The following is a 72,089-nucleotide window of genomic DNA, read 5'->3' on the forward strand; positions in this document are numbered from 1 at the left end:
GGCACAGACAGACGGGGTACGGGTGGGGGTGAGCTGTGTGCATGTCCCGGGGCACAGACAGATGGGCTGCGGGTGGGGGTGGGCTGTGTGCATGGCCCGGGGGACAGACAGACGGGGTGCGGGTGGGGGTGGGCTGTGTGCATGGCCCAGGGCACAGACAGATGGGGTGCAGGTGGGGGTGAGCTGTGTGCATGGCCCGGGGCACAGACAGACGGGTTGCAGGTAGGGGTGAGCAGTGTGCATGTCCCGGGGCACAGACAGACGGGGTGCAGGTGGGGTGGGCTGTGTGCATGTCCCCGGGGCACAGACAGACGGGGTGCAGGTGGGGTGGGCTGTGTGCATGTCCCGGGGCACAGACAGACGGGGTGCAGGTGGGGTGGGCTGTGTGCATGTCCCCGGGGCACAGACAGACGGGGTGCAGGTGGGGGTGAGCTGTGTGCATGGCCCAGGGCACAGACAGACGGGGTGCGGGTGGGGTGAGCTGTGTGCATGGCCCGGGGCACAGACAGATGGGGTACGGGTGGGGGTGGGCTGTGTGCATGGCCCGGGGCACAGACAGACGGGGTACGGGTGGGGTGAGCTGTGTGCATGGTCCTAGGGCACAGACAGACGGGGTGCTGGTGGGGTGAGCTGTGTGCATGGCCCGGGGCACAGACAGACGGGGGTGCTGGTGGGGTGAGCTGTGTGCATGGTCCTAGGGCACAGACAGAGGGGGTACGGGTGGGGTGAGCTGTGTGCATGGTCCTAGGGCACAGACAGAGGGGGTACGGGTGGGGTGGGCTGTGTGCATGGTCCTAGGGCACAGACAGAGGGGGTGCGGGTGGGGTGAGCTGTGTGCATGTCCCGGGGCACAGACAGACGGGGTGCAGGTGGGGTGGGCTGTGTGCATGTCCCCGGGGCACAGACAGAGGGGGTGCAGGTGGGGTGAGCTGTGTGCATGTCCCGGGGCACAGACAGACGGGGTGCGGGTGGGGTGAGCTGTGTGCATGGCCCGGGGCACAGACAGACGGGGTACGGGTGGGGGTGGGCTGTGTGCATGGCCCGGGGCACAGACAGACGGGGTACGGGTGGGGTGAGCTGTGTGCATGGTCCTAGGGCACAGACAGACGGGGTGCTGGTGGGGTGAGCTGTGTGCATGGCCCGGGGCACAGACAGACGGGGTGCTGGTGGGGTGAGCTGTGTGCATGGTCCTAGGGCACAGACAGAGGGGGTACGGGTGGGGTGAGCTGTGTGCATGGTCCTAGGGCACAGACAGAGGGGGTACGGGTGGGGGTGGGCTGTGTGCATGGCCCAGGGCACAGACAGACGGGGTGCAGGTGGGGGTGAGCTGTGTGCATGGCCCGGGGCACAGACAGACGGGGTGCAGGTAGGGGTGAGCAGTGTGCATGTCCCGGGGCACAGACAGACGGGGTGCAGGTGGGGTGGGCTGTGTGCATGTCCCCGGGGCACAGACAGACGGGGTGCAGGTGGGGTGGGCTGTGTGCATGTCCCGGGGCACAGACAGACAGGGTGCAGGTGGGGTGGGCTGTGTGCATGTCCCCGGGGCACAGACAGACGGGGTGCAGGTGGGGGTGAGCTGTGTGCATGGCCCAGGGCACAGACAGACGGGGTGCGGGTGGGGTGAGCTGTGTGCATGGCCCGGGGCACAGACAGACGGGATACGGGTGGGGGTGGGCTGTGTGCATGGCCCGGGGCACAGACAGACGGGGTACGGGTGGGGTGAGCTGTGTGCATGGCCCGGGGCACAGACAGACGGGGTACGGGTGGGGGTGGGCTGTGTGCATGGTCCGGGGCACAGACAGACGGGGTACGGGTGGGGTGAGCTGTGTGCATGGTCCTAGGGCACAGACAGACGGGGTGCTGGTGGGGTGAGCTGTGTGCATGGCCCGGGGCACAGACAGACGGGGTGCTGGTGGGGTGAGCTGTGTGCATGGTCCTAGGGCACAGACAGAGGGGGTACGGGTGGGGTGAGCTGTGTGCATGGTCCTAGGGCACAGACAGAGGGGGTACGGGTGGGGTGGGCTGTGTGCATGGTCCTAGGGCACAGACAGAGGGGGTGCGGGTGGGGTTAGCTGTGTGCATGTCCCGGGGCACAGACAGACGGGGTGCAGGTGGGGTGGGCTGTGTGCATGTCCCCGGGGCACAGACAGAGGGGGTGCAGGTGGGGTGAGCTGTGTGCATGTCCCGGGGCACAGAGAGACGGGGTGCGGGTGGGGTGAGCTGTGTGCATGGCCCGGGGCACAGACAGACGGGGTACGGGTGGGGGTGAGCTGTGTGCATGTCCCGGGGCACAGACAGACGGGCTGCGGGTGGGGGTGGGCTGTGTGCATGGCCCGGGGCACAGACAGACGGGGTGCGGGTGGGGGTGGGCTGTGTGCATGGCCCAGGGCACAGACAGATGGGGTGCAGGTGGGGGTGAGCTGTGTGCATGGCCCGGGGCACAGACAGACGGGGTGCAGGTAGGGGTGAGCAGTGTGCATGTCCCGGGGCACAGACAGACGGGGTGCAGGTCGGGTGGGCTGTGTGCATGTCCCCGGGGCACAGACAGACGGGGTGCAGGTGGGGTGGGCTGTGTGCATGTCCCCGGGGCACAGACAGACGGGGTGCAGGTGGGGGTGAGCTGTGTGCATGTCCCCGGGGCACAGACAGACGGGGTGCAGGTGGGGGTGAGCTGTGTGCATGTCCCGGGGCACAGACAGACGGGGTACGGGTGGGGGTGAGCTGTGTGCATGGCCCGGGGCACAGACAGACGGGGTACGGGTGGGGTGAGCTGTGTGCATGGCCCAGGGCGCAGACAGACGGGGTACGGGTGGGGTGAGCTGTGTGCATGGCCCAGGGCGCAGACAGACGCGGTGCGGGTGGGGTGAGCTGTGTGCATGTCCCCGGCGCACAGACAGACGGGGTGCGGGTGGGGGTGGGCTGTGTGCATGGTCCTAGGGCACAGACAGACGGGGTGCGGGTGAGGGTGGGCTGTGTGCATGTTCCTAGGGCACAGACAGACAGGGTACGGGTGGGGTGAGCTGTGTGCATGGTCCTAGGGCACAGACAGAGGGGGTACGGGTGGGGTGAGCTGTGTGCATGGTCCTAGGGCACAGACAGACGGGGTATGGGTGGGGTGGGCTGTGTGCATGGTCCTAGGGCACAGACAGAGGGGGTGCGGGTGGGGTGAGCTGTGTGCATGTCCCGGGGCACAGACTGACGGGGTGCAGGTAGGGTGGGCTGTGTGCATGTCCCCGGGGCACAGACAGAGGGGGTGCAAGTGGGGTGGGCTGTGTGCATGTCCCCGGGGCACAGACAGACGGGGTGCAGGTGGGGTGAGCTGTGTGCATGTCCCGGGGCACAGACAGACAGGGTGCGGGTGGGGTGAGCTGTGTGCATGTCCCGGGGCACAGACAGACGTGGTGCGGGTGGGGGTGGGCTGTGTGCATGGCCCGGGGCACAGACAGAGGGGGTACGGGTGGGGTGAGCTGTGTGCATGGTCCTAGGGCACAGACAGAGGGGGTACGGGTGGGGTGAGCTGTGTGCATGGTCCTAGGGCACAGACAGACGGGGTGCGGGTGGGGTGAGCTGTGTGCATGGTCCTAGGGCACAGACAGACGGGGTGCGGGTGGGGGTGGGCTGTGTGCATGGCCCGGGGCACAGACAGAGGGGTTACGGGTGAGGTGAGCTGTGTGCATGGTCCTAGGGCACAGACAGAGGGGGTACGGGTGGGGTGAGCTGTGTGCATGGTCCTAGGGCACAGACAGACGGGGTACGGGTGGGCTGAGCTGTGTGCATGGTCCTAGGGCACAGACAGACGGGGTACGGGTGGGGTGGGCTGTGTGCATGGTCCTAGGGCACAGACAGACGGGGTGCGGGTGGGGTGAGCTGTGTGCATGGTCCTAGGGCACAGACAGACAGGGTATGGGTGGGGTGAGCTGTGTGCATGGCCCAGGGCGCAGACAGACGGGGTGCGGGTGGGGGGCGGGCAGCAAGGGGACACGTGTGGCCCTTCCAACAATAAAGACTAAAAACAAAATGGGCGCGAGGCCAGCGCGGGCGGGAGGCCGGAGGCGGTCGTTTGGGTGTCGGGGCTGCGGGTCAGCTCCCGGCGGTGACGACGAGCAGGAGCCCCGCTCCAGGTCCCCCCGGACCGTCCAGACCGGACACGTCAGAGCGGCCGCTGTCCTGCGAGGGCGGTGCTCCGGGGCCAGGGCTGGGTCCGGGCGGAAGGGCACGGGGTGCACCGAGGCCTCGCTGTTTTGCAGTTTTGACAAAACAGTTTATTTTAGATGTAAACATCCCCCGCTGCGCCTGAAAGAGAAACGGACCAGAAACCACGGCGTAAACAGGCCGCTTAGGAGAGGCGGGTTTTCCAGCAAAACAGCCGCCGGGGGGGTGACGGCAGGAAGGCAGCCCGGGGGTCGGCGGTGCGGCAGGGCCAGTGTCAGTGTCGGCGGGACGGGCACGAGGGGCCAGACCTGCCACCCGCCCGCGGCACCCAGCGCCCGGCCGGCCTCCAGCACAGAGCAGAGGGTCAGGGGACGTGGCCCAGCACCCACCGGAGGGGCAGCAGCCACCCCCCCACTTGAGGGGTCTGTGCACCAACCGGTCACCTCCTGGCCCCGCCCGGGGGTGGTCAGTGCTGTCCGTACCTGTCCCGCCTGCAGGGGACGCCACCGAGGCTCAGCTCACATCCCTGCAGTCCCTGGGCCCCTCGGTCCTTCCAGCCGGGAGCTGCTGTTAGGAGCTGGTTCAGGTAGCGATTGAAGCAGGTTCCCGGGTTTTATAGGAAGCTGACAGGGCCCTAGTCGGTGTGGCTCAGTGGATAGAGCACCGGCCTGCGGCCTGAAGGGACCTGGGTTCGATTCCTGGCCAAGGGCACATGCCCAGGTTTCGGGCTCGATCCCCAGTAGGGGGCGTGCAGGAGGCAGCTGATCAATGATTCTCTCATCATTGATATTTCTCTCTCCCTCTTCCTTCTGCTCTGAAATCAATAAAAATATATTTTTAAAAAAGAAAAAGTTGACGGAGTCCTCAGACACCTGCTAAAACGAATCCGGGCTGACATGGCTTGTGCTGGACGTCTGTGATGTCACTTTTCACAAAGATAAACATTCCTTCCTCCCATGTCAGTCTGTGACGGACGGGAAGTCTACTGAGCTGGCCCTGCCCGCCCCCAGCTCAGGGGGTGAGGGGCCGACCCCCCGGCTCAGGGTGTGAGGGGCCGACCCCCCGGCTCAGGGGGTGAGGGGCCGACCCCCCGGCTCAGGGGGTGAGGGGCCGACCCCCCCGCCAGCTCAGAGACCACCAGGCTCACGCTGGGAGGAGCCCCTGCCCTCTGTCCTCAGCAGAGCTCGTGGCCTGAGAAACCGCCTGCCCCTGACCAGAGACTGTCCAGAAAAGACAGGACCAGGGGGGCAAGGGTGTGGGGGCACAGGGCCGCCCCTCCTCAGTGCTCTGGTGGTTCCAGAACCTTCCCCTTGGGTGGGTCTCTAAGATTAGGAAGAAACTCCCCCTGGGACGTCCGCAGACAGTGACCGGGATGAGGTCAGCAACGCCCCCTTCTGGGGGGGACTGTGAGGGGCGGGCACCTGGGCCTGGCCCCCCCCGCCGCCCGAACCCCCCGACCCCACCCCACCCCGTCCACCTGACCCCCATCCTCTCGCAGTGAGTACAGCTGTGCCCGCCTGGACCGCAGGACATGGCACCCAGGAAAGCAGGGCGGGTCTCTGAGGCCGGGAGGCGCCCAGGGGCCCCGTGGGGACTGGGGGTGCCCTGTCCAGAGGGCGAGGGGGGATGCAGGACACGCTGAAGCCAGCTCCTCCCGGACTCCGCCGATTCCTAGGAAAGCTCAGGCCACACGTGCCAGAGCCCAGCTCACAGCCCAGCAGCTGCAGGGACGGGACAGCAGCCCAGGAGGTCCTGGCACCTGGGCCTCGGGTCTGTGGGGGTTGATCCCATGAACTCGGGGTGACACGGGGTGACTGGAGCGCTGGCTGATGCCCCATCGCTGTGGTTCCTGGAAAGTGAAAGCGAGACCAGGCCACTGAGCAGGTGCAGGGAAACTGCCAGGCACCCAGCCACCCCACCCGGGGGACAGCCACCCCCTCCCTACACCAGGTTACCCCAACCTCGGGGTCATGCTTAGGGCTGATGGCTTTTATAACTTAGAGTCCTCACCCTCAACCCTGGGGGAGCACCAGCGCACCCCACCCCCCACATACACACGCCAGGGGCCCGGCCCAGGACGGGCCTGGGGACCTAGGGTCAGAGTCAGGGGTGCACTTCCAGGGAACTCCCCTACTTTACAAAGGAGGAAGTGGAGGTCAGGTGACCTGCCCGAGGTCACACAGGTCACAGGAGAGCAACCCTGGCACCTCCTCCTCCCAGCATGTCAGCGCACCAGGCCCCGGAGGCGCCCCCCCCCGCCGCCTCCCCCCCCCCCCCCGCCACCCCCGGAAGCACCACCCCCACGTGGACAGACGCAGCCCGCTGGCAGCGTGGTGGCCTCAGGCGGTTCTAGCTGAGGCGTGTTCCTGGGTCGCAGGGGACAGGGGCCCGGGATTTGGGGTGAAATCTCCAGCCCAGCACAGCTTTCCCGCAGCCTCACACTGTCCCTCAGGGCCGGGGCCTCGGGCGTCTGTGGACACACCTGGCTCCGGCTCTGGGCCCTTCCCCTGTGGGGGCCTCAGCTGACCCTGTGAACCGAGGGACCTGGGAGGGGGGGCCTCAGTCCCTCGGCCTGAGGCCCCCCGGCCTCAGGATGCAGGCATCTGCCCTGGCCCGTGTGGCTCAGGGGATAGAGCGCCGGCCCTCGGACTGAAGGGTCCCGGGTTCGATTCCAGTCAAAGGCGTGTACCTTGGTTGCAGGTGCCCCGGCCCTGGTTGGGGCGTGTGCAGGAGGCAACCAATCGACGTGTCTCGCTCACATCGACTTTCTCTCTGTGGCCCTCCCTTCCACTCTCTCTAGACATCAATGGGTGAGGGTGAGCAAAAAACAAAGTAAATAAAAGTCAGATCTCTCAAAAGATGCAGGAGTCCTACTCCTCAGTTACCTGTCTCGGGAGGAAGACCGGGAGGCTGGGTGGGGCCTGGGGTGTGGACGCCCACTCTTTCCCGGGAGGCCCAGGCCCAGCGACACGACACGTGGGAGACGCTGGGAGACGCTACCCGTCCCAGAAGGAGCCTCCCAGAACTGCTGAGCAACGCCCTGTGCCTACAGGTGTCTGCAGGCCCTTGGACGGTGACTTGCTGCCCCCTAGTGTTCCTTTTCTTTCATTAAAATAGTTGAACAAACCCCTTACGGGAGGGCCATAGGGGCCTGGCTATGGCTGCGGCAGGGGAGGGGCGGCACCCTGAGCTCAGGGACAGGACCAGTGCCTGGGGCAGAGCTCGCTCTGTGTCAGGAGGCGGGAGGAGGACCCAGACCAGAGCCCAGGCACCGCCACGCTGCTCCCCGCCTCCCTGCCCAGGACCAGGTGATCCTCCACCTGTCCTGGGCCCCCACTGCACTGTCAGGCGTGAGAGCCGCTGAGCACGGGCAACGGGTCCAGAATCGGCCGGGAGACAGGGTTCAAGAAGTCAGGTCTCCTGGCACAGACGGCGAGGCGGCCTCTTGGGGGGGGGGGGGGGGGGGGCGCCCACCCTCCCTGCCAGCCCGGGCACTCTGGGGTCCGTTTCTCCCTTGGGTCAGGCAGCCACCAAGTCCCGTCAGACCCCCTTGTCTCTCTAGAACGTGAGCCTCGGCATCTGCAGCTCCCACTTGAAGTCTGGAATCGAGGCAGGAGTGAGGTCACAACGGGCACCTGGAGACGCCTGCTGGGGATCTGCACAGTGACCCTCCTGACAGTGACGGGGGGGGGGGGGGGGGGGCGGCGACCCCTTTCGGTGGCCACCGAACCAGGAGTGACCGGGGTCTGTGGACAGCAGCTGGGACAGGACATGGAGCCGTTGCTGGGCCCAGCCCCGGAGGCTGCCTGTGGCCGGGCGTCCTCAGCGTTTGCTTTCCTAAGCTCGAGGCAGGTACAGGCCGAGCTGGGTTTGCTTCCGTGGCCACAGGCATCAGAGCCAGGCACTCCGAGGCCTCCCCGTCAACTAGCACCGGGCCCAGGCAGGAGGCCACAGGCACAGGGAGAGGCAGGTGGGAGGGGAGAGCGCGGGCGGCCTCCTGCACACCCTCTACTGGGGATCGAGCCAGCAACAAGGGCCTGTGCCCTGGCCGGGAATCAAACCCGGGAGCCCACGCTCTAGCCACTGAGCCCACCAGCGGGCACACGTGTGCCTCTTCTAGGCCAGGTGTCTAAACTCTGCCGCGAGTGCATTCTGATCAAGGCCTTTCTGAAGCCTGTGAGCAGGTCAAAGCAAGTGGTTCCGGACACGCCCTCAGCCCTTCACTGTCCAGACGGGCACGGGTCCCAAGACCAACAACACACACCGTCACAGGTGCTCCCCGAACTCGTTAGGGTCCAGGCCCGTCAACACCCTGAATTCTAACTGTTCTAGAAGTCTGACGCCATCCAACCTGACTACTGGTAACACTTCGTTTGTTTCAACGTTAACAAATATTTTTGAAAATAAAAATTATCCTATTAATAAACACAAAATACAATTTTTGAAATGCTACTTCAAACCCATTCCTGTGAGTTTTGCTCACACATTCCATGCTCCCAAACAACACTGGGGGGAGGGGAGGTATTGTAAGAGGGAAGGATGGGGGGCCACACCAGACGCTTTTGGGGTGAGACACGTTCACTACCTGGCGGCCGTGTTTCACAGGCCAACGCTTGCCAAGCTACATGCCTTCAATGTGTATTTATGTTCATTTGTACCTTGATAAAGTGGTATTTTAAAAAAACTTGCCGCAAAAAGCTGAATTTAAAGTAAATGGCCCCTCAGGCCTCCGTGGCCGGAGGTCAGCGTTTCCACACGAGGTCCCCGTGCTTGTGGCCATCCTCCTCTCGAACCCGGTCCAGACCCTGCCGCCCACTCCTGAGACGGCCTTAGACTCGTGGCTCTGCCACCCTGCCCCTCCGCCCGCGGGAACGGGACCTCGAGTGGGCCTTTAAGGCGGACACGGCCGGGCCCCGTGCTGACCCGCACCTGTGAGCGCCTGGCCACAGCCCGGCACCACGCTCAGCATCTGCGAACTGCTGAGAGGGGATTAGGGCAAAAAGCCCTGAATTTAAGGCAGCGTGCCAGAAACGAAAAGTGACAAAATCTCCTCTGAAAGCCATTTAGAAAACACAATAGGTACATGTTAAATGGAAGCCGTGTTCTCGGGTCCCTTTTGTGTCAGCAAATACCGTCTGCGTCTGGGAGGTTTCATTAACCCACTAACCCAAAAGTGCGAGCCGAGCGCAGACACTCGGTGCCGCCTGAGGCTGACGGAGCCGCAGCAGCCACAGCCCCGCGCGGCCAGCACTGCGAGGGGATGGGCTGGCGGTGGCATGTGTGACACACGGGCCTATTCCGAAAAGAGAACTGCAATGACTTTAATACTTTGTGACTCATCCTCCCACGTTCTGTGGGATGAAACCGTGTTGTTTGAACACCCTCATCACCACCACTCAGCGTGACAAATAATCTGGCTTCTGGTAAAAACTGAGGAGTCTAGCAGGAGATATATGTATTCGAGCGAGTGGAAAGGGAGAGAGACAGAGAAAACATCGATGTCGGAGAGACACGGACTGGTTATCGAGGCAGGATACTGAGGTGGAAACAGCAGAAACACAGAAGTCTTCTGAAAACGCAATTTCAAAAAAGGAAGACCCTGAGGATGAGCTCAATCTGACATGAAACCTGGAACGTTTTTGCTGTGAGGCGGCGGTCCTACGATGAGGATATACTTACGCATGAGCGAGGGGAGGGACGCGAACACAGAAATGTGAGCAAACAAGAGAGAAAACATCAAAACACAAACATCCTCTCCCAGCCAGCAGGGGAACAGAAATGACTCTGAAATCGATGTGCCGATGAAAACACAGTGGTTCACAGGCATTAGACGCGTGAAGCCGCTGGTAAGAAAGGCTGTTTCCCAACCTCTTGCCCTAAACTCGGAAAACGGCCGCCGCCTCGAACGAAGCAGCTGCCAGGACGAGCAGGGCGCTGTGTGCAGACCAACCCGGGACACCACAGAGCACGACAAGGTTCTGAAAATCCAGTTTATTTCCACGTTGGGGACAGATCCAGTCAGCGATCAGTTTTTCTGCTCATGTAATAATTTATCAAAATAAGTTTTCCCACAACAACTCTTTCCATCAACTCTGAAAAGCCTGGTCTGACAACATCCCCAAATAAAGCTCTTGAAAACCACGTCTTAAAATTTGGAAGAAAGTGTGGCGAGTCTTTCCTGTAAGGTACGGAACTACACATGGCTACAGAGCAGCGTATGCTTTAGGTGATAGGACGACAGCGGAGCCCGGGAGTGGATGTCGAGTGCGCTTTGCTCCAGTTTAGCCGACATGCTATTGTCTTTGGGGCGGGGCGCACACAGTGGGTTGAGGATTTCCATTGTACGAAGAGAGGCTCTGCAAGCAAACAGTGTAAGCTGCCTTTTTTCTTAAGACCCGGACATTTTAAGACAGAAGCTTTGCAAAACATTACACAATTTTTATTATTAAATGAGAACATCTCATCTGTTACATCGTCACATTGCTAGTCAGAGAGAGAAATGCTGTGGTGATGCAGAGTCCACGCTGGTCCACCACAGGCCTCATTTCTACAACATCCATGTACAAAGAAAGAATGTTCAACACAGCCCAACACAACATTCTTGGTTTTCTTCATACCGAAGTCCCCCAAAAACTCCTCTAACGGGCGTTCACTACAGAAGTTATGGTTCTTCACCGACACTCCACCCGCCGCACGGGGACGGCCCACGCAGCCGCGAGGTGCTGGGCCTCACACGTCGTCGTCGTCGGACGTGTCGCTGCTGCTCGTCTCCGTGTCGTCGTTCTCAATCGTGGGGTGGAAAGTGCTGCTTTTCCAGGGTCCAAACTTGAAGTCACAGATCAGGCCATTTTTCAAAATACCATTTTTCCTCAGACCATTCTTCTGCAACTAAAATGCCAAAAATAACAAATTAAATAAACTGTGCTCCCGGAGTTACTATCAAGTTAAGAACTGTGTGAAAGCCCTGGCTGGTGTGGCTCAGTGGATAGAGCACTGGCCTGCGGACTGAAAGGTCCCGGGTTCGATTTCGGTCAAGGCACCTACCCGTGTTGCAGGCTCAATCCCCAGTAGGGGGTGTGCAGGGAGCAGCCGATCCATGATTCTCTCTCATCACTGATGTTTCTCTCTCTCTCTCTCTGCCTCTCCCTTCCTCTCTGAAATCAATAAAAATGTATTTTTTTTAAAAAAGAAGAGAGTAATAATTAAATGTAACCATGAATACAATAAAGTTAAAACTGAAGTCCACAGAGGACGACATTGTTTCTGGAAAACTAGTTTAATACAGCAAAGTGACTGATCCAACTGGTCTAACAAAAGATCTCCTAGGAATGAGCCCCTGCTTTGGGAGCACGGCGCTCACTGTCGACCACACCACCGAGGAGGGGACTAACCCGTGTGGAGCCAGCAGCCCCTCGGCTCCAGAGGCGGCTGTACTGCCCTGACCACCTGGCTGCGCGCACGCCCCCGTCTGCCTCGCTCACACTTTGTGGAACAAAAAGAGTACGAACAATTCGGGTGTGCGGTGTTCAATAGGAGGCACACAAAAAGGAAGGCACACAAGAACAAGGAATAAAATAGAGCCCGCCCCTTGCTTAACCACAGAGATTAAGAAACTCGAAAAACTTAGTTTCTATTTCTGAAAATAAGAAATTAGAGCTAATTAGGTCACCTATGGGGCTTGGGAAGGGGTTGTCCCAGATTAGAAACTTTTTAAAGATACAAAGTTAAATTAATAACAAAAACAGTAATAACGAACAACAATAATAATGTACATTCTATTAACTTCAGTCTTTTCCCTTTCTTTCATAAAAACGTTTGACACTGGTAATTTTCATCAGAATCTCTAAGCACACCTTTTATAGACCACGTCAGCTATGTAGTAAGTCACTCGGGAATGTTTGCAGTACCACCTTCCAGAGGGAGAACTGAAGACAGGGGGACGGTGAGACCGGGGGGGTAGCTATACAGCTATACCCAGTCACGCACCCACGGCAGGATGCTCTCCAAAAGGCCCCATGAGGTGATGTCAGTGTTGTGTAAACATCAGCGTGTACCGCACACACCTGAATGGTGCAGCCTTCTACACACCGAGGCCTATTGCTGCTTGGTGAGCAGTAGCCCACTGGCTGCATTTACCACTCGGTGCATCTGCTGGAAGGCTTTGCTTTGAATTTGAAGAAAGGCATGATGAGAATTGCACCAGGCACCAATAGCATAAGGCAGTAGTTTCAAGGATTGTATAATATTGCCTGACCAAGATAATTGGTTGTGAAATCTTGTGATGACCAGGATGGGCAGACACAACCCTACTGATAACAAAATAATTAACTGATAAAAACGTTGTGCCCACTGGGTTGGAGAGCAATGGAATGTCACATCTCTGTTCTGATCTGATGACAAAGACATGGCTCTGCGAGTATTTATACTGATGGCCCATAATGTGACACCCAATAAACTCCTGAAGAAACCTGTGCGACACCCCCCCATCCTCCAAACATATTTTTAAACCCATTGTTTTGACTAAGAAAAGGCCATCGGAAGTGAACGTGGCTGACTCAGGCCTCCTACCTGCTCACTGATGGCCTGGAACTCCCTCATCTCATCCTCAGTCAGGGGAGCGCACGCCTCGTCGTTCTCACCGTCTTCTTGCCAGCCCATCTCCTTCAGCAGTCTGGGGAGGCAGGAAGGCAGTGAACTTAGGCCGCACCCAAGTAGGGTAGTTCCATTTATGTCACGTGACAGAAACGTTCGCCATTATACAGAGTCCTCAAAATGCTAGTGCACTAAAAGAGGGCCTGAGTTTATGCTTCGGACGTCTTCCTGAACGTGAACAGACAGACGCGATGAAGCCCAATAAAACACCTTGGACAATGAGACCAGAATGAACTGCTTGATTTCTGGGTCAGAGGCTGGAAATCTGCAAAAGGCGCTCCAGTCTAGAAACTTCCAATCTGCTACATTCGTGCACCAAAAGTAAAAGCATTTCGTACCCGTCTGCTCTACCACCGCCACAATCATTCTATTCTAGCTCATCGCTAGGTTTGCTGCTTCAAAAAGAAAAGACTGGGCTACCTCGCCCTGATTTGCACTTTATAGTTAATTTGCCCACTGATACCCCCCCTTGTGCGTGCCAGTCCTCCTCCCTCCTCGGCACCTAACCACCGTGAAACGGCATGAGGCTCTGTAACAACAGAAACAGGGCTGTCTGTCCTAGAAGCTCCCCTCCAGGATCTGAGCACAATGACTAAGGCGGTTCTTCTCTTTTCCTTCCAGTTTTTAAAGAGAAGGCCTTCATCTGAGGCGCGTCGAGCGAGAAAAGACCAGCGTGACCCCACCCCCCCCTCTAGCTGGCAAACACAGACACGCCGCCAGAGCCGTGCACCTGGCTCGGGGACTTCAATGTTTCTTTTCCCAGATGGACATGTTTTACACGGACCTGACTGTACTTTGTAAGAAATTCATCCTATGTCTTAAGTATCTGTTACTCCTAATTACACCTGTCATCTCTCAACTGGAGCCTGCAACAAATTAGCTAAGCTGTAGACTTGTATGCCTTTTTAAACAACCTCAGAGAATATCGGTGTCAGATTCTAAATAAAATTGAACACGAGACCTGTGTTTTACAGATAAAGAATTAAGATTACATAAGTCAAACATCTTGCCTACTTGATAGCAGAGAAGGAAACAGAGATCTGGTGTTTTGCCTCCTCAGCTACTACATATGGCCTCTGGACCAAAAGGTCACAGTCATAACTAACTATTTCTCTGTTCCTTTTCACCACTAACATCTCCTTCCAATGCACTGTCTTCACCTCTAACCTCTCCTCCATCCCGATGCCACCCAGTCCAGAGTCTGTAGATCAGACACTCTCACTGCTTTTCCTAGATCTCCACGTTCCCTGTTTCCCTGTGAGAACCTGAACAATGCAGATGGAACAAATTATTTCCATGTCACAAAAGTCCAGATTCCTAACTGCCCATTTTCTCCTCTGTGCCCTTATTCCCAGACTGTAATTGATAACTATTTCTGGAATAGCTTTCAAAACAAATGATTTTGAAAGAACGAACAAACAAAAAATAGTAATAACCTTGTGTCCGCCCACAATTAGAAATCTATGTTAAAAGTCATCTCTAATCCCATGAAGGACTCCATCCTCTTGTCAAGCTATTCCACCCACAGCCCTGAAACAAGCGAGGTCCGCACTCACCCACACACCCTTCTCCCATGAGAACCGCACCCTTGCCGTGCCCACGTCTCACCCTTCAGCACAGTGCACAGCGCAGACAGAAACCCTGGCCCTGCTGTGCGCTCATTCGTGTAGCGAAGCTACGCACACAGTGAGCCAGGTGCCAGACACAGTACTGAGCAAAATGGACAAAGTTTCTATGCTCATGGAGCTTAGGTTTCGTTGAAATTAAAAAATAAATTTTTAAAAGTTATCCTACAGTAGGTATAGCCCAGTTCCCTACTGCCCTGGAATTCAATCAAGGCGAACTGGCATTAAACCAAAAAAAGTCAAGTCAATTGGGCTTTAACGAGTATCACCTTACACTGAGCCTGGTCCCAGAGGATGTAAGAATTTTCACTGGAAAAACAATTCAGTTTATACAAAGCAATTATAGTTACATAAATAGAAAATGTAAGTGCATAAATTATCTTTTCATTGCCAGTGATTCCCAAAGTGGGCGCTACCGCCCCCCCGGTGGGCGCTGCAGTGATCCAGGGGGGGCGGTGATGGCCACAGGTGCATTTGGGGGCGATGAGTAACTGCTATTAACATTAAAAAAAAATTAATTTCCAGGGGCTGAGTAATATTTTTTCTGGAAAGGGGGCGGTAGGCCAAATAAGTTTGGGAACCACTGCTTTAGCCGTTATAATGCTTCAGTTATTAAAAAGGAATTGAGGCCAAAATACTTAAGAATTCTATCTAGTGTTGAAAAAGTGCACACATATGTCTGGAACAAAGCCTTTAAAAATGAAAACTGTAGAATGAATAGGAATCTGATCAATCCTAAGTACAACAGAGGCGGAGAGTTTGGTGCCATAATATCTCCCTTCATGGTGGTGTGTATTTCTGTACCGATCTAATAAAATCTAAGCTTCAATGAAAGTTTGCTTCATTCATAACAAATGCACAAGCAAAGCCAAGAGCCTCAACTCCTTCCTGCAGTGATGCCGAGTCGCTGGCTTATTCCCAGACCATAGGAAGGGTGAGCCACTTCTGCCAATACCTGCTCTTACTTATAAGCCACAGGGGAAACCACCACAGTCTACTCTAGACTGAACACACCTCAATTCTGAGACTCATCACTGACGAGGTCACTGTTTAGAAGATGCTTAAGACGATAATGATAAAAGCAGAGAGTGCTCTTGGACGTTTACAATAAAAAATAAATCAGATCTTAGGACAATGAATGAATATCCACATGGGAAAGGATGAATCGAGAACCCCACTTCACAACACACACAAGACATGCAGAAGCAATAAAAAAAAAAGAATTAGAAAGTGACTTCATGAAAATTATGTTTTTTTATTTAAAAATGCACCATTTAGAAACTGAAAAGACAAATCAGAGTAGAAAAAAATCTGTAAATCTATAATTATAAAAGCGTAACATGCTACCGTAATAAGACCTGACGTCCTTCCAGATGAAGCGGGGGCTGCAGCCGGGGGAAGGAAGGCCCACTCTTGCACGAATTTCATGCATCTGGACTCTAGTTATACTAGTATATATAAGAAACTTATATCCAAAATATATAAATAACTCTTACACCCATAAGACAAATAATGCAATTTAACAATGGATAAAGAATTTCAACAAATATTTCTCCCATGAAGGTATACAAATGGCTAATAAGTACACATAAAAAAAAAAAACGCTCAACGCTGTTAGTCATTATGCAATGCACATTAAAAAACACAAAAGAGCCCTAGCCAATGTGGCTCAGTGGACAGAGCACTGGCCTGAGAACTGAATGATTCTCTCTCATCAGTGATGTTTCTCTCTCCCCCCCCCTTCCTCTCTGAAATATGTGTACACACACACACACACACACACACACACACACACAAGATGATCACTTCATATCCATTAGAATGGCTATGATCAAAAAGACAGACGGTCTCAAGTGTCCCTGAGATCCTGGAGAAACTGGCATCTTCCCACGATGCTGATGAGAATGTCAAGTGTGCATTCGAACGCGTGGAAAGAGTTTGGCAGTTTCTCAAAATGTAAGCACGGTCCCAGCAATTCCACTCCTAGGCGTCTACCCAAAAGAAATAAACACAAGCTCATACAGAACTGTGCACAGGGATGCTCACAGCAGCATGATTCACAAAACGCGCAAGTACCAACAGCCCAATCCCATCAGCCCATGAACAGTAGAGCCGCACAGGGTAGTGGAGGCAACAAGAGGGGCAAAGAAGTGACAGGTGCTGTCGTGTCTGTGGGCCTAGAAACATGCTGAGAGAAAGAAGCCAGACATAAAGGACAAGGTTTTAGGACCCCACTTATATGAAATACGCTGCAAAGGCAGGTCTACAGATACAGGAAGTGGACTGGGCTGCCTACGACAGAGAAAAGGAGGAGCAACTACTGCAGATGAGCTCGGGGTTCCTTTGGGTGCAATGGAAATTGTCTGAAACTAGATTCTGACAACAACTGCACAACTTCAAATAGACTAAAAAAATCAGTGAACTGTACTTTTAAAACGTGTGAAATGTATGGCATATAAACTATATCTCAATAAGACTGTTAAAAAATGAATCACAGCATTTCTATAATATCAAAATCCTGAATATAAAAAATACAGAGAAGTAAAAATAAATACTAACCTGTGTTCTGCCTCAAGGGAACTTGAAAGAACATCCGTCTGTGGGAAGGTTGAGGACCGGATGATCTGTGGGGAAATGACCGAGGCATTGCCATTCTCCTGTGGAATTTCGTTTTCATCAAAGTTCCGGTTTATATCTCTGTCTTGGTGAGTACTATTGCTGTTATGCAAATTAAATGAGTCTTCATCCTGAATTTTAGGGAGTTAAAAAAGAATGGGTTAGAGAATACTGTTGTTAAAAACTTTAATAGGTCCCAGTTCTCTTACATTGATAATATATAAATGTAATACTTATAATCATTAAATTTAGAAGACATTCTCATTAAGATAAAATCTGATGGCCTGGCCAGTAAGGCTCAGTGGTTGAGCATCGACCCAGAAACCAAGAGGTTGCTGGTTCAATTCCTGGCCAGGGCACATGCCCTGGTTGCAGCTCAATCCCCAGTAAGGGGTAGGCCAGAGGCAGCGATGACCATTCTCTTATCACTGATTTTTCTCTCTCTCCCTCCCTCTCCCTTATATCAATTAAAATATGTAAATATTTAAAACACACACACACACACACACACACACACACACACACACACAAACTAAGCTATGATGGATACACACAGCTTATTAACTAATATTTACATTTTTCAACAAAGGCAAAAGCCCAAAGGATGAAAGTAGGCAACATGGGGAAAACAAAAAGACATATTTGAACAGGAATTTTTCAATTTTATTTTTGCACAGGAACTTCGGATGAGAGAAATGTACTTTAGAAAAAAAAGTCGTTGAAGTCGATGCAAGGGTCCTCACTGGCATTTGCCCAGATATTTCAACAACCCATTATTCAAACCAAGAGTCACCTTCTCGGAGCCAGCATGGCTTCCATCCTCATGCTCCTCCTCCACTCTGTCCCGTTTCAGCGCTTTCAGAAACTCGCTCTTCTTATCAGTGCGCATTCGTGTCAGCTTGGTCAGACGAGGCTGCTGATTAAGTTTGTCAACAGGTGAAGAGGAATTGGAGCGATTACACTAAGAAAAAAATTCAGAAATATTGATAAATATGTAGACAGAGAACTAATGTCAATGTCAAGTTCAAAACACCCACAACTTCCTCTTTCACCTTCATCCACAATACAAAACTGATGCTAAGGTCTATGTCAAAGACTTTCCTCTAGCCCCATGTTTTAGCTACCCCATTAGATGAGTAAACAAAAGAATTTTCTCAAAAAAAAAAAAAAAAGGAAAAATTTTCTTATTCCAGAAACAATTAAGGTCTGATAACACAAAGAACTATGACTCGAAGTTAGGAGTTTAAATACTATTTTATAAAACTTTAAAAAACCCTGAAATTGTTTAGGCCTGACCGGTTTGGCTCAGTGGATAGAGTGTCAGCCTGTGGACTGAAGGGTCCCGGGTTCGATTCCGGTCAAGGGCATGTACCTTGGTTGCGGGCACATCCCGAGTAGGGGCTGTGCAGGAGGCAGCTGATCAGTGTTTCTCTCTCATCGATGTTTCTAACTCTCTGTCCCCCTCCCTTCCTCTCTGTAAAAAAAAAAAATCAATAAAATATTTTTTTTAATTAAAATTAAAATTAAAGCCGAAACCGGTTTGGCTCAGTGGATGGAGCGTCGGCCTGTGGACTGAAGGGTCCCGGGTTCGATTCCGGTCGGGGGCGTGTACCTGGGTTGCGGGCACATCCCCAGTTGGGAGGTGTACAGGAGGCAGCTGATCGATGTTTCTCTCTCATCGATGTTTCTGACTCTCTATCTCTCTCCCTTCCTCTCTGTAAAAAAATCAATAAAATATATTAAAAAAAAAAAAAAAATTAAAAAACCCTGAAATTGTTTAAAGCGTTTCTACAATACATAGAAAAGCAGGGTTTTATGCTATCTCCCACAGTGCTAAGCTTCAAGGTCTAGTAACAGCTCCAATAAGATCTATTTGCATGTATTTACATGCAGGCACACACAGGGTTTTATCGGGTAGGATTTCACCAGGGGAAATTTGGATGAGCAGGGGGGAAGAGGAGAAGAATCATGTACTGACATCCTTTTTCCTTCAGTGTTTTGTTTTGACAGTGGGTTACAGTAGAAAACAGAACGTTAGAACTCTGTATCAGATTCTTCACCACAGAAATAAACCGTAACGCTTAACTGTTGGCAAAAGGTCTGTAAGACTGTAATGAATCTCAGCCACAACCAACCAGCTGACACGCTGGTCCTTCCACCGACACTCTGAAGGTCTACGATGGAGAACCAGTGCACGAGGAGTGCTCCCACCCAGCGCCATTTCAAGTCTAAGGACAGAGTCACAAGTGTCTTCTGACCCTAAACTGGTCAGAAAACTCCCTGGTATTGAAGTTTCAGAACCTGGTCAAATGACACAGAAATACTTAGCTTAGCAGGCATCTCACGCCAGTGCAATAATGTGCATTTTCCCCTCACCCTCCCTCGGTCCCCTAAGTGTTAGCACTAATAAAGCTTCCATCAGCCCCTAAAGATGTTATCATACAAATCCTCGATTTCCGTGAAGGTTCAGATATCATATGCATAGCATAACTTTATCAAAAATGTCTAAACTGTCATTTTCCTAATTCTTAATTAGTCTTTCTGGTTGCTGGGTATATGGGTATTATTTTGTCTACATTTTGGGTTTTTGAAAATTTTCATTAAAACTCATTCCTACTTAATGTTCAAAAAGTGTCAGCAAGTAGAGGAGAAATCTCTCAATAAAGTTTTGTAAAAGAACTTGTGGGTATTTCTGTTAATGAAACTCGTGATTACAACGTTACATCCCTCAGAAATAATTGCAAATGTCATACCTCTTTCACTGTCGTTGTTGATGGACTAAAATTCTTGGCTGTTGATTTAAAAGCATTGAAGTTGCCAACACCGTATGTAGACTCATGAGAGAAAGAAGTCCCAGCTTTATTTTCCTTAGTTTGGCTTTTCCATTGTGTAGGCTAAAGAAACACACACAAACATTAATATATATAAAAATAAAGATTACACAGAAGAGAGGAAAAGTGAACAATATAAAATAAAGGTGACTACATGAGGCTCACAAAGCAAATATTTTTGTATTAGTCTAATCATTACCACATGATCCTCTTGCATCTTTTTCTATAAATAAAATCAAAGTGTGGTATTCAAATAAAAACATCTAATGACATTGCAATTTTTTTCAGTTTTATAAACCTAAAATGAGATTTCTTTTACCTATTGTCAAGAAACCACTAGTGGGAGTTTCAAAAACCTAAGACAGTACACCAAGAAAACAGCATTATATATTATTAAGCAAATATATCATAGGTCAGTGATGGCGAACCTATGACACGCGTGTCAGAGGTGACACACGAACTCATTTTTTTGGTTGATTTTTCTTTGTTAAATGGCATTTAAATATCCTATCTAATAATAGACAAACAGGGTAACTGACCGTACCTTCACTACGCCTCCCACTGGCTAATCAGCGAGATATGCAAATTAACCGCCAACAAAGATGGCGGTTAATTTGCATATGTAGGCTCCAAGCAGCGGAGCAAAGACTGAAGGCGCAAAGACTGAAGGCGAGCCAGAGCCGCAAAGATGGAAGGCGGAAGGCGGCTCCGGCCGGAGCGAAGGCCTGGGTCCCGGGTGCCAGAGGAAAACCGGTGCCGGCAGCCAGGAGAAGGGAAGGCCTATTGCACGAATCTCTTCGTTCAACAGGCCTCTAGTATAAAATAAATATCAAAAATATAAGTCTCTGCACTGGGGGGTAAGGGAGGGCAGGGGATTGTCAAGGGCGGGGGGGGGGGGGGACGCATATGTAATACCCTTTGTAATACTTTTAGCAAAAAATAAATAAAAATTAAAAAAAATAAATAAATATATATATATATATATATATATATATATATATATATATGTCTCTGTCTTACTATGGTTGCAAAGATCAAAAAATTTCTCTATGTGACACGGCACCAGAGTTAAGTTAGGGTTTTTCAAAATGCTGACACGCTGAGCTCAAAAGGTTCGCCATCACTGTCATAGATGCATCTAGCAAAACAAGTTTTACAGATTTCATTTACTACTAAAACCAGAAAACACACACGACAAACACACGCCATTTAAAGAATTAAAATTAGTGACACACAAGTCAGTTCCCAACAAAACAATCCAATAATTCAGTGTAGATTTTCTAACACTATTTTCCCAAAATAATTCCACTGATATCAACTGAAACTTGTCGTGGTTACCCTGTGGAGCTTACTTTTGTGGGCGGAGCAGCAGGCTTAGGGACCAGGCCTTTATAAACACTGGGGCCAGTCCCATTCTTCACTGGCTGCGACGGGGGAGCCCCTCCGGCGGGGAACCCGGACAGCTGCAAGTCCTTGGCAGTGCCTTTCTTAATGACCAGCATCCTGGGAGCTCTAGGTGTAGGGTTCGGAGGGTATTCTGCATAGACAAAGCATGAGCAGGAATTACAGTTTAAATTTAACATAAAATTAAACCACCAAAAGAATAGCATACTCTAAGCTTGGATTGTATTTTAAAAATAACAGCTGCTTCCTGGGTGAAGTAAGCTAAATAAGTATAAGCTATCCTCCTGCATAAGAAATATAGCTAAACATAACTGAACAAATCATGGAAGAACTGAGCAACGTCAAGTAATACAGACAATGAATTCAGCTAGACAGTGGCCTGGAGATGTTAGCTATCACCAAACCAAGATTAGCTCCCAATATATTTTTATTTTCATCCTAATGGCCCTTAAGACTTGAAATATAAAGTATATTTTCTGCTATTCCATTTTGAAAAGAGAATTTTCCTAATCCTTTTCATTCTCACTCATTGCCTCTATTTCTACTTGAGTTATGACTGATGAAAGAGTTCTGTTTTGACACACCAACCAATTCAAATATTTATTGACCACTACACTGAAGGCATTTATGAGGTGCAGGGTAACTGACTCAATCCTACTTCTGAGGCAGTACTAGGAATAACACCTGCTAACTAAAAGCTTTCTCAAGACCACAGCAGTCACTAAAACATGAAAAACTACTCTTAGAGTTTGATGGATGTATAATCACACAGGTGTTACCTGTGAGCGTGTTCCCAATTATTGCAATGAGTATTTCTGAAGACATCAGTTTCAGAGTTAAAGAGTTCAGAATAAAAGAGTTAACTCAAAGAAAGAAATCCAAGGAATTCTAAATTAAGGGTAGCTAGTGTTGCGTATGAAGAGAGACAGGATCCTGTGGTGCAGTGCGTGGCAGAGATGTTTTATGCTGATGCTCCACCTCAAACAACCAAACCCAACTTCCTCCGGGGCCATCTCAGAAACTGAGCTAAACAAGGCCCCTGGGGACATGGGGAGACTCTCCAATCACCTGAGGCTTCAAATTCTCCTTCCAGGTGAAGTGCTGAAGCTGCTGGATTCAGACCATATCCACTGACACCTGCGCCTTTTCCATTTCCTTTGTCAATTGGTAAACTGTATGAAAACTACCCAAATTATGTATTCTTTCACTTTTCATTAACTTATTGGGGGACACTGGTTAATAGGATCACATACGCTTCAGGGGTACTTTCTTATGATACATGGTCTGTATATTGCCTGTGTGCCCACCACCCAAAATCAAACCATCGCCAGTCACCATGGACTTGGCCCCTTTTACCCCCAGGACCCTCCCACCCCCTCCCTGTGGTGATGGCCCTGATGCTGTCTGTGCCTGAGTCTCAGCTTCATACCCCACATGAGTGCAATGGCATGGTTCTTACTCTTGATTATTCTTTTAAAGAGAGTGTCTGTGTTGATGACAGGCTCTAACACTGACCTAAGAGTTAGAAAGTGAGTGACCTTAGAGAATGACTCGTTAATCACATGGCTCATTGCATCAAGCTCATTAGCAGGTGCTCTCATTCAAATTTAAGTTCAAGGCATCTGAAGGCAAACATGACTGAATTTTCATATGTTAGCTCCCTGTCATCCTCAGAAACAACTGTAATCTATCAATAACTAATTTTCAATATCCTTTTATTATCCTGTTATTCATGCACCCAATATCTGTGAATATAATAATTACTTTTATTCCTTCCATACAAAGTCAATGGTGGGAGAAGTAACTCAGTTCTTTGGAAGAAAGATGAAAAATAAAATACTGCTGCATCGCCCTAGCTGGTTTGGCTTGGTGGTTAGGGCTTTCGGACTGAAGGGTCAAGGGCATGTACCTCAGTTGCAGGCGCCAAGCTCGGCCCCAGTAGAGGAGTGTGTGGGGGAAGCGACCAATCGGTGTTCCTTTCTCTCCTCTACCCCTGCTCTCTCTCTCCCCGTCCCTTCCACTCCCTAAAAGACTAAATGAGAAAATTTGGGTGAGGAAGATAAAGTCACATGTAATACAAAGCAAATTGGCCATATGCTTAATTTCTCATCCTTTCTTTCACTATACTCTCTACATAGCTGCCATATAAAATTACCGGTTAGCTAAAATTTTTGTTTCAATCACTTATTACTTTATTCTTTGATGTATCTCTTAAATTTTTTTTCTTTTTGGTCTCTTATTAATCTTCTAGAATCTCCCTGGTTTATTAGATTTGGACAGCATAACTAGCTAACTTTTATTAAACACCTATTACATGACCAAGGATTTTACATAGTAGACGGACATTAATGCTTTTCTCATGAGGATGATTGTGATCATCCTCATCTAACACATGACAAAATTCACTCCGAGAGATTAAGTACAATCTTCCAAAGTCTAAACAACCAATACGTACAAGACCTAATGTTAGGGCCCAGGTCCATCTCATCCCAAAGCCAATGGACTTTCCACGGCACTGCACTACTGGAGAGCATGGCACTGCTGGCCAGATGCTTCAAAATGTTTACCTCTCCCAACGAAAAACACCAGGACCGAGTCTACACCGAGTTGCCAGAATAAGAGGCTTGGAAGTGGGCACTGCCCCAGTGACATGAGGGCCCACCCCTGCCTTCACCATCACACTGATGCCACTTTTAACTGAGTTCCTCATTACCTTGACTCAAGAAAAGAAACAACTTTATTCTTTTTTTTTCTGTTAATCCTCACCCTGAGGACATCTTTCCATTGATTTTCAGGGAGAGTGGAAGGGAGCGGGAGAGACAGAGAAAACCATGATGTGAAAGAGATACATCGATTGGTTGCCTCCTGCACGTGGGGCCAGGGATGAAGCCTGCAACCGAGGTATGTATCCTTGACCGGAATCAAACCCAGGACCCTCCAGTCCACAGGCCAATACTCTATCCACTGAGCCAAACCGGCTAGGGTGAAAAGAAACAACTTTATGTGTGAACAAAAGCATACAGCCAAGTGAAAGGTAAAACAATAACTGAATTAAGGCTTCACACTAACTTGGGGAAGAACTGAGTCACATAAGACATGATATACAAATATTAAGCTCAAAGAATCTGTACCACAGCAATGAAAAGAAATTACTATTGTGAACACGTTTTTTTAAATCCTCACCCGAGGATATGTTTTTATTTTTTAGAGAGAGGGGAAGGGAGAAAGAAACATTGATGTGAGAGAGAAACACTGAAATTGGTTGCGACCCTTATGAGCCCCAGCAGGGCATGGAACCTGTAACCTAGATATCTGCTCTGACCAGGAATTGAACCCACAACCACATGGTGTACGGGACGACGCTCCAACCAAGGGAGCCAGGCAGGGTATTGTGAACACCATTTTACTAAATAACCTGTTAAGATTATTTTTATAGAGACTGATGCTGTTTGAATTTTTTAATTTAATGAACAAATCTGTCTTGTTTTGCAACAGTGTGAGAGTGTTAATCAAATGAGTTTAACTCACTTATAATTTATGTCAATAGCGGGGCATGGCCCTTTTCCTTTAACAAAGTCCCCTGTTACTCATATGAAGGACAGGCTTAAAGAAATACACTTCTAAAATAAAAACAATTTCCACGTTGAATTAAGTGATACTTCTCTGACCAAATAAAATTTACTGTGGCACGTTGTCCAATCAAACCCCCTTACTTTTCTTTTCTCAACCTTGAACCTTGGAATAATGTTAACTGTTTCCATAGAAGGAGGACATCGGGGAAAGTGAAGTCATTTCAATACATAATTTACCCATAGAATGCTTTTACAAAGACATTTGATACAGATTATTCCCTTCTCTTAACCCTGCTTACAAAGTTCCTTAAAAAAAAAAAACCAACAGAGCTTTTCAACATGATCTAACTTATTTGATGGAATCATGTCTGTATGCTTGTGGTTACTATCATTGGAATTCTCTAGAAAACGTCCCATCTTTAAAAACTAGTCACCAATTTGCTTTGATTTTAAAAGCTAAACAAAATTCTTAAAAATGAACCTTGATGCTCTCCAGCAGTATATCAAGTATGAGCAAAAATCAGGTAAGTTCATCATCAAGTTATAAAGGAATAGACACAAATACGAATGCTGAGTTGAAACAAGTCTAAGTTTTAAGTTGATTACTAATGACACGCTTTCATGATTCAGTTTCTTAAGCACTGCATGTTTGTTAGGCTCTGCCAATAATATATTGCTGACATGTTGTGTGGTCACAAAAATAGCCAGTAGGAGTCCTGAAAACACAAAAACCAGTTTCTAATTATGTCTCAAATTGCATACAAACCATAATAAACCTATCATTTTATCTCTTCTCACCCCCCAAACAAAATCACACACCTAAATTATTTTAAAATTCCCACAGGCACACTAAAACACCCTGAATCTTCGGTTTAGTTTCCCAGTATTAAGGAATGGAAATAAGACTGGTCTAGGGAGCATTAACCCTGTGCACCAGCAACAGCGGCCCTGGCTAAGGTCAAGGGTACGAGCTGCATGGTGTTCCCAGTAAATCCAATTAACTTCTAAGTAGAACCAAGCTTATGTAACTACATTTTAAATGGCTTAATTACTTTCCCAAAAGGTCTTTTTAAAATTGAGATATATGTTTAGACTCTTGCAATATTTGATCTATAAAAAAATAATTTCAGGGACAAAATGATTTATTTTTAATAGGCATTTCATTTCCATTATTAAATTTTTACTTACCTGGAAGGAAGCACTAGAAAAGGTTCAACTGAAGTCTTTCCTAAATTCTCATGTCTTCCTCAGGAACATAATCGCTATTTTAAATGTTGCAATGGGTCAAACAGTATTTGGGAACCCGGGGGAAGTGAGAAAGGAATGATAAAGTGCCATACAATGAAAGTTTCATTGTATTCCTATGGGAAGTACTGGGAATTTACCAATTAGCCAAGCCACAATTAACCATTGTTTTCTAATGCAGACACACTTCTCAGTTTACCTAAGACACAGTAAAGAGTACATCTTCCTTTTAAACATCTTTCAACTAGTGCTCAAAATGCTTATTACACCAACCCTGAAATAGTAGACCCAAAATCCTTATATTAACACACTGTATTCTCAATATTTTCAAAGATGTATTTGCCTTTAAATCATTTCTTCTAAACTTATTAAATTAACAAAGGATCAATACCAATAGTATCTATAGGTAATTTTATATGACAAATGCTCGCTGACATTCTTGACTTTTTATGTACTTTCATTCTAATCAAATCCAAATCATTCCTAATTCCTTAGAGAATCTATTTAACACCTTCCAGGTGATTCTATATTCTTATGCAATCAGCTGTTCCCAGAAAAACTGAATAATAAGGAAACATACCTAAGAGAGGAGCTTGGGAGATTGTTTTGGTTGGGTATGTGTGTGTCTGGGCGTGTAGGCCTGGGGAGAGTGGTAGAAATACTAATTTGCAATACAGAAAAAACAATGCCATTCACATGGTTCTCACAAAAGTGTCCGACCACCCCCACCCCCACCCTCAAAAACCCTTAAATCAATCTGGAGATCAAAAGAAACAAAATAATTCCCCAGAGTATCACCCCATAAATACAATAAAGAACAGCACAGGAAGTGGCAAAGTTTAAAATAATGCCTTTATTGTTAGGACTAGTATGCTGCCATAGCCACAATCCTTGTTTTGATAAGTTGTTGATTTTCAGTAGAAACATACAAATGAACGTGTACAAGTTCCAAAGTGAATACACCACCTTTGAATTTGGTATCAAATAATAATTTATTTTTCAGATATCAAATCTTTATATTATAAATTTTTCCATTATTTTAAACTTCACTTGAATCTTTAAAATGCTGTCTAATTTATACTAAGTGCAGTTTAAATCTTTTGTAAGATGCTATCAAATTAAACTCTAAGCAGTTTTAAAGAAAACGGAATTACCAGAAAAACTGTCATTAAGCTTTGACAATCAAAAAGCAAATAATTTCAAACACAGACTAGTTCCATAGGCAAATTTATACATATTTAATACTCTATGTGTAACCATTTTCATAGGTATGATTAGAAGTATGTATCTTCCCAGTTAAATAAGTTTTCAACTTTAAAAAACTAAAAATTAATTTAAAACTAAATCTTTTCTTTAGATGATGATTGGGGTACTCTCAAAATGACATCCATTCATTACATTAACTTATGACCATTTTTTAAAAATTCATGTGAGTATACTTAATGGTACAAACATGGGCAAATCAATCACTTCGACTCAAAACCTTCTTTTATCTCCAATATCTTGTTTTTAAAAGCTAAGTGCCACCCTTTCGTAGCTAAGCACATCAAAACATATTTAAAAGAAAAGGTTTAATTCTGACCTATTTATTTTTAAAAACACAGAAAAGTAAAACCTACAAATAACAGTTTATACCCCTCAAAGATAAATAAAAAATTACTTACCCCATACACCTGCAGCTAAAGACTTATTTTGATTTGGTTCTCTCTCATATTCAGGATTTAAAGACGGCTGAAAGAAAGTTGGAATGAAAACAACACAAAAAATGTTTAACCTCTCACATTTAAAAAAAATAAATCCTTTTAAAAGTAACCTCAAAATCATACTGAAAAACGTGACATAATTATCTCAACGATTACAGAGTAATTATAATCATAGCCCTAACTTTCAACTTAGTCTGCTCATTATTAAAATGGTTACTATCTATCCTCCCTCCTAGCACTAGAAAACAAGGAAAATGTCTTTAAATATTTCCCTCATGCCCAAATGCATCAGAGCAAAGTGTCAAAACAACCACCACCAACACAAGAGAATTAGTCTCTGCATCAATCTGAGAGAGACCCTTTCTCAGCATAAGGTCAAGAGCAGGGAAGAGGAAATCAAGCTGTCCCCAATTCTTGTTTTCATTACTGGGTGCTTTAGTGAGAAACTCGTTCTCAAAGCAAAGTGTAAATTCTTTTTTTTTTTTTAAATATATTTTATTGATTTTTTACAGAGAAGAAGGGAGAGGGATAGAGAGTTAGAAACATCGATGAGAGAGATCGATTAGCTGCCTCCTGCACGCCCCCCAGTGGGGATGTGCCCGAAACCCAGGTACATGCCCTTGACCGGAATCGAACCTGGGACCCCTCAGTCCGCAGGCCGACGCTCCATCCACTGAGCCAAACCGGTTCGGCCAAAGTGCAAATTATTATTTTAACAAGTGATGCTCATAATATTAAAAAGAAATGGAGCCCGAGCTGGTGTGGCTCAGTGGACAGAGCATCACCCTGCGGACTGAAGGGTCCCAGGTTCGATTCCAGTCAAGGGCACATGACCTGCTTGCAGGCTCGATCCCCAGTAGGGGGCGTGCAAAAGGCAGCCAATCAATGATTCTCATCATTGATGTTTCTATCTCTCTCCCTCTCCCTTCCTCTCTAAAATCATTAAAAATATATTTTAGCCCTAACCGGTTTGGCTCAGTGGATAGAGCATCGGCCTGCAGACTCAAGGGTCCCGGGTTCGATTCCAGTCAAGGGCATGTACCTTGGTTGCGGGCACATACCCAGTGGGGAGTGTGCAGGAGGCAGCTGATCGATGTTTCTTTCTCATCGATGTTTCTGACTCTCTATCCTTATCCCTTCTTCTATGTAGAAAACCAATAAACTATATTTAAAAAAATAAAATAAACATATTTTTAAAAAAGAAATGGAGTTGAGCACTGAATGTGTGCTCTAAAGCTAATCTTAGTAGATATGTTTACCAACTAAAGTCCTAAATTTCCATTAGTTATATCAGATATGGTCCAAATTATCCAGCAACACAGCCTGCCATGCCATAAAGGTGCTTAACAGGTGTCGGGAAAAAAATGAATCCTCTACTGACATTACCAAAAGCTCCAAAGGGCACGCACGCAAACCAGTGCATTCCCTGATACAAACTCAAGGACTGGTGGCAGCTACAGGCGCTTTTCCAGGACTGCTCTAGTATGAGAGAGAGCAGATTACGGTCTGTATGCCAGGCCTGGGGTTGTAAGGCTGGTGCCGGCCGTCTTGGAGGTGGGGGTGGGGTATAATAGTAACGAGTGCCTGCTGTGTGTCAGGCTCTGTTTATGAAGTGACTGACTTACACCACTCATTAACCCTCACAACACTACGAGAGCACACGATGATCATTTCTGGTTTGTTTAGATGATAAAAATTCCATTTCATAGTGACTATCGAGTGGATAAAATGGGCCACAGAAACGGGAAGGCACAGTGATTCCAAGGTTACCAGATCACAGGACCTACGCCTAATTCTTGTCCTTCTCTTGCCCTCACCACTTCCTTGACCTCAATCCAATCTGTCATATTCTTTCACTTCCACCCTCCCCCAAACCATCATCAAACTACATCTCAAACCATGTATCTTCGCCTGTCACAGCTCCCACCCAGTCAAGCTGTTTCCTCCTGATCAACTCCCGCCGGCCACTTCCTAACTGGTCTCTGCTCTCACCGTAACCCATTCAAGGTCTAACTACTGGAACTGTCTTCAAATCAACTAAAACCAACTCACAGGACTTCTCCAAAGAGGCTGCCTGGTGCATTTGTAATTAAACTAAAATGTTCTATGTTACAGGCAAGAGTCCTACTCAATTAAAACCCCTTCCTCTCTCTTTACTGGGACCTAACACTACTCTTTACCAGCTCTTCCCCATCCTACCAGTCGTAACAAAGCTCACTCCTCCAAGTCCCAGCTTAAGACACTTCCCTGCAGAAACCTCTTCTGATCTGCTAAAGCAGAGTAGCCAATCACTTCCTGTCTAAATTCTCTGCAAAATACTAATTATTTTTTCTTTTTATGGTCCTAAAATCCCAAAAAGAATATAAACTCACTAACAGTAAAGGACCTTGCCTATCTTATTCACCTATGTATTCTGAAGACCAAGAACAGTTAGGACTCAGAACCACTCGAATGCTGAATGAAGAATGAACATATACACAAAAAAAAATTACCGGAATGAATCACAAGAACTAGATAAGAGTGTACACTAGGTCAATTTTTATGTAACTTGAAACATAGTGTTTAGATAAGCCAGCCACATGGTGAGATTTACCAATAGGAAAAATTAAGAAAATTCTGTTTTTAATTAGTTCATACTTATTTTTAGTAGTAACCGACCTAGGCTAACAATTAGTTTTCCTTTCCTGACCACAAAGAAACTTCTGAGTAGAGAACGTAGCTGAAAGAAAGGAGAGCTATCCTGGGATTCATAGAGTCATACATAAGTAATCAAGTGTAAGAGAGGCAATCTAAGGAAAACGTACTGGTAAAATAGTCTTTTCCAAAAATGTAACAGCTTTCTAAAAATAGTATTATGATGCACTTGCAAACAGGCCACTAGAACTCAGCATTATTTCTGAGGGAAATTGTTTAAATTTCTATAGGGAACCTGACTGGCATGGCTCAGTGGTTGAGCGTCGACCTATGAACAAGGAGGTCACGGTTCATCCCTAGTCAGGGCACATGCCCGGGATGCAGGCTCGATCCCCAGCAGGGAGCGTGCAGGAGGAAGCCAATCCATGATTCTCTCTCATCATTGATGTTTCTCTCTCTCCCTCTCCTTTCTTGTCTGAAATGAATAAAAATATATTTTTTAATATATTTTATTGACTTTTTACAGAGAGGAAGGGAGAGGGATAGAGAGTCAGAAACATCGGTCAGCTGCCTCCTGCACACACCCCACTGGGGATGTGCCCGCAACCAAGGCACATGCCCACTACCAGAATTGAACCTGGGACCCTTCAGTCCGCAGGCTGACGCTAATAAAAATATATTTAAAGTAAACAGGTTTCTATAAGGAATAAAATGACAAATTTATCAAAAGTTTTTAAAGACCACATGGTGAGTAGGACACAGAAGGAGGGCGGGAAGGAAAGCTGTGAACTGGACCTGTGTTCTCAGTAGAAAATGGGCGTGTGCTACAACAGCACTTGCAAAAACCACATATGCACTAAAATGACAAGATACTTACAAAATCCTCAGCCTCAAACTGTTTGCGCTCTCTCCTGTCTTCCTTCCTCCCTGGCTCACTGTCAGGGGTGTTGTCGTGCAGTCCTTGGCCTTTTCCAGAATGGAAAATGCTGCTCCGAGAACGGGCATTCCCGCCATGGTATCCCCCGCGATGATTTATGTTTTCAGTGCCATTTCTCCCATGCGTACGCCATCCATTTTTTTCTTTCCTTCCAAAGTTACCTTTTTAGATAATGGTAAAGTATTACAAATTCAAAGATGGTTATACTTAAAGTCTGAATGACAATCAAAACGTTCCTAAAATAATATGAAAAAAAGTTTTCTTAAATTCTATCATTCCTTAGCAAATTTTACCTCCACTGGGACGTCCAATACCAGAATCAAAGCCGTCTGAAGAGTTGTGTCGCCGACGACTCACATCATAACGATTTTCTGTCCATGAAAAGTGTTCAGAATGCTTCTCAAAATTCAATGAGGACTGAAACAAATTATAAGCATATAGGTAAACATATATATAAAACCTAAATACAACTTTAAAAACTAATACTCTCTGGCTTTATTTCCAAGAATTTTAAACAGTTAGAAAATGTTGTAGTTATTTCAATGTTTGGTAACTTGTAAGATGGACCCATTGTGGGTCTCCTTTCTTCTACCTCGTGAAAACAGGAACCCACTCCGAACGAGTTTGGCCACTACCTCTACTCACCCCAACATTTGAAAGGTAAAATGGTATAAAGAGAACGAGGCAAAATATGGGTTTTATAACAAAATGTAATACTCTGTATCATATAGTACTTGATTCAAATAGTTCAAGGTTTTCTTCAATATTGACAATTATGGCAATTAAAGCTACAGTTCTATTTTAAGTGCTGTCCTCTTTCCCCAAAACAAATGTTCAAAAAAATTATCAAAAGAATATATAAAAATGATTTTAAAAAATTAGAAGTGTATAAAACAACTATTTACAAAAGCTGCTGGTTTTTCCCACTACCAACTGATTAATCTCCATTAAAACTTGGAACTGTTTTGAATGCTCTGACCACTTCTCTGGGTTGTTTTAGGTGACGATTTCCTCCAGGACAGGGAGGGGAGCTCCTCGGTTGCAATGGTAATCCCCTACCTATCCCCAACGTGGTCCCCCTCTCTCACATGGCCCCATGGGACTTCCTGGTGCCAGCTGCCCTGTACCTCAGGCCTCGTGCTGTCTGCTATGCCCTGAAAGACAAAGTCCTTGACTATCTCCTGTCTTCTGCGGGCATCCTGGGTGCGGGTTCAGTCTTGTGGGAGGCAACCGATCAACGTTTCTCTCTCTCTCTCTCTCTCTCTCTCTCTCTCTCCCCCCTCCCTTCCTCTCTCTAAAATCAATAAAAACCTATTTGAAAAATAAATAAAATAGCAACAAGTACTATAATGCACTTGCATACATCTAGCCAAATACATGTAAGACTAAAAAAAAAACTATGTAAAACTATAAGACATTTAAAATGACATATATATACACGCATACAAATATATATGTGTATATTTCTTAAACCAATATGAAAACAAAGCAACCCAAAAGAAATAATAAAGAATGTGAACAGCCCTAGTGAGTTTGGCTCAGTGGATAGTGTGGGCCCACAGACTAAAGAGTCCCAGTTCTATTCCAATCAAGAACACATACCTGGGTTGTAGGCTCAATCCCTGGCCCTGCTCAGGGTGTGTGCGGGAGGCAACCAATGGATGTGTCTCTCACAACCAACATTTCTCTCTCCGTCTCTCCCTCTCCCTTCCACTCTATCTAAAAATCAATGGAAAGGTATCCTCGAATGAAGATTAAAAAAAAAAAAAAAAAAGGACTGTGAATAAGCAATTCACAGAAATGTAATCTAATGTCAAAGAACAATGAAAATGCATTTTATAGCCAAGACTGGCAAAAATGTTCACTCTGATACTGTGACAAAATTTTGGCAGGAAGCCCTAACCGGTTTGGCTCAGTGGATAGAGCGTCGGCCTACAGACTGAAAGGTCCCAGGATGGCAATATCTAATCAAGTCTCAGCAATTTTTCTTTTAACTACAGGTTAGAGCCTTGTTACTAGAAGTTTGGTCCACGGACAAGCAAAATCAACATCACTCTAAAGAGTTTAGAACTAGGGTCCTACCCTGAAACCTACTCTAATCAGAACCTGCATTTAAGAAAACCCCAGGGCCATCTTATCGCACATGATTAGAGCTTAAGGAGCTCTGGCCTAGGCCATTCTTACCCACGCACAAGGAAACATTACAAGAACACTCAGTGCAGGGCTCTGAGCCACAAGGTAGAGACCACCTGAACTGAATGGACAGATGGAAGGTGGCAGAGGCACAAGGCAGAGCACTAGACAGTTTTCTATGATTACCCTAAATCTGCAGGTATCAACGTGGGAAAAACCTCAAAGGCAGGATTAATGCAAAAGCAAGATGCAGACATGTAAATGAATCATTTATATAAAAACATGAAACATGCAAAACAATACTATTTATTAACATTCACATAGCGAATAGTGATTAAAGAACATGCATTGGGACTACCTGTGGGGGAGAAAATGAAGACTTTTAAAACAAGTGTTATAGAGAAGTAAGCTGGACTTCAACTATACACAATGTTTTATTTCCCAAAGATCAAGCTAATATGGCAAAATATTAAGATATGAGTATTGTCGGTGCTTAAGTGTTCACTCAATTCTCTCTACACTTCTCCGTACATTTAAATATTTCACTAAAAACCTTCTACATTTTTAAAGAATTACCAAGACAAATTGTAGAAAAATATGTGCCATATTAATGGCAAGCAAATCCCACAATATGAAAAGCTATTACAAATCATTAAGAAATGGACTGCATTAACAAAGTTCTTAGAAATTTTTCCTAGCCCTAACCGGTTTGGCTCAGTGGATAGAGCGTCAGCCTGCGGACTGAAAGGTCCCAGGTTCGATTCCAGCCAAGGGCATGTACCTTGGTTGCGGGCACATCCCCAGTAGGAGGTTTGCAGGAGGCAGCTGATCAATGTTTCTCTCTCATCGATGTTTCTGACTCTCTGTCCCTCTCCTTTCCTCTCTGTGAAAAATCAGTAAAATATATTTTAAAAAAAAAAAGAAATTTTTCCTAACACAAAAATATGCTCAATAAAGTACCATTTTTCACCCAATTTCACAAAGACTTAAAAATGTGAAAACATCCAGCATCACCAAAATTAAAAAAAAGAAACCAGCCCCCTTGTAATATTTTGATGGGATTATAAATTGGTGCAATTTTCCCAGAGTAGTTAGGCACTATCTACCAAATATAAAAACATTCTGATTCAGTGACTCTACTGCTAGGAATTTACTCTACAAATATATTCCTGCAATTTAGTCCATTAATAAGTACTCATTAAATAATCCATGCAGATCCACTCAATACAAGATTATATCCACTGAAGAGTTAGGTCCCCGTGTACTGACTATAGAAAGATATTGGAGATGCCATCCTTGAGGGGGAAGAAAAAAAGCAATCTTATTTGTTTACTAAAACCAGGATAAAAATATATTCTAGTGCGTGAATAAAAGCATCCTGGGCCCTAACTGGTTTGGCTCAGTGGATAGAGCGTCGGCCTGCGGACTGAAAGGTCCCAGGTTCGATTCCAGTCAAGGGCATGTACCTTGGTTGCGAGCACATCCCCAGTGGGGAGTGTGCAGGAGGCAGCTGGTCGATGTTTCTCTCTCATCAATGTTTCTAACTCTCTATCCCTCTCCCTTCCTCTCTGTAAAAAATCAATAAAATATTTTTTTTTTTTAAATAAAAGCATCCTGGTATTTCATTTCTAAAAATTAGTCTACTACCTAATAATCAAGAAAAGAAAGTTATTAAACTGATAACATTTAAAGTCAGATACACATGGATTCCTGTCCTAGCTCAAGAACTTTGGAACAGGTTACTCATCTCTCTCAACCTGTGCTCTCATCTGTAAATGAGGAGAAAACCGGAGTATCTACCGCTTACGATTTTTGTCATAGAAAGTATTTTACACAGTGATTGGTATGTAGTAATGCCTCAAGAAACATTAGATGATACAATGAACAAGGGAGAGACCGTCTCTCTCTCTCTTGCACATTTTCATTCTTTTTCTGGATTCCTTAGAATATCTGAGTCAGTTACAAAAAACTGTACATAGTAAACAGGAAGTTTGAATACTATACAAACTCTGATACTTTGAATAAACTCAGCTACCAGTCTGACTGGATTTTCTGATCCTCTGTTGGCCTAAAGTTTAAATAGCACATATTTTTCATGCAGGCTCACATTGCTAACACCACTGACAAGTACAGAATTAATCACTGTTTTTTAAATGTTACCATGACAGAATCAATAAAGCACTATTGCTATGCTCTAGCCATATAAATAACTACAGAATATTGAATACGAATATGAAAATGTATTGACTATAGCAGAATCTCATAACATGTTATTTTGTTTAAAAAGAAAAAAAATTCCCTATTCACTTTCCTACCACCCATCTACTCTTAATACCGCACCCCTGGCATTTTCTTTTTTCAAACAATTACTGCACTGAATCATTTATACGCCATAAGCATCTATAGACACAAGCGGCAGACCTTTTAAAATTAAATTCAAAATATTGTGGCGGTTAACTGGTAAAAGGATGCTTCAGCCTAAGGACCAATCACTTCATTGTATTTCCTAAGGTAAGATGAAGGGAAAGAAGTATCAATAACAAGGCTTATCTAAAAAGGAACCTAAATTTTTAGTTACCTACAACCATTTCAGTTTGGCATTCCTCTAATAATAAAAATGTTACTTTTCCCAAATTGCAGGTCAGAACCTATTAAAAGGTGATGAAATCTGTGCCAGTTTGCATTTTTTAATGGAAAAAGAACAAAAGACCCTAATAGCCCAGCCAGTGTGGCTCAGTGATTGAGCCTTGACCTATGAACCAAGAGGTCACCGGTTTGATTCCCAGTTGGGGAACATGCCTGGGTTGTGGGTTCTATCCCTAGTGGAGGAGGGCATGCTGGAGGCAATCCAATCAATGATGTTTCTCTCATCTGTTTCTTTCTCTCTTAAAAAATAAAAATAAAAACATGTATTTTTTAAAAAGACAACAGGAAATATTAGTGCAGCACAGGTGTATGCTTTTTAGTAATACCTACATGTATACAAAAACATTCTGTGAAATTTACTTCTGACTGGGTTCCAATAAACACTTCAAAAAGCAATGCCTATGCCAGATATTATCAATGCAGTTTAAAACCTCACCACATGATGGCGCTAAAATTCTACAAACCTCAGAAAACTACTGAAGTTCTGAAAATATTTTTACCCTTAAGTCCTTGTATCATTCCTTCAAACAAATATATGAAAGAATTCCATTAAGTTGAAACAGAGAACCCAGCAGTAATTATTATTTATTCCACTTATACAGCATAAGATTTAAAAGGGCTCTGTAGAAAACAGGTTAATTATAAATGTGAGTCCATAAATAGAGATTTTGAGATGAAAGTAAAAGACAGAAAGTAATAAGAATTCATATAAAAAGTTATTACTGGAAGGTGTGTGTTTGTGTTTATCAAAACTGCTTTGGGTAAAGTATAAGGAGATAGTTTCAAATACTGCTGGTTAAGAGTTCTAATTGATACCATTTTCTGGAGGCAATTTAGAATAAGTGAGTGAAAATTCAGAATAGGCGATCCCAATTCTCAAAGTCATCATCACTGTTTATGAGGGCCTACATCCAGATCAAGAGTCAGGTTCCAGAATGCAGGGTTTCACCAGACATAAAAGTCAGTCTCTGTCAACCACACATTAACATTTGAATGAAGAATTATTCTCAAACGTTTTCATGTTTTGCAACTAACTTTTCAGGTGCTGGTAATTTTCTTGATCTGCTTACAAATAAAAACAAGTCTTTACTCATTTCAGAGAACATGCACAACAGAGAAGAGGGAAGCAGAAAATTCCCATGTATCCCAGCTCTGACGTGAGCCTGGAAGGAAATGAGCCCACTAACGGGACAGATGAGAGCAGCTGAGGGGGAAATTAAGCAGCAATTCCAGAAACCGACACATCAGAGAGAAAGGAGTAAACAGAGTCTGAACTAAGAGGTGATCCCAGTGGCTTAATCAGTAGAAGTCTCCATTCCCAGCCAAGTTCAAATCCCACTTTACAGGACAGGAAATGGAACGTCTCATCAATTTACGGAATGCCAAAGATGAGTCCTATGGAAAGAGAACAGGAAAAGCATCCTGGCTCACACTCACTCATGACAAAAGGCAAGTCAATGAGCCTTCCAGTGAATCAAGCTGCATAAAAAAGGTATGATTACTAAGATCCAACTTCAAACATTAAAATTCTATTGCCTAGGAATTCTGTCACTCCAGTGCAGCTTTTTCAACATATCATAGCCAAATTTATTATGCTCTAACAAGTCCTCATAAGGGAACAACTTTCCAAATTATAAAATTGTTCCCATAAGAGCTGTTTTAAATACTGTTCATAAAACCTGGTAGAGCTTTATTAATAGGCAGCAGATGATCAAGACCCTCTCTTGATTTCTTCAAATTAAGGAAAGAAGTGGACGACAGCTATTAAGCCAAGTAGATTGCCTCTAACAATTCCAAAGTCCCTCGTACAAACTATGCTGTTTTGGTATTTTAGTAAAATGAACAATTCTTAGATTAGTGAGTCCTGATATTGTAACAATATTGCAAACTCCTCAACACTCCTGAAATTTTAGTAATGTGCCATTCAAAGTCTCACTGATTATATAAAAAAGAAGTCTTCCAGTTATATGGAAAGACTTCAAAAACCTTCACTTAAAAGGAAAACAACGAACATTATCTATCTCAAAGTAAATAAGGCAATTTATCAGAAAAATAATATAGAAAAAGGTAGGATGCAAAAGTAATATTCAATATACTAACAGATTTGAAATAGTGTATGAAACTTTTATTAGTACAAAAGACAACTTTGAAGTAAATGGTTTCATATGATGATGGTATACTGAAAACTGACTTTTTAAATAATAAAAACCAATAGATGAAATAAAAACTAACTTAAATGTTAATACAAAAAGTATTTCTCTGCAAAAATATTAGGCCTTCACGTTTTAACTACACTTGTGTAGAATGTGACCAGAGAGACAGACAGAAAGACAAAAAGAAGAGAGAAAGATGCAAGAAAGAGTACCTTTGTTGATGATGGTGGAGTGGGAAAATTAAGCCAGGCTGGAGCAAAGTCATGCTGCGCCATTTAGGTCCAGTCTCTCCGGCTCAATGAAACAAGGCTTCAACACCTCATGGCAAGTCCCTGTCACACAAAAATGGAAGGCATTAGACCTACAGCTCCTGGCCAAAATGACCTTCTTATTCTGTGTTCCTTTAAGTTACAATGATCTTATGCTTCAAGGTTCCACTTATTATGAGATTCCAGAAAAGGCAAGTGATAGAAGCTACACCAACAGGGTGGGTGGAGGGCCTTGGGGAGGGGAATGAGTGCATAGGGAAGGAGGGAATTTCTGAGGTAACAGGGTATTATCTAGGATTGTGGCGATGGTTATATAAATGTACATTTGTCAGAACTCATCAAATTGTACACTTAAACCTAGCTAATTTTATTGTAAAAAGTACATCTCAATAAAGCTTATTTTTTAAAAATAAAAATGGCCTTATCACAGACTAGACATTCAGTGTCTCCTGATATCACACAATAGGACGCACATAACACCATCTATGATTACTCTTGCCCCACCCCAGCAGGGAATAAGAAATCTAACCTAACTACCAATCTGCAGGAAATTCAACCAAGTTAATCTTCCGACATCTGACGGAAGTAATCCAACAAATCCAGATCACAGGATATTCTACAGGTCAAATGATCTTCAACAGATAAATGGTTTTGAATAGGCAGATCAATTAAATACAATGTGTGGACCTTATACATAGATCCTTACTCAAACCAACCAACCCTTAAAAAAAATAAAAATTATGAAATAAAACACTTGAACATGAACTGAATATTAAATAACATTTTAAAAATTATCACTCACGCCCTAACTGGTTTGGCTCAGTGGATAGAGCGTTGGCCTGCAGACTAGAAGGTCCCAGGTTCGATTCCGGTCAAGGGCATGTACCTTGGTTGCGGGCACATCCCCAATAGGAGGTGTGCAGGAGGCAGCTGATCGATGTTTCTTTCCCATCAATGTTTCTAACTCTCTATCCCTCTCTGTAAAAAATCAGTAAAATATATTTTAAAAAATAAAAATTACCACTCATTTTAGATGTCATAATGGTTAGTGGAATGATGGTATAAAAAAAGATATGTATAGATGTCTTTACAATTAAAAATTGATATAACTGGGATTGCTTTAAAATAAGCCAAGAATTAATGAATAGGTTTGTAGCTGAAATAAGGTTGTCCATGTTTATAAATGTTGGTACTAAGGAGTGGTATAAATCCTCTTCTCTACTTACATGCATAGTTGAAATTTTTCATAACTAAAAGGTTATTTTTATTATAATCATCACAGTAAATATCTTAAACATTTTAGCAACTTCTCCTCTGAATTCTAAATTAAAGTTTTTGGGAGCCTCTCTCAATTGCATCAATAAAACTTTCAAGTTGCCAGTACAATCTAAACACAGTAAATTCAGTTTTCTTAAATAAGGCAGAAGCCAAGTAGACAACTAGACTCTTTTCAATAAAGAAATCAGATTTTCTGAACATCAAGATGCCAAAGTTTAATAACAACAAATGTTTTATATTCACAAATAATCTCAACAATGAAAAATTTTAAAAATGAAATGATCAATACTACTGTTAATCTTCCTTTTTCAAGTCACCCGGCCAGTGTGGCTCAGTGGTTGAGCCTCGATCCATGAACCCCAAGAGGTCACAGGTTCGATTCCCAGTCAGGGCAAATGCCCAGGTTTCAGGCTTAATCGCCAGTGGGGGGTGTACAGGAGGCAGCCAATTGCTGTTTCTATCTCTCTATCCATCTGTCTCTAAAATCTGTCAAACTACAGTGGGAAGGCCGGGGAGGGTTGGGGGGCAGGAGGGGAGGGTAAGAGATCAACCGAAGGACTTGTATGCATGCATATAAGCATAACCAATGGACATAAGACACTGGGGGGTAGGGGAGGCCAGGGGATTGTCAAGGGCGGGGAAAAAAAGGAGACATATGTAATACTCTTTGTAATACTTTAAGCAATAAAACAATTTAAAAAAATAAAATAAAATCAATAAAAACATAGGAAAAAACAAGTCTTCTGTCAAATATTAAGTGCTATGCCCATCATTTTTTAAAGTTATATCAATTTCCTATCCTACTTCTTAAAAAATTCTCAGAGTATTACAGAAATATTCTACATCTACTATCCCAAACTGTGCTGGTCTATTAAAAGATAGGTTAAGCCCTAACCAGTTTGGCTCAGTGGATAGAGCATCAGCCTGCAGACTGAAGGGTCCCAGGTTTGATTCTGGTCAAGGACATGTACCTTGGTTGCAGGCACATCCCCAGTAGGGGGTATGCAGGAGGCAGCTGATGGATGTCTCTTTCTCATCCATGTTTCTAACTCTATCCCTCTCCCTCCCTCTCTGTAAAAAAAATCAATAAAATATATTTAGAAAAAAAAAAAAGATAGGTTAAAGAGTAGCCAAATACAAAAAAACAGACATAACTAGTTAACTCACTATAGTAATAAAAATGTTTAAATGCTAAATGCTCATGAGAGCCAGGGATAGGAAAACATTGATAAAATTAGAAAAACCTGACATAATTCCAAGAAAACACTTATGAAACAAATGTGAGATTTTTTTAAGAGCATACCTAGTCAAAATCTATATACAGAAAAGCCTAATATGCAAATTGTCCCCTCAGGAGTTCGATCACTTGCTATGACGTGCACTGACCACCAGGGGGCAGCGCGGAACGAAGGAAGGCCCCAGCCACCAGCCACCAGCCGATTGGCCCTGATCACCGGCCAGGCCTAGGTACCCTACCCGGGCCAGAACTTCGTGCACCGGGCTTCTAGTGAACTATATAAAAATTCAGACATTCTAATTCTACTACATCTTGTTACTTTTTAAAGTCTTCTGAAATAAAAATGAAATCTAAAGTGTTTTAGACTGCATGAAGGATTTTTATTATCTATTAGGGGCCCAGTGCATGAATTCATGCACCTTGAAAGGAACTGTGGACTGAGAGGCTGCAGTAGGCACAGGGGAGGGTCTCGGCCCACCCTCCATGCCCCTGCCTGGCCCCTCCCGCCGCAACCCCCGATCCCATCTGCTGATGGCGCAGAGCAATTGGGGCTGGCACCAGCAGCGGGTGCAAACAGGACTGGTGCCATCAGCGGGTGCGAGCGGCGGCTGCTGCCCTGATCGCCCCTCAGGAGCGGGGGTGGGGGTGGTGGATAAGCCGTCAGGGGCGATCAGGGCCACCACCAGCAGCAAGTGTGAGCACTGGGCGGGACTATAGTGCATGAGTACAAAGAATTTTCAGTAACCACCAGAGGCTCGCCCCAATGACAGCAACCAGCAACCAGTGCCCCGCCTTGGTCTGGCGCCCCCACTCACCTGCTCCACCATCCCACCATGGCCAACACCCGCCATGTTCCATACACGCCCCCGGCGGTCAGCGCACGTCATAGCGACCGGTTGCTAGGTTGTTCCACCATTTGGTCTATTTGCATATTAACCTTTTATTATATAGGATTTTGACATGAAGCTAAATACTAAACTGCTTTGTGATGGAATGTTACTTTTCCAACAACTTTTTGTTGTTGAAACTAATTTACTTTTATAACTTGTACCAAATGACAATTCACATGAAACTCCAGAGAACTTAAATTAACCAATAATTTAAAGCTTATCATTTTAAATAGGGTCTCATCCAAAATGATGGTTAAGCGAGAAACTGTGTACTGAACACTATCCCTGAGACATCAACATTACCTACACATTTCTGCAATGTCTTCAATGAACTGTAATTTAAATCTAGTTCTTAAAGAATAAAGTATGACTAGCTAATGGCAGAAGTTTATTCGTTCTCTGAAAAAAGCAAAGAGCAAATACTAGTTCATATGATAGATTTACAAAACCGTTGTTGAGATCAAGATGTACCATCCCAAAATATACCACTTTGACAAAAGAATAGTTTTGAGCTGAAGGCATCTGAGTTCCCAAAATCCCCTATCTAACTAAAGCAGAGCCTCCCAAAACAATTTATCAATCCCCTACACTGGAGCAACTCCAACCTTCTCTCTGGGAGACAAAAACAATCCGAAATCACCCAAACATTGCCACAAACTATCATTTCTCTAGTCAGGTTCTCCAGCCAGGTTCTGTCTTTATTCTCCTGTTACATCTGTATTTATACCAGATTATGTAGCTTAAGCATGACTGTTGGTAGTTAAAGTGATTAACTACCCACCTGGCACTTAGTTAAGGGGTTTTACTGATTTATTCCCTTCCTTAATCCTGTTAATCCCCAACTCCAGGGAAAAATCCCCACCTGGGGAAACAACCTTTCTCGGGGAGGTGGTCCTGTTTAAAATACATAGCGCTAAGAAGGGGAGCAAGCATATGCCATATACGCCGGGTCCCTTGAAACATAAGCTGTGCAGATGTTTCTTCCCTGCAGCAACTGTGTCAAGCAGCAAGGGTGGACTGGCTCCCGGCAGAGAGCATTATGCTAAGTGAAATAAGCCAGTCAATGAAAGAAAAATACCACATGATCCTACTCATTTATGGATAATAAAGACCATTATAAACTGATGAACAGAAATAGATACAGAGGCAAAGCAGCATTGAACAGACTGTCAAACTACAGCGGGAAGGCTGGGGAGTGTTGGGGGACCGGGGAGGGGGGGTAAGAGATCAACCCAAGGACTTGTATGCATACATATAAGCATAACCAATGGACACAAGACACTGGGGGGTAGGGGAGGCCTGGGAAATGTCAAGGGGGAAAAAAAAAAGGAGACCTTTGTAATACTTTAAGCAATAAAAAAAAAAGAAAAAGCTGCTGGGTGGGGGCAGCAGAGGAGCCCATGGTCTCTCCCATGGGACAGGCTCCACGTCTCTCCCTCCTTCTCCCCAGCTCTCCTCAGAGGCTCTGCTTGGCCGGCACAGCCCCTCCCACACAGCCTTTGGGGTGCCCCTACCCCAGAGGAGAAAGGGGGGAGGCTGCAGACAAGAAGTCGCAGGAGGAGGGGGCAGAGCAGGGCCACCAAGCTAGATGGAGGAGAGGGAGGGAGAGAGAGACCCCACAGGACTGGGGACAGAGATGGGCAGGAAAGGAGGGCCGGGGAAGCATCGCCCTTGGTTGAAGTAGAAATCCTGACCCCATTTTACAGACCCCAGTGGAGTGAGTACGTGGGGCAGAGTAGGGGGGGGGGGGGGCGAAAAGACAAAAGAGGGTGTGACGGGGGATTGGATGGATGGAGAGCTGCGACGTTTCATTCATAGCCTATTTATTTTTATTGATTTTAGAGAGGAAGGCAGGAGAGAGAGATAGAAACATCAACGATGAGAGAGACTCGATCTGCTCCCTTCTGCAAGCTCCCTATTGGGATCGAGCCTGCAACCCAGGAATGTGCCCTTGACCGGAATCGAACCCAGGACCCTTGAGTCCGTGGCTCTATCGACTGAGCCAAACCATCTAGGGCAGTGGTTCCCAACCTTCCTAATGCTGCAACCCTTTAATACAGTTCCTCATGTTGTGGTGACCCCCAACCATAAAATTATTTTCGTTGCTACTTCATAACTGTAATTTTGCTACTGTTGTGAATCATAAATATCTGATATGCAGGATGTATTTTCATTGTTACAAATTGAACATAATTAAAGCATAGTGATTAATCACAAAAACAATATGTAATTATATATGTTTTCTGATGGTCTTAGGCGACCCCTGTGAAAGGGTCACGACCCACAGGTTGAGAACCGCTGATCTAGGGCAACCCATGGCCTATTTAAAACCGCTGCAGTAGGCTGAGCAGGGGTCTTACCATGATGGTGTTACCTGATAATGAGGGTGTCTCCTTATGTTGGGGTAACAGGAACTGCAGTGAAGTAAAGACACATGGAGCCTGCAAAGGGTTACACACACACACACACACACACACACACACACACACACACACGCGATGCAATTTACTTCGTGTGGCAGCTGCAGAGGGCGAGCAGAGCCTTGGAAGGACATGAGGTCTCCAAGACCAGGGACTGGAGGGTAAGTGCGTGCCGAGCATTCCGCACTCGACCAACCGGTCGCTATAATGTGCACTGACCACCGGGGGGCAGATGCTCCGAACGGTAAGTTAGCTTGCTGCTGGGGTCCAGCCAATCGGGACTGGTGAGACGGGGCTGGACATGCCCTGGAGCCCTCCAGCAGTCTCTCCCCGGCCACCAGCCAGATCAGGCCTGGGCGAGATGGTCCTGATCAGCCCTGATCGCAGGCCAGGCAGAGGGACCCCACCTGTGCATGATTTCATGCACTGGGCCTCTAGTATAATTATATTAACCAATGTCACCCCAATAAATTCAATAAAAAGGTTAAAAAAAAAAAGACTGCAACCTGTCTCAGCTGTGAGGATTTGCATACTTTACACAAGATAATATGCTAATCCTGGTGTATTTAAACTTTTATTCTTTGCACTAATTTCTTTAAATTTTTTCATTAAAACATTATCCTTGCTAACAAAACAAAACAGCCCTGGCTGGTGTGGCTCTGAGCATTGTTCCATGCACCAAGAGCTCAACAGTTCAATTCCCAGGCAGAGTACATGCCAGGGTTGTGGGCTCAGTACCCAGTAGGGAACATGCAGGAGGCAAAAATCTGTTTCTCTCCCTCTCCCTTCCTCTCTCTAAAAATCAATAGAAATTTATTTTTTAAAAACAGCAACAACAACAAAAAAACACCACTAGGTGACCACAAGCTAAGAGTCAGAGGCTACCCAAGCCAAAGAATACAGACTCTGCCCTGGCCAGTTGGCTCAGTTTGTTGTAATGTTGTCCTGCGCACCAAAAGATAGCAGGTTTGATTCCTGGTCAGGGCACCCAAGAAAGGCAACTGATCAATGTTTCTCTCTCACATAAATGTTTCTCTCTTTCTAAAAATTAAAAAAAAAAAAAAAAAAAAAAACCTAAAAAGGATACAGGCTTTACAAAAATAATTGAGAAAAGTTACTGAATGAACAAACAACTACAACCCACAGCAGGCAACCGAGGATTGGGGGTAGAGGGAGAATATTCCATTCCCAGAGTTGACAAATTACAATATTAAAAATGTTCAATTTTCTACCAAAAAAAAAAAAAATCATGCAAAGAAATAAGAAAGCATGGCCAATTCACAAGCAAAAAGAATTGGCAGAAACTGTCCCTGATGAAACACAGCCCTCAACTGTCTGAAATACAAAGAGCTGAAGAAACCAGAACAGTGTCTCAACAAATAGAGCAGCAATAAGGACACAGAAATTATAGAAAAGAACCAAAGAAAAATTCTGGAGTCAAAGAAAACAATGACTGAAATGAAAATTTCACTGGACAGTTCCAATAGCAGATTTGCGGCAGAAGAACCAGAGAACTTGAAGAGAGGTAACTTAAAATTGTAAGTCTAAGGAGCAGGAAGAAAAGAAAAAACCCAACAGAGCTGAAAAGATCTGTGGGACAGCGTACACATAGAAGTTCCAAAAGGAAAAAAGAGGAGAAAAAGGCATAAAGAGTTATCTAAGGAAAGAATGGCTATAAACACTTATAAAGTTAGTTAAACACACAAATATATGTATCCAAGAAGCTAACCAAACCTCCAGAAAGATAAACACAAAAAGATCCACCTCTGGGTGCCATCCTGCGTCCCCACATGTGTGCACTTGTTGCTTGGCCCCTTTTCCTCTCCAACAAGATAACTGCCATGAGCCCAACTGCAAGCACAGGTGCACACTAGTAGGAAAGAAACTGCCCACAAAAAGAAGGTGGCCCACAGGACAGCTACAGCAGGTGATGAAAAACTTCAGTTCTCCCCACATAAGTTAGGGGTAAACAATATCTCTGGTATTGAACAGGTGAGTAATATTCACAGACCTAGGAACTGTGATCCATTTTAAGAACCCTGAAGTCCAGGCAACTCTGGCAACCAGCACTTTCACCACTACTGCCATGCTGAGACACAACAGCTGATGGCAATGCTGCCCAGCATATTAAACCAGCCTGGGACAGTCGGACTAGATTAAGGAGAACGACATGATCTTATAGATAGAAAATTATAAAGAATCCGTGGGGAAAAAAAAAAAGAAAAAACCTATTACAGCTAATAAATTCAGCCATGTTTCAGGATGACAGATAACTCAGAACTCAGGTGTACAAATGACAACCCAAAAGGAAAATTTAAACAATTCAATTCTACTTACAATAACGTGCAAAAGAATAAAATATCTAGGAATAAATTTAACCAAAAAGGTATAAAACTTGTTCACTAAAAACTACAAAACACTACTGAAGGAAAATTTAAAAGACCAAATAAATATAAAGACATCCCACATTCAAGGACTGGGAAACTTAATACTGTTAAGATATCAGTATTACCCAAAAAGTGATATACAGATTCAACATAATCTCTATTAAAATTCCAACAACCTTTTCTGGAGAAAGAGAAAAGTCATTCTCAAATTCATTTGAAACTGCAAGGGATCCCAAATATTTAAAAGTATATATATATTGAAAAAGTTAGAATTGTGGGACTCACAGTTCTCTATCAAAACTTACTACAAAGCTACCATGATCGAAGCAGTGTACTACTGACATAAGGACAGATATATAAATCAATGGAATAGAATTGAGAGTCCAGAAATAAACTTATACACATATGGCCAAATGAGTTTTCAAAATACTTAAGATGATTCAATGGGGGAAAGAACAGTCTTTTCAACAAATGGTACTGGGACTCCAAGTGACACCATATTCAGAAATAGATGCAATAATGGATCAAAGACAACTAGAAAAGCTAAAACTATAAAACCATCAGAAAAAAATAGAGGTAAAGCTTCATGACCTTGAATTTGGCAGTGGATTTTTAGACATGACACAGAAACGCAAGTTAACAATAGGAAAAAGAACTTTTATCAGACAAAATGGACTTTAAAACAAAGGCTATAAGGACCCTTCATAATGATAAATGGATCAATCCAACCAAAGGATATAAACCTTGTAAACATTTATGCCACCAACAAAGGAGCAACTAAGGATACGAAGCAAATACTGATGAACATAAAGGGAGAGATTAAAAATACAGTCATAAAAGATGATTTTAACACCACACTGACACCAATGGATAGATTTCCAGGCTGGAAATCAACAAGGAGTGCCTTTAAATGGCACACTGGAGTAGATGGACTTAATTGGTATTTTCAGAGCATTTCATCCCAAAGAAGCTGAATATACATTCTTTTCAAGTGTACATGGAACATTTTCTAGGATAGATTACATGCTAAGACAACAGCTAAAAGGACATACTGAATACATACATACATACATACACACACACAAACACACACACACCTTGCTAGGCAATTTGCTTAGGGCTTTATAAGTATTATCTCATTCAGTCCTCCCGGTATCCCAGGAAGTTATTATATTTTCTTCAAAACAAGAAAAAACAGGTTTATATATGTAGATATACAAATAAATAGATATACGTGTGTATGAATATATATATTATACATATATACACATACATATATATGGCACATAGAGTTCCTAAGGTCACAGTACTAATCAGTGGCAGCTGAAATTCTGAAGCACTATACACACCCACATACATACACTATAAATAACCCAGGATACATTAGGTAGAGACCTTTCTTATCTTATAAAATACTAGAGGCCCGTTACACAAAGAGATTCGTGCAATAGGCCTTCCTTCCCCTGGCTGCCGGCAACGGTTTTCCTCCGGCATCCAGGACCCAGGCCTTTGGTCCTGCCACAGTGGAGAAGCCAAGCCTCTTCAGTCTTCAGTCCACGCCTGTGTATGCAAATTAACCACCATCTTTGTTGGGTTAATTTGCATGGTCACTCTGATTGGCTGGTGGGTGTAGCAGAGTGACACCAATTTACATGTTTCTCTTTTATTAGTGTAGAAGACTAGCTTTAATATCAAGTACTGAAGCATTTCCCTAAGTTCTGAGTAAGATTTAGTCTTACAACTATCTCAAACTACACAAAGTACAAATCTCAATCTCTTCCTAGGCAGGTAAAAGACAAGTACTTTGAGCTACCGCTGCAGTCACAACTAACTCTCCACTAATCTAGCCAACTTTGTCCCCAAATAGACTGTTGTACTCATTAAATTCAGCCCTTGGAAGGATAATTTAAAGGAGTAAGGTGAAAACATTTTCACTCCCTTTCCTCTGTTTACAAGTTCCTATAAAAGGAACTCATATTAGTGGAGGAGAGACCAAAGAGTAATTCATGTGAAAAATCTGAAACTATCAGTTGAGTTATAGAAAAAAACTAAGGCAACTAAGCTTGCATTGCAATAGTCCTTAAGCCATCTTATCAGGTGAATCCCACTTTCCAAGTCGTTTTCAACATAGCTAGTAATCCATGAAACACCGATTTCATCATTCACCTGGCGGTACTGTAATACAGCCCCAAGTTTCGTCTTCTTCAGCTTCAGTAAAGAAGCCCTCATACATGCTCTACGATTCAGAATAAGGACTCGATTTACTCTATATTCACAGAACTTCAGAACAGACAAACTACATGAATTTAGGAATCTTAGTTTTGCCTTGTTTGCTACTAAAAGCCCAACACCAATGAAAGTGCAGCACAGCAGGCACTTAAACATCTGCTGAGGCAATGACCATCACTAACACAGACCAGCTCAAGAGATAAGAATCCTACATCCACTGCTGAGTCAATGTTTCACAGTAAATAAGTTGATACTTTGGACCCTACTTCCTCATTTCCAATATAGAAATACTGTCATTTGTTTTCCATTATGCTCAGGTACAAATTAGGTAATAGTAACATTTCAAGCCACTGGAAAGCAGATTGCTCTATGAATTCAAAATGGCATTCTTTTGCAATAGGTCTTTCTTCACATGCCCATAAAAAACAATTTCCCCTTTTAATCCAATTTCCTATAGCAGATTTTAGAAAACAAAAATATGTCAGTCATGTTTTAAAATAAAGAAGAAAAAATCAAACGCTATAATTTCTATCAACTGCTCAATAGAAATGACATAATACATACCAATGAAGAGTCCACAAATTTCCACACATATGGTCAACTGATTTTCAGTAGAGGTTATTTCAAAGTGATTCAATGGGAAACAATGTCTTTTAAACAAATGGAACTGGGACAAATGGACATCTACACTTTAAAAAAAAAAAAAGAACCTCTCAACCCTTTCCACATATCACATGCAAAGAAGACAATAGACCTGTAAATGTGAGCGAAACAATAAAATTTCTAAAAGAAAGCAGGAGAAAATCCTGTGATCTTGGGTTAGGCAAAGATTTCCTAGGACACAATAAAGCACAAACCTTGAAACAAAAATTAACCGATTTTACCTCAAAATTAAAAATGTCTACTCTTAAACACACTTAAGAAAATGAAGACAAACCACAGACTGGGAGAAATTATTCGCAAAAGATTTGTATGATACACATACCCAAGTAGAATATAAAGAGTTCTTTCCCAAAAAAAGAATTCTTTCAACTAAGTAAGACAAGTGAGTTTTTTTAAATGCGCAAAAGATGTTTAACACCTCACCAAAGCACATAAAAAGATAGATGCTCAACATCATTAGGGAAATACAAATTCAAACTACAATGCAAATTCAAACTATACACCCACTAGAATGGTTAAAATTAAATTCTGTATCATTGATCTAGAGTTGTGCTGTCCATTATGGCAACTAGTAGCCATATTTGTTATTTAAATTTAACCAAAATTAAATAAAACTTAAAATTCAGGTCCTTATCTGCACTAGCCACATTTCGAATGCTCGTTACTGGCTAGTTACCACAAGGAGCGGTGCAGACACAGAACACGTCCATTATCTGACAAAGCTGTACTGTACAGCACTGCTCTACGACTTACAACACTAGTAGTTAACTCTAACAGAAAACAGATAACACAATTCAAATTCTGGCTCCCTCACTTACTGAGGACCTTGAGTAAATTATTTAATCTCAGACTAAGTTTCTTAAAACCATTAAATAGCATTTATTTCACAAGGTAATTGGGAAAAACTGAGATACTATACAAACATTAGTTGTGCCAAAAGGAAAATACTTCTGAGATCAAACCCATTCGAAGGGTGTATTTGAAGAAAGTCACAACTATCATCATAAGGAAAATAAAATGTAGTTGCTAAGAATATTTTCTAAGTTCCTGAAACAGAATAGTATTGTACTTTCCTCCAATCACCACCTTAAAAACTGAAACTATGAACCATAATAGTTGGGAGTCTAGACTCTGGAAACAGAATGTATGCATCCAGAAATGTCACTTACTGGTCATATGGGAAGTAACTTAAAATCCCCCGACTTCATTTTCTCATCTGTAACGTGAGGACAATAGGACCTTCCCACACACGGTGTGTACGAGGCTTAACTTATGTCATGTACTTAAAAGACTTAGAACACTGCCTGGAACATGGTGAGCATTGATAAATATCAGTTATCGAGATCTGCTCATTATCATAGGTCTTGATATTCAGAACACAAAAAACTCCTACAACTCAACACAAAAACAATCTGATTTAAAAAATGGCCAAAGGACCTGAGTAAACTTTTCTCCAAAGAAGGTATATAAATTGCCTAAGCACATGAAAAGGCATTACTAATCATTAGGGAAATGCTAATCAAAACCACAATGCCCTAGCTCAGCGGTTCTCAACCTGTAGGTCGCGACCCCTTTGGGGGTCAAACGACCCTTTCACAGGGGTCGCCTAAATACATTCTGCATATCAGATATTTACATTACGATTCAAAACAGTAGCAAAATTACAGTTATGAAGTAGCAACGAAAATAATTTTATGGCTGGGGGTCACCACAACATGAGGAACTGTATTAAAGGGTCGCGGCATTAGGAAGGTTGAGAACCACTGCAGCTGGTTTGGCTCAGTGGATAGAGGGGTCGGGGCCTGCGATTCCAGTTAAGGGCACATGCACGGTCCCAGCTCAATCCCCAGTAGGGGACGTGCAGGAGGCAGCCGACAGTGATTCCCTCTCATCATTGATGTTTCCATCTCTCCCTCCCTCTCCCTTCGTCTCTGAAATCAATAAAAAAATACATTTTTAAAAACCACAATGAAAAAAACGAGATACCACTTCAAACCCATTAGGATGGTTATTATCAAAAACACAGAGCCCCGGGGTCAGTAGCTCAATTGATCCAGATAAGCCAAGGTTGCAGGTTTGGTCCCAGATCAGGACACATATAAGAATCAACCAATGAATGCAAAAAATAACTGAACAACAAATTGGTATTTCCCTCTCTCCCCCTTTTCCCTCTTTCTCTCTCTCTAAAAATCAATCAATAAATTAAAAAATATTTTAAAAATACACACACACACAAATAACAGCAAGTATTGGAATGAATGTAAAGAAATTGGAACCCTTGTAGACAGCTGATAAAAGTAAAAAATGGTGCAGCCCCTATGAAAAACAAAGTTCCTGAAAGAATTACATAGAATTACCATATGATCCAGCAAATTTACTTCTGGGTTTATAACCAAAAGAATTAAAAGCAGGGATTCAAACCGATATATGAACACCAATGTTCACAGCAGCACTGTAAGCAGCCCAGTGTCCATCAACAGATAAAAAGATAAACAAAATGTGGTATATACATACATTAAATTATCCTGTCTTAAAAAGAAAATTCAGATTCTGATACCTGCTACCACTTGCATGAACCTCGAGGACATTATCTGAGTGAAACAAGCCAATCACTAAAGAACAAATAGTGCACAATGAGGTACCTAGTAATCAAATTCATAGAAATACAAAGTAGAACAGTAATTGCCAGGGGCTGGGGAGAGAGAAAAAATTGGGAGTTAATGCTTCATTGGGTGCAGTTCTGGAGATGGATGGTGGTAATGGCTGTACAACATTGTAATGTGCTAGATGCCACTGAACTGCATGCTCAAAAGTACCTAAAATGGCCAACTTTAAGTTTATGACCCTCATACACTGTTTGGGAGATTCGTGTGAAGGGGTGGGAAATTCCCTCCATCTCATACATTGGTTAGAAAGGTAGAAGGATTATACCTTCTAAATTCATTTAAATTTAGAACACACTTTCTTCTCTAAACTTATAATAGTTCAACTTCCTATTTGTGGGGTGAAAATTTTGGCTAGTTATATTGACAATTATGAGGTGTGAAGGATTACCTCCTACTGTGATTTTTAATATGTCACAAATAATTCTGATAGAAGATGGTGTCTGCAGCCTAGATTTAATGATTTGTTTCTAATGAAAAGAATGTGACTTCTAAGAATAGGTAGGTCATAAAAGGCACCACACCTCACCTATCCCTTTTCTCAAGTCACTTGCTCTGGGAGACAGAGCTGTCATGCTGTAAAGAAACTCAAGCAGCTGGCCAGGCCCACATGGTTCAGTGGTTGAGCATCGACCTATGAACCAGGAGGCCACGATTCGAATCCAGGTCAGAGCACATGCCCAGTTGAGGGCTGGATCCCCAGTGTGAGGCGTGCAGGAGGCAGCCCATCCATGATTCTCTCTCATCATTGATGTTCCTATCTCTCTCTCTATCCCCCTCTCCCTCCCTCTCTGAAGTCAATAAAAATATGTTTTTAAAGAAAGAAAGAAACTCAAGCAGCTGGATGGTGACATACACAAAGGCAAAAAGAAATGAGTCCTTCAGACAACAGCCAGCATCAACCTGCCAGCCAATGAGACCACCACTTGGAAGGAGATCCTCCAGCCCGTCAAGCCTTTCACTGGCTGCAGCCCTGGTCAATTCATAAGATTTTATGAAAGACCCGGAGGGAACCCAAACCACTCAGCTAAACTGCCCCCAAATTTCTTACCCACAGAAACAATGTTGAAAAAGTATTACTTTAAAAACTCACTCATTAAAAGGATATATATTTATGTCCACTGAAAAGCAAACTAATTTCTTTAGCTAGTATGCATGTGTAAAGGTAAGTTCCTGACGATTTTTCATTTTTAGAATTTTTATTTTTTTTATTTTTTTTTTTAATATATTTTATTGATTTTTTACAGAGAGGAAGGGAGAGAGAGAGATAGTTAGAAACATCGATGGGAGAGAAACATCGATCAGCTGCCTCCTGCACATCTCCCACTGGGGATGTGCCCGCAACCCAGGTACATGCCCTTGACCGGAATCAAACCTGGGACCCTTCAGTCCGCAGGCTGACGCTCTATCCACTGAGCCAAACCGGTTTTGGCAATTTTTAGAATTTTTAAAAATCTATTTGCAAGTTCTGTCTTTCAAAGGAAACAACCTATTTAACTAGGAGGTTAAAACTCTTGTTCTTGCTAAAAAGATGCGGAAACTAGCAATTACTCGAAGGGATACAGAGCAAAAGCCTGTAACTGATGGGTGGGGCAACTGACAAAAAGGAAAAAAAGCAGATAAAAGTTAAAAAAAAAAAAAAAGAGAGAGAGACCCAACCATTAAAGGTTTATCAGTAATTCTAACTTTGGTTTCTCGTGAGGGTTCTATTGAAAATTATGGACCTGATCCCCAGGAAAATACGTAAACACCCCTAAAATTACCCATTTCAGAGCATTCTCTAACTATACTGTCTCCCACACCCACCCATGCAGCCAAAAAGAATTCATGTTGGAAATTCCTGACACACAAAACACTGGGAGGGAAAGAGAGGCAGGGACCGCATCTCTTTCCAACCTACTTTCCCTAAGCATGTCAACTACACAACCTAAGGGCTGCTGAAGTGACAAAACGAAAGGCTGTACTTCAGATTCTCTGGCCACAGGAGAGAGGAGGGGGAAAAGAGAATGGAACTAAAGGCAAAAAGGTGAGTTAACAGGTGATTTCCTTGGCCAAGGACCAAGCTAGAATAATAAATGAAACGAAAATGTGGAGGCAGGCCTGAATAAGTATTGCAGGTCATGCAATTAAAAGCAACAAGAGCCCTAGCCGTTTTGTCTCAGTGGATAGGTTGGCCTGCACACCAAAAGGTCCCGGGTTCGATTCCAGTCAAGGGCACATGCCTGGGTTGTAGGTTCAATCCCCAGTAGGGGGCGTGCCAGAAGCAGCTGATCAGTGATTCTCATCATTCATGTTTCTATTTCTCTCCCTCTCCCTTCCTGTCTACAATCAATAAAAATATTTTAAAAAATAAATAAATAAATGCGCCCTAACCGGTTTGGCTCAGTGGATAGAGCACCGGCCTGCACACTGAAGGGTCCCAGGTTCGATTCCGGTCAAGGGCATGTACCTTGGTTGCCGGCACATCCCCAGTAGGGGGTGTGCAGGAGGCAGCTGATCGATGTTTCTCTCTCATCGATGTTTCTAACTCTCCATCCCTCTCTCCCTTCCTCTCTGTAAAAAAATCAATAAAAATATATTTAAATAAATAAATGTAACAAGAGAAAAAGTCATTTCAGAGACTGTAATACTGATTTAACATGTAAAATGTATTAAACAAAATATTAAAATATAAAAACTTTACATCTATATTACAGTCCATGATTAACAAAAAAAGCTTCAAATGCATTACTTCCATCTGTTTTATTAAGAACTAAGGCCAAAAGAGGTTACGTGAATATACAAGGTCACATGCACCCTTTTCTAGATATTCCAAATCCTAAACCAAAAACCTTTCTAACTCCCAGACATTCCTCACTTTCTGCATCACTGCCCTTACCTGGATCTAAACTGTCACCTAAACATTCTCATCAAAAATTAAACAGAAAAGGTGGTTGCATCAAATACAATTAGATAATTTGGCCTGAGTTTAGGTTCTATCCTCACTTGCTAATTTTACTTTCAGACTAGAGATTTCCATCCTTATTCCCTTCTCCTATCTATAACTCCCCTAAATTTTATTTTCTTCTTTCTGTTCACTCCTGTTCTTTCCTTATTGTTTCCCATTAGTCTTATTTTCCTACTAATCCTCCCTTTCTCAATTCTAAAGTGTCAACAGCTATAAACACAAAAATCCATGTAGTAATCTCAATTCAAAGCCAGAGAAAAAGTAAAACAGTTAACATGCATTTAGCTCCAAACCTGGGCAAAGAGGCAAGGGTGCATGAGATCTCAATATAACCTGACCCCACATGTTAATACTTTGCTAACCCAAGTTATCACTCATAGCTACTAACAACAGCGAAACCAACAAAAGTTTCTCTTCTATCTTTTAGCTTGTCTCCAAATAGCAATCAAAACTAACTACAAAGAAGCAGCATATGAAAAGAAAAACAAAAATATCAGGATAATGCACAAATAAAATTGAGTTAATAAAGTAAAACCCACAAAGCAGAGTTAAGTATGGTACAATGATTACTAGTACAAGCATGGGGCTTGGAGAGTTGGTCAAGATGCCAATCTATCCTTGGCCCTAACCAAGTTAACTTTGCCCGTCTCAGTCTCCCTAAATCTTAGTTTTCTCACCTATGCCACTGTAATAGTACTTTTCTCAGAGGATTATGCCAATTAAGATATACCATGTAAAGTACAAGGCAAACACATGACACAATCACCATCTACAAATGTTGGCCATTGTGATTGTTATTTTTAGACCTATAGTTTAGGCACAAGAGAAAAAAAAAGGAAAAAATGGGATAGGAGAAAAAGAGGTACTTATGGGGGGGATAAGCAGCAGCCCAGTCACTGTTCCAATAGCTACCAATACTATAGATTTCAATGCCCAGAAAATATTTATCAAAACAATCAAGTAAGGCCCAGCTGAGGTGGACCTGTGAACCAGGAGGTCACAGTTCCATTCCTGGTCTGGGCACAAGGGGGCATGCAGGAGGAGCTAATCAATGAGTCTCATTGATGTTTCTCTCTCTCTCTCCCTCTCCCTCTCTGAAATCAGTAAAAATATATTGAATTAAAAACAAACAAACAAAAAACCACCATTCAGTCCCATAAGATAAATATTAAAAAATAATTCATGCCCTAGCTGGGTAGCTCAGTTGGAAAGAGCTCCATCCTGATACACCAAGGTTTCATGTTCAAACAGGATGGGAGCACATACAAGAACCAAGTAATGAATGCATAAGTAAAACAACAAATTCAATGTTTATCTCTATCTCTCTCCCCACCCCTTCCTCTCTCTCTAAAAATCAATTTTTTAAAATAAAAGGTAATTCACTCACCAAAAAAATTCTATTATGGCAATTAATATTCACTTTTTAAAATACATTTTATTGATTTCAGAGAAGGAGGGAGAGAGAGATAGAAACATCAACGATGAGAATCATTGATCGGCTGCCTCCTGCACGTCCCCTACTGGGGATGGAGCCTGCAACCCGGGCATATGCCCTTGACCAGAATCGAACCCTGGACCTTTCAGTCCACAGGCCGACTGCTCTGTCCACTGAGCCAAACCAGCTCGAGCGGAGCTGAGATCTTAAGGAATAATTTGAAATAAAACCACTTCAACAAGTTTAAAAAACTTAATTTCTGCCCTGACCGGTTTGGCTCAGTGGATAGAGTGTCGGCCTGCAGACTGAAGGGGTCCCAGGTTCGATTCCGGTCAAGGGCATGTACCTTGGTTGCGGGCACATCCCTAGTGGTGGGTGTGCCAGGAGGCAGCTGATCGATGTTTCTCTCTCATTGATGTTTCTAACTCTCTACCCTTCTCCCTTCCTCTCTGTAAAAAATCAATAAAATACATTTAAAAAAATAAAAAACTTAATTTCTATGATAGATTCAAATGTTAAAATTTATGCCTTAAAACAAGCTACTTCTGAAATAGCATATTAAAAACCAAGCCCTATAAGATTTTAAACATGAATATCTTCTTGGGGTTTTTTCTACCAATCTAGGAATCCATAAAGCCTAAGGTGAATAATAGCCATATGTACCTTCTTTCTTTAGGAGCACAAAAAATTAAAATTTGGACTGTTTGATCTGAAATAGTCTTAAACCTTAACTCCTTCCGCATTTAAAATTAATAGTTGTTTTCAGATTGTCCAGAGCAATATTATTGGGAGACACTGAAAGGTTCCAAGAATAACAAAGGCTACACTGACCCTTACTACATTTTACAAATGTCCATTTGACATGCTCACCATATACAGACAGTACTTACAAATTCCAACAGGACCGCACAAGAAGGTGTTGGGCTTTTCTCTGTGATCTTTGTGTTTTCCAGTTTGTTTTTTTATTTTGTATCCTCTGAAATAAAATCCAAGTTCTTTGAAGATACTTAACCTATGACTATTTGACATAGAGTTACTTCAAGTCAGCTACCCATACTTCAGGTTTAAAGTTTTCATATGGCTACCTCCAGATAAGCCAAGTTCCTGGGGTTTAAGGGGATCAAGTCTTCTTTATTATTCCATGTACTTGTCAGTGTTGTACTTATCCACTCGAGATGAAATATCCAATTTATGACCCAAAAAGCAAAAACAAAAAGAAAGCTTCACATCGGAAGAGCATTCCTGAGCAGCACTCGGACACAGCTATCTCAGCACAACCGCGCTGCTGGGAAGCGGCACCATCTTAGGTTTCCACGTAAATAAAAGAGAAAAGGAAAAAAGCGGGTCTCCTTCAGTGTCTTCATTTAGAGAAGCCGCCCCATTGTGACACGCACGGGGCTGAGGTCAGAAATTCCCACAAGTTTTAAGGAGAATAAGCTGCCAGGGACCTTCGGCACGGTTTCAACAGGAATCGGAAACTTCCGAAACTACCCGAGGCACGAACCGAGCATCGCTTACAGTTTCGGCTGACACCGCCACAGGGGCGGGGACGGCCACAAAACACACACACACACAGAAGAAAACAAGCCGGCGGCGGAAGCCCCGGGACCGGTTATATAATCCGCGGGAGCCACACCGGGGGGACCGCCGGGCGCCCGTCCGTCTCAGCAGCGCGCGGAGCGGTTCGCTTCAGAGACGATCCTCGCCCATTCAGCCAACTTCTGGGGCAGAATGACCCGAAAGCAGCGCCGTAATTCCAAAATGGCCACTGGGAATCCCGGGCCCCACACCCTAGCGGAGGATCTTCACACCTGGGCGACGGCGATCACCTGGAAAAGTTGTGTGAAAAAACAAACAAACTTGCATTACCCGGAGGTGTGCGGTGGACAGCGGGGCCCGGGAGCGGGGCGGCCCCGGGGCCGAGGAGCTGAGCGGCGGCCAGGGGGGCAGAGGGCTCCCCAATGGGGGCGGGGGGCGGGGAGGGCGGAAGGGGCGTCGGTGCCCCGGAAAGGGGCGCGGTGCCGCGGTTATGTAAGGAGCCCACACTCCCCGGCACCCGCTCCCCCGAGCGGCACCCCGCACAGAGGACCCGTCCGCGGGGCCCGGCCCGGCCACCGGGAGGACAGGTGCGCGGCCGCCGCCGTCCTGCCACCCGGCAGCCCACGCCGCGCAGCTGCGGGGCCGAGGGCCGAGGGCCGAGAGCCGAGAGGGGCCCGGGGCAACCCCCCCTCGCCCCCCGACCCGGCCTTCGCGGGCAGATGCGCTCCGGCTCCCGGGACGCAGGAAACCGCTCCTTCCGGCGCGCCCGCCACGCAGGGCCGCTCGGACCCGGGCGGGAGCCGAGAGCGGCCGAAACCGCGGCCGAGGCCCCGACCCGCCCCAGCGCCCGGCCCGGCACCGCCGGCCCGCCGCCCGCCCCACGCAGCCGCTCACGGCCCCGCGCCGGCCCGCTCCCGACGCCCCGCTCCCGCACCCCGTCCGCGGGCACCTCGCACCGCGCGTCGCCAACGCCGCCCCGACCCCGGCCCGACGCCCACACGCCACCCGCCGACGCCGGCGCGGCCCCGACCCCCGTTACCTTCGGCCCCCGCAGGTGCCCGGGCTGGGGTGCGGGCGCTGGGTCCGGGACGAGGCTCTCGGTACTTTGAATAATCCCCTTTTGCCGCTTTTCCCTCCCCCACAACCAGTCTCCGTCCCAAAATGGCGCCGACCCGGTCCGCAATATTCTGGGACAAGTCTCGCGAGATGAGGGACGGCGGCGAGGCAGGGACGGAACTGGAGGGCCGAGGGGAAGGGAGGGGAGGCGGGGCGCGGACCAGCAGGAGCGAGGCCGGGTGTGGAGACGGCGCCGCGAGCGCAGGAGCCGACGGGGCGGGGCCGCACGGGGAGCGCCTCCACCTCAGAACCTTCCGGCCCACGCAGCCGCACACGCGCCGCGGAGACGCCCCGCCCTCTACGCCGGCGGCCGCGGGAGGGGCGGGGCGCGGCTACGTCAGGGGCGGGGCTACGTCAGGGGCGGGGCTGCGTCGGGGCGGGGCCGCGAGGAGGCCCCGGGGGTGGGGCCCGCGCGGTGACGTCAGCAGCAGCTGGAGCAGGGATTACCCCCTGCTGCTGACGTGCGCGCCGGGAACAATCGGGAAGGTTCGGCGGAAGGGGGATTCCCCGCCTTCGCCCCCCCCCCTGCCCCCTCCCCCCCGAGCCTCTCCGCGGGCCCTCGCCCCGCCTGGGGCCGCCCAGGGCCTACACGGTGGGGCCCCGTGGATCAGGCCGGAACGCCGCGCCCCGAGGCGGCCGCGCAGCCCAAAGCCGGGGCAGCCGCGCGCGCCTCGCGCTGGGTCGGGCGCTGGGCCGGGCGGACGCGGGTCACGTACTCGCGATGCGCGGTTCCACGCGGGGAAGCTCCGGCGGTGCTGGCCCGGTGGCCCGGCGCTGGTGCACACGCCCTTGGCCGGGAGCCGGTGCTGCCGCCGCCAGACGCTCCTGGGAGCCGGCGCAGGCTCTCCGAGGGTCGGCAGGGCCCCGTGGCGATGGCCGTGGTGCCGGGCTGAGCCTGCAGCTTCCGTCCCGCGCCCCCCACGCGGCTTTAAATGAATGTCCTGGTCTGGTGGTCACTTGGCCTCGGGGAAAAGCCTTTAGACGCTGAGAATCAGTGGTTCTCAACCTTCCTAGCCGCGACCCTTTAATGCAGTTCCTCATGGTGTGGTGACCCCCAACCATAAAATTATTTTCGTTGCTACTTCATAACTGTAATGTTGCTACTGTTATGAGTCGTAATGTAAATATCTGATACGCAGGATGTATTTTCATTGTTACAAATTGAACATAATTAAAGCATAGTGATGAATCACAAAAACAATATGTAATTATATATGTCTTTTCTGATGGTCTTAGGTGACCCCCCAAGGGGGTCGCGACCCACAGGTTGAGAACCTCGGGTTTATAGTATTACATGAGTCTTCTTTTTTCCCCCATTGACCTCTCCTCCCCCACCCCCTCCCCCAAGCACAAGCCCTCCCCCCCTACTGTCTGTGTCCATTGGTTTGGCTCATATGCATGCATACAAGTCCTTTGGTTGATCTCTTACCCCTCACCCTCCCACCCCCACCTTCCCTCATAGGTTGGACAGTCTGTTCGATGCCTCTATGTCTCTGGTTCTATTTTTGTTCATCAGTTTATGTTGTTCATTAGCTTCCACAAATGAGTGAGATCATGGGATATTTATCTCTCTCTGACTGGCTTATTTCGATTAGCATAATGCTCTCTAGCTACATCCATCCTGTTGCAAATGGTAAGAATTCCTTGTTTTTTACAGCAGTGGTACAGGTTTGAATGTTGTTACGTTAACATATATATACTCGTTAACTATTTCTTATATCCAATGTTTGATTTACATACCATATATATCAAGAGCTCTTACAAATCATGAAGGAAAAGATAACTACCTCATAAAAAGTAAGAGAATATGAACAAGCTAGTTGTGTATGTCAATAATTATATGAAAAAATGTTCTATCTCACTAGAAATCAGAAAAAATTAAAAATAAAACTAACTGTGTGAACCCTAAAGAAGACAGCTAGTGCCCTGGCTGGTTGGCTCTGTGGCTAGAGCGTCAGCCCACGGAGTGAAGGGTCCTGGGTTTGATTCCAGTCAAGGGCAAATGCCCGGGTAGTTGGTTTGATTCCCAGTACGAGGCATGCAGAGACAGCCAGTCAATGATTCTCGTTCATCATTGATGTTTCTCTCTCTCTCTCCCTCTCTCCCTCTCCCTTCCTCTCTGAAATCAATGAAAATATATTTTTTTTTAAAAGAAGAAGACAGCTAGTAAGAAGGACTTCTGATAGCTAACTGGGCTCAAATTTTAAAAAGTAGAATCTAGCCCTGGCTGGTTTGCTCAGTGGATAGAGCGACAGCCTGCGGACTGAAGGGTCCTGGTTTCAATTCCAGTCAAGGGCACATGCCGGGGTTTCGGGCTAGATTCCCAGTGTGAGGCATGCAGGAGGCAGCTGATCAATGATTCTCTCTCATCATTGATGTTTCTATCTCTCCCTCTCTGAAATTATATATCTACACTAATAAAAGAGAAACATGGTAATTGGCATACAACCGCTACCCTTCCCATTGGCTAATCAGCGTATCCTTATGCAAATTAACTGTCAGCCAAGATGGCGGCCGGCAGCCATGCACTGAAGCGAGCAGGAGGCTTGCTTCCTCCAGGAACTGCAGACTCCAACGTTCCCCGCCTCACTTGCCGGACTCTCAACTGCAACTCTAAGCAACTATTACTATGTTGCAAATAAGAAGCTAAACAAAACCGGCTTTCAGTCAGCCCCGGACCGCAACACTGTATCCATGTTTTCAGCAGCGAGGCCTCAGAGCTAAAGCTGGCCCAGAATAAAAAAAAAAAAAAGAAAACAAGGAGCGGTTGGGAGCTTTTAGTCAACTGCCAGTGGGAAAACAGCCCTCAGCCCCTCAGCCAGCCTGGCCAGGCACCCCAGTGGGGACCCCCACCCTGATCCAGGACACCCTTCAGGGCAAACCAGCCGGCCCCTACCCATGCACCAGGCCTCTATTCTATATAGTAAAAGGGTAATATGCCTCCCGGCACCAGGATCAGCAGAGCAGCAAGGCTCCCGGCACCGGGATCAGCATGACAGGGGGCAGCGCCCAAACCCCCTGATCAGCCCTGCGGCTCTGTGAGTGACAGGGTGAGGCGCCCCAACCCCCCGCCCCCACGGACCCTGCTCTGTGTGTGACAGGGTAGAACCATAACCTCTCCATCGGCCCTGCCCTGAGTGTGATAGTGGTGGCGCCCCAACCCCCTGATCGGCCCTGTTCTGTGGGTAATAGAGGGTGGCGCCCCAACCCCCCTCCACGGGCCTTGCTCTGTGTGTGACAGGGTAGAACCATAACCTCTCCATCGGCCCTGCCCCGAGTGTGACAGTGGCGGTGCCCCAACCCCCTGATCGGCCCTGCTCTGTGGGTGATAGAGGGTGGTGCCCCAACCCCCCTCCACGGGCCTTGCTCTGTGTGTGACAGGGTAGAGCCATAACCTCCCCATTGGCCCTGCCCTGAGTGTGACAGGGTGCAGTGCCCCAACCCCTTGATCTGCCCTGCTCTGTGTGTGACAGGGGGCGGTGTCCCAGCTCCCCTATCGGCCCTACTTTGTGAGTGACAGGGGGGAGCTCCTCAACTCCCTGATGGGCCCTGCTCTGTGAGTGACAGGGGGCAGCACCCCAACCCCCTGATTGGCCCTGCTCTGTGTGTGACAGGGGGTGGCGCCGCAACCTCCCCATTGACCCTGCCTTGAGTGTAACAGGGGGCGGTGCCCTAACCCCCCAATCAGTCTATCCTGAGCGTGACTGAGGGTGGCATTGCAACCTCCCGATCCGCCCTGCTCTGTGCATGACGGGGTGGCACCCCAACTCCCCAATCGGCCCTGCTCTGAGCCTGACCAGGGGCTGCACCTAGGGATTGGGCGTGCCCTCTGCCACCTGGGAGCAGGCCTAAGCCAGCAGGTAGTTATCTCCCGAGGGGTCCCAGACTGCGAGAGGGCACAGGCCGGGCTGGGGGACCCCCCCCCCACCCGAGTGCACAAATATTTGTGCACCGGGCCTCTAGTATATATATAAACTTAAAAAAAAAAAACCTAGCCCTAACCGGTTTGGCTCAGTGGATAGAGCGTCGGCCTGCGGACTGAAGGGTCCCGGGTTTGATTCCAGTCAAGGGCACGTACCTTGGTTGCAGGCACATCCCCAGAGGGGAGTGTGCACGAGGCAGCTGAATCGATGTTTCTCTCTCATTGATGTTTCTAACTCTCTATCCCTCTCCCTTCCTCTCTGTAGAAAATCAGTAGGATATATATTTTAAAAAAAAAAAACACCTAGCAGCCATTTCTGCACAGGGGCCTCTCATGCAAACTGCAGGGGATAAGGCAGACCAAACTGCCTGCTGCATGGTGTTCCTGCCACCTGAGCCAGCTCTTCTAAAGGAGTTCCTGGAATTCTACTTCTCCCATTTTGTAAGACTTGATGGTAAGAAGGAGAGAGAAATGGCTGTCAAACCTCCACTCTTGCTGCAGCAATGGGCAAAGGACAAAGTGGACAGATAACCACGGAGGAATGGCGGAGGTGCGGGCCATCCGGAGACAGTGAAGAGGGCAGTTTACAAAACACAGGACACCTGCCTCAGGCCCAGTCTCAGGCTGGGAGGGCCTCTCCTGGCACCACAGGCCACTACGCGGACTGTGTGGGGAACGGCCCCGTCCCAGGTCCGGTCCCGAGTGGCCCCTAATGCAGACGTGTCCTCACTGAAGGCAGCTGGACTCGCCCCGGGAGCACACCTGGAGAGGTGCAGTGGGTCCAGCACAGGTGGGTCCCTGTGAACCCTGGACTCTGTCCAAGGCAAACGAGGCCGGACAGACGTGGGGAGGACAGACGACATGCTGTTCCCACAGGGGAGAGACCTGTGCGGACCAACGGGACGTCCATTCAGGCCTCGGTGAGGGGCGTTTGAAGGGAGAATGAGGGCTGGGGAGGGAGAGGAGACTCTGGGAGTCGGGGGGGGGGGGGGAGGATGGAAAATCACAGGCGTCGGGAGGAGGTGGGTCCATGGGAATCCCATCTGGGGTGTAACTGCCCTTATCACAGTCGGACTCCTGCCTCCTGGAGCGGGGGCAGTGGGGCTGGAACAGCGAGCTCTTCTGGCCGCGCTGAGCCTCCTCAGCAGGCACTGGCCATCCTGGGGAGCGGCCTTGAACAGCTGTCATTGTTCCTTCATGTCTTTATGGGCCAAGGTCAAGGCCTAGCCAAGAAAGGGCTCGGAGGCGCCTGGCTAGAGTTTGGTCAAGGAGGGACTCTGTCCACGCCAGGGGTGGAGGGAGGGTCACAGGCGGCCAGTAAGAGCCTGCAAATACGGTTCCTACAGTGAGGCCTGTTCAGAGTGGGGCGGGTTATGGAACCTATAGAAAAGCACTCTGGACAGGACCGGCCTGTGGCCTCTGTCTGCCCAGAGGCCTCCCTATCAGATCACAACCCGCAAGTCCCGCAGCCTCACAGCCAGGCCCCTCTCCCACCCCATCCGAATTCAACAGCAGGGGGCGATGCAACCTCACAGCCCCCAGGGAGGAGCAAAATGGAGCGAAAACTGACCTGGCCCCGCCTCCCAGCACAGGTTTAACACCTGAAGGAAGGCACTTGAGGGAGGAGAAGGCTTGGGTGGCTGAGCTCGGGGATGTAGGTTATTGGACAGGCTGGCCTTTTTCGTAGCTGAAAGTGACCGAAAAGGCGACAGGTCAGGCCCAAGAGGCTGTCCCGAGGCAGACCAAAGCCATTCCAGAGAGAGGGTTTCCAGGCTCAGATCTGGGACAGGAGGGGGTTTTCTGCTTGCACGCCACCAAGTCCAGCGCGTTTACTTAACTGCCCGTGCACCCTCCTCCGCGACCGCCTCTCCCAGACACCCGCCCCCCCCCCGCGACAAGGAGCCTATTTGCATATATGAAACACGGGGTACGCTCACGTGTAGCCGGGAGCTGTCTGGTTTTCATGATGTTCTGAGGGGTCTAAGGATCCCAGCGTGAAAAGCTCTGATCCTGTGGCCGGCGGGTCCTCGCTCTCCATATCCACACCCTCCTCCCACGTTTAACAATAAATATTTTGTGGTGCCCCTTTACTGTAATAACCTGGAAGTGATTTGTCATAAACACAGTCCAGTGTGTTCATGCGTAGCCCCCGGAACGCCCACGGGCACGGTCATATGTCTGTACAATCGAAAAACAAGACAGTGGGCCCAAGAGGGCTGCACCGCTGCTGAGCCTCTGGTCACCAAGGGAAGGCACCAGGGAGGTCGCTGGGCGGATAGCCCCACCATCCCCTGCGGGTGTGACCTTGTAGCAACCAACGCTGTTTTAATCAGCGTAACTCCCTTGTTCCGCTTGCTCTGTCCCCAAGGACAGCTCCCCAGGGCTCTTCTCTAGGGCAGAACCAGAGGCTGCGACTCTAATCAAGTTTGCGCTCAAATAAACTCGTAACATTTTGAATATGCCTCAGTGTGTCTTTTCCCCTCTGTGGAGTCATTGTCTGCAAAAGCTACAGAGGCGGACGGTGACAAGTGTGCTGCACTGATGGGAACAGCACTGGGCGAGGTGCACGGGGTTATTTTCCAAAGTTCTGCCTGTTTCGCCCGCCGAGTGGCTCAGTGGTTGAGTGTAGACACCTAGGAACCAGGGGGTCACGGTCACGCCCGGGTTGCAGGCTCGAACCCCAGGGTAGGGTGTGCAGGAGGCAGCCGATCAATGATTCTTCTCATTATGGTTTGTGGACGAAAGGGGCCACGTGCTGACCTGACAAGCTCAGGGAAGGCCTGCATGGAGGTCTCACAAACTCTGAGACCTTAACAAAGGATGGTCTGAAATTAAACTTTAACTAAAAGCAGTGATGGTGGGTAGTTATGTCCTAGGCTGGTATCTTCACTGACAAGGTCAACCTTTACCTTCACTGAGCCTGTCTGTCTTTTTGCATCTATGAGAACGTAGCCTTTGAAATGTCTGGGTAACTTGTAACTTCCCTTTTTCTGGACCCCTCGGGGCATAACATAATGTGCTGGGCGCCAGGACAGATACTACAAATTCCTTCATTATCATGTTAATTGTTCCTGCACCCACCTAAATATGTGTCCATCATTTTACTTTTTATTTAATCCCAGGTGTTTCCCCACTTGCTTCCTCCCGCCTTTCTAGTCTATCACCAATGGATTTTGTTAACGTAAAAACCATTGAAACCTGTAAAGAATTTTGTGAGTTTATTTGAGCCAAACTGTCGACATAGGCCAGGAAGCAGAACCTCAACCAATTGAGATAATGCTCTGGAGAATGGCGGGGTTACATCCGTATTTATACATTACAATCAAAGGAGGAACATAGGTGGATTACATGGACACATACTTAGGTGGGTACAGGAACAATTAACATGATAAATGAAGGAATTTGTGGTATCTGTCCTGGCGCCCAGCACACCTGGTTGTGCCCCAGGGGCTCCAGATACAGGGAAGTCACAAGTTACCCAGACATTTCAAAGGTCTGTTATCATAGATGCAAAAAGACAGACAGGCTGGGAGAAGGTAAAGGTTGACCTTGTCAGTGAAGATACCAGCCTAGGACATAACTGCCCACCATAACTGCTTTAGTCAAAGTTTAATTTCAGACCATCCTTTGCGGTTACTTTAGGTCTCTGAGTTTGCAAAACTGCCATGCAGGCCTCCCCTGAGCCTGTCAGATCAGCATGTGGCCCCTTTCGTCCACAATTTCATGTACCCCACCTGCGTTCCTTCCTCTGATTGCAATGTATAACTGCAGATCTAACCCGACATTCTCTGGGGCACTATCTCAATTCATTGAGGTTCTGCTTCCCGGCGTATGTCGACAGTTTGGTTCAAATAAACTCACAAAAATTCTTTACAGGTGTTAATGGTTTTTTACGTTAACAGGTTGTTTCTATCTCTCCCTCTCGTCCTCTCTGAAATCAATAAAAATATATTTAAAAAATAAAAAAGTTCTGCATGTTTCTTGGTACAGTTTCCCACAAAGGGAAGTACCATCGGTTTTTTTGTTTAAAATATATTTTTATTGATTTCAGAGGGAAAGGGAGAGGGAGAGAGAGATAGAAACATCAACATTAAGAATCATGGATCAGCTGCCTCCTGCACGCCCCACACTGGGAATCGAGCCCACAACCCAGGCAGGTGCCCTTGACTGGAATCGAACCCTGACCTCCTGGGTCATAGGTCAATGCTCAACCACTGAGCCATGCAGGCCGGGTGGAAAGTACCGATTTCCTTCGCTTTGCCAGTACTTGCTTTCCTAGCAAATTCAATGTCCGTTACAGCCCAGCAAGGAATACTCAGTGCTTATCTTTTAAAAGAAGGCGGGTGGACTGGACGTAAGTTTGCTAAATGCTCTCTTTGTAACAATCAAAACGCCCTCGCAGTTCCCAGCCCGCCCACAGGGCAAGTCAGGTAGCTGCTGGCCTTGGGGAGGCTGGGAAGGTCACGGTCACCTCCCCCACCTCCTGCCTCTCCCTCGGGCTCTGGTTCCTGCCCACCCGCCCTCCACTCCCTCCTGAAGGGGAATTCCTGGACGGAGAGAAACTCCTCCGGTCCTTTCCCTTCAGAAGTGCTAACGAATGGAGATGTGATCTGATTATGGAGAAAGCCGACCCCTGGCTGACTCCGGATGCTCTAAAACTCCCGTCCATCACGTCCCTGCGGTCTCAGCCTTCCTTCGCCGTGGCCTCGCTTTCCAGGGAGCATCTCCCTGTGTGCGGGACTGTCCTGTGGAAAGGCCCAGAGCCATGCTGATGGGCCCGATGACAGGTCTCAAGTCTCCAAAGTCGGGGATCTCTGGCTTCTGGGGCCTGCTTCCCCCCCCCCCCGCCCCCCCCCCGCCCCTCAGCACCGACGCCCAGCCCTCACCCTCTCTTTAGGCCTCTGACCCGGCCCTCACTGTGGATCCCAAGCCCAGCGCCCAGATCACTGAGATCCCTGACGCGACACAGTCCTTCCATCTTCTGGCCTCGCTCACTTGCCACAACAGCTTTCCGGAGTGGCAGCAGCCGGCCGGAGAGGGAGGAAGCCCGCGGAGACGAGTGGAGAGCCGTCCTGCAGGGTGGGGTCCCCTCTCCACTGAGCCTGGCTCCAGGGCCTGAGTTTGGGGAAGAGAAAGTGGAGTCCTGTTGTCAAGCCCAAGCCCCACAACTGCCCCCCCCCCCCGCATAGTAGGGCCACACGGGCGGCTGTGGGTGAGCCCCAGGCAGGCTGGAGGGGCCTCTGCACCCGTGGGGTCCCTGCCTCAGGGCCACCACTCCGGCCTCCTTTCAAGCCTGTGGAGTGTTTTTATTTGAGCCAAACTGAGGACATGCAGGATAGCAAGATCACAAACGCTCCGGACAATGACATTAGAAGGTTACATGAGCCCGGCCAGCGTGGCTCAGTGGCTGAGCATCGATCTATGAACCAGGAGGTCAGGGTTCGATTCCCGGTCAGGGCACAGGCCCGGTTTGTGGACTCGATCCCCAGTGTTGGGAGTGCAGGAGGCAGCCGACCCATGATTCTCTCTCATCATTGATGCTTCTCTCTCCCTCTCCCTTCCTCTCTGAAATCAATAAAAACATGAAGAAAAAAGAAGATTCCATGAAGGTGGGAGAAGGCAAGGAAGGTGGTGAACAAGATAATGGCTCTGTGGAGGGTGGCCATGCCCCTGGGGTCTCTGAAACAGGCATCTCAAAGGTGTGTTAACCTCCAGGCTCAGGAACAAGGGACATGAGGGATGGGCTCGCTCAGGGCAAAGGTCGCCTTTCACTGCTGCCCGAGGCAGGTAGGAGTTTATGGATCAGACCTCCCAGTGGGGTGACTGCGGCTCCATTTACTCCTGAGCCCCTTTCCCAGGGGCCTCTGCTGCCTGCCCGTGGCCAGACCAGAACCTGAAACCTCCCTTCCGTGGACCAGCCACGCCCTCCCTCCAACCCTTAAGAACCAGGAGCCAAACCTCACTCACCAGGGGGTGCACCTGGGTCGGAGGAAAACTGGCAAAACTTCCTGTAGAGACTTTATTGCCCATAAATTGGGCGAAGAAATAAGTTTGCCAAAAGCATTCTGCTACCTGCAGACCCAAAGGAAAAGGAAAATTGCTTTATGGGAGTGAATAGTTTCTGAAGTGGAAACTATTCAATGAATAGGTTCTGTTCATTAAAATGGCAAAGTCCTGAAAGATGTTTGTCTGAGTCAAACGTGTGGCATAGGTGATCACCATTTGTGTTATAAGGACCGGATTACCCTAAAGTCTTACCCGGTGCCTCTGTGCCAAGGATCCTTTATGGCCCCTGCCTGATCTGGGAATTCTGATGTCGCTTTTCTCTTTTCTTTTCTTTTATAGCAGAATGACGAGCCTGGGTATAAGAATACTTTGGGAAAGATCAGAAAGATTGATAATGTATTAATAATGTATTTTGCCCTGGCCGGTTTGGCTCAGTGGATAGAGCGTCAGCCTGTGGACTGAAGGGTCCCAGGTTCGATTCCGGCCAAGGGCACATGCCCGGGTTGCGGGCTCAATCCCTCCCCCATAGGGGGCGTGCAGGAGGCAGCCAATCAGTGATTCTCTCTCACCATTGATGTTTCTATCTCTCCTTCTCCCTTTCTGAAATCAATAACAATCTATAAAAAAATAATGTATTTTTTAAAGTATATTTTTTATTTTATTTCTGAGAGGAAGGCAGAGGGAGAGAGAGATAGAAACATCAGTGATGAGAGAGAATCACAGATCAGCTGCCTCCTGCACACCCCCTACTGGGGATCTAGCCCACAACCCGGGCATGTGCCCTGACCTCGCAGCGAACCCTAACCTCCTGGTTCATAGGTTGATGCTCAACCACTGAGCCACACCGGCCGGGCTGATGGTGCTTGTTTTCTTTTTTTTTTTTTTTTTTTTAGGGGCCATGCTAATCTTCTCTGTATCGTTCCAATTTTAGTATATGTGCTGCCGAAGCGAGCACTTGTTTTCAAATGAAATACTTTTCTGAGCTTTCAAATGTGGGCTCCTTAACCTTCATCAACCCTGGAGAAAATCGGCCAGTTCCCATCACTGGGAAATGGGTACTGACATCTTCAGGGAATTACCCCTCGGTTGTAAAATTATGGAAGATTACTCTACTCTTTTGTGTATTCCAGATTTGGAACAATAAACATGTACTGCATTTTTTCTCTTTTAACTTTGAGACACGTTAAAAGTACAGAAGCGTGCAGAGGAAGACGTAACTAAGACCTGTGTTCCCACACCCACAGCTCATCTCTAGTCTGTAACTGAACCGTGCCCATGGCGGCCAGGGATGAACCTGAGGGCGGGCGGTGAAGGATTAAAGCAGACAGACAAGAGAAAACAGTTGGGACCAGGTGGGACACTGTCCTCGGATGGAGAGACAGCGCCACGGCCTGCAAGCCGAGTCTTTATTTTATAGTCAGATCCAGGAGGCAAAGCAAGGGCAGGTCAAGATGTTTACAACGTTCTCGCAGGCTTCGAATCCACTCAGTCACATGCACCTGAACTCGATCAAGCTTTGCTTTGGCAGCACTTGCTGCACCTCCCCCAGCCCACATCACTCAGCCACCTGGGCCCACAGGTTCGGACCGTGAGGTCAGGCTCACAGCCACAGCCTTTGGCTGTAATGTGCTGGGAGGGCTTTGCCGCAAGAGGACCTGCCTTCTCATCAGTCCGAGGCTTGAACCTGTCCAAACGCGGTAGCCGCTCCCCACAGTGACCAGCAAAGCAAAACCGGATGAGCAGGGGTTACAGACGGACGCCCCAATGAGCGCCCACCGGACAGCCTCAGAGCCTTGGGGGGGGAGAGGGGGGGTCATTTTCCCGGGGGGGGGGGGGAGCTGCAGGGTTGCACTCGGAGACTGGCTCTACCTTTCTCAGCAATGTATGTAGCACAGGCTCGCGGTGGGAATTATAGTAATTTCAAAAGCCAATAACACACAGGACAGCGTCTCTTAAAGGTGAAATAAATAACACACTGCAAGCAAAGGACAGGCTGGTCGCGCCGCTGTTCCTGGCCAGGGGGGGAAGGGACAAAGTCCGGGTTGAATAGGAGGTGCTCCTGTTCATGGGGGGTGCACCTGAGCCCAGGGACAAATTCCCGCAAAAATAAAGTGCTGTTGCCAGAGCACGTTGCTAGGGAAAGAGACGCTGTCGGTATGTACATCCGCGGAGATGCGCTGGGGGCGGCGCGGGGAGCGGGTCCCCAAGATGCGCTGGGGGGGCAGGGGGAGCGGGTCCCGAAGATGCACTGGGGGGCGGGTCCCCAAGATGTGCTGGGGGGGAAGGGGGAGCGGGTCCCGAAGATGCGCTGGGGGAACGGGGGCGGGTCCCCAAGATGCGCTGGGGGGGGGGGGGGCGGGGGGTCCCGGGAAGGAGCACGGGCGGGACCCAGGGGAGGGCAGCCTCGAGCTGCCGGCGCCTCCGGGGAACCCTCGGGGGAGCCCCGCCGGGGGAGGGCGGCTCCTGGGGACGCGGTGGGGGAGGCCCGTGCGGCCTGACGGGCTCCAGCCCCCGAGGAGGAGGATCAGCGGTGGGCGCTGGGGACCCGCTCGGTGCCTGGTGCTCAGTGCGCGGTGCCCGGTGCGCGGTGCCCGGAGGGGGATCAGGGAGCAGCCGGCGCCGGCGGTGGGCGGGCGTGGAGGTGAGGAGATGGAGAGACCCTCCCACGTGGGAAGCTGATGTGAACGGACCGAACCAAACCCTCGGCGGCACCGCGGGGACTGGAGACCCTCGGACTCCGATGAGGTAAGCAGGGCCCATCCCGGGGAGCAGGGCCCATCCCGGG

The 72,089-nt window shown here is 46.7% G+C and overlaps 1 protein-coding gene and 1 non-coding gene across 4 annotated transcripts; both read right to left on the bottom strand.

Moving 5' to 3' along the window:
• Positions 1-10,125: 10,125 nt before the first annotated feature.
• GPBP1 (GC-rich promoter binding protein 1) lies at positions 10,126-59,454 on the bottom strand. 3 transcript variants are annotated; one of them, XM_070411717.1, is made up of 13 exons: positions 59,300-59,452; positions 57,612-58,550; positions 38,516-38,635; positions 31,665-31,788; positions 31,312-31,532; positions 27,762-27,828; positions 26,678-26,737; positions 21,229-21,413; positions 19,799-19,939; positions 17,839-18,006; positions 16,989-17,176; positions 12,721-12,823; positions 10,126-11,040 (listed from the first exon to the last, which is right to left on the bottom strand). In XM_070411717.1, exons 3-13 carry the CDS (start codon positions 38,576-38,578, stop codon positions 10,882-10,884), a joined length of 1,479 nt encoding a protein of 492 aa, XP_070267818.1. In that variant the 5' UTR covers positions 38,579-38,635; positions 57,612-58,550; positions 59,300-59,452; the 3' UTR covers positions 10,126-10,881. The 3 variants fall into 3 exon arrangements, with proteins under 3 accessions (XP_070267818.1, XP_070267819.1, XP_070267820.1); XM_070411718.1 differs by lacking the exon at positions 26,678-26,737 and having other exon boundaries at positions 59,300-59,451; XM_070411719.1 differs by lacking the exon at positions 12,721-12,823 and having other exon boundaries at positions 10,934-11,040; positions 59,300-59,454.
• Positions 59,455-70,157: 10,703 nt separating this feature from the next.
• Positions 70,158-70,259, bottom strand: LOC139009613 (U6 spliceosomal RNA). Its single transcript, XR_011471346.1, has one exon. It is a non-coding gene; the product is annotated as a U6 spliceosomal RNA (small nuclear RNA).
• Positions 70,260-72,089: the final 1,830 nt, after the last annotated feature.

The sequence above is a fragment of the Myotis yumanensis genome, unplaced genomic scaffold, assembly GCF_028538775.1.
Source record: "Myotis yumanensis isolate MYYU_CA2020_CCGP unplaced genomic scaffold, mMyoYum1.0.hap1 SCAF_4, whole genome shotgun sequence".
In the NCBI taxonomy this organism is placed as follows: domain Eukaryota; kingdom Metazoa; phylum Chordata; class Mammalia; order Chiroptera; family Vespertilionidae; genus Myotis; species Myotis yumanensis.

Bases quoted from the DNA above. Each gene is read 5' to 3' on its own strand.
- GPBP1 (XM_070411717.1), bottom strand. From the start codon at position 38,578: ATGGCGCAGCATGACTTTGCTCCAGCCTGGCTTAATTTTCCCACTCCA. The intron at 31,789-38,515 runs GTACTCTTTCTT...AATTTGTTTCAG, and splicing joins CTCCACCATCATCAACAAAG to TCCTCATTGAATTTTGAGAA. The intron at 21,414-26,677 runs GTATGTTTCCTT...TTGTCTATGCAG, and splicing joins CTCCCAAGCTCCTCTCTTAG to AATACCCTCCGAACCCTACA.